General features: G+C 36.0%; 1 protein-coding gene across 1 annotated transcript; it reads right to left on the bottom strand.

The window, feature by feature from the left end:
• Positions 1-18,392: 18,392 nt before the first annotated feature.
• LOC141690711 (putative CDP-diacylglycerol--inositol 3-phosphatidyltransferase 2) lies at positions 18,393-51,700 on the bottom strand. The gene is made up of 10 exons (XM_074495485.1): positions 51,692-51,700; positions 49,131-49,185; positions 48,323-48,362; positions 48,126-48,170; positions 47,975-48,040; positions 47,728-47,841; positions 47,577-47,634; positions 47,386-47,484; positions 18,553-18,682; positions 18,393-18,460 (listed from the first exon to the last, which is right to left on the bottom strand). Exons 1-10 carry the CDS (start codon positions 51,698-51,700, stop codon positions 18,393-18,395), a joined length of 684 nt encoding a protein of 227 aa, XP_074351586.1.
• Between the last annotated feature and the right edge of the window lie 20,389 nt (positions 51,701-72,089).

Raw genomic sequence — 72,089 nt, forward strand, 5'->3', positions numbered from 1 at the left:
GCACTTTACATATATATACGCATATGATGAATGTATGTGTAGAGTAGTTTATAAAGATGCATGCTTAATTAGATTAATGATGTATGTATTAGATACGACACCCATGACATGCTTGCTAAACAAGATAAAATCTGTAACGATTCAAGATTTTAAAATGAACAAATGATTATGAGATTCTCGTATTTATGAAATATGGAATAAAATACAATTTTCTTTGTTTCTGACATGGGGCGATTTTGTCAAAAGCGAGTTCATTGAACTTGTAAGGTTGTGGGTTTTAAGCGAGACCGTTGTGACTCCCTCACTACCTGAAAATTAAACCATTGACGAATACTGATTTGAAGTATTTTATTCAAGAAAAAAGTGGGAATCTATTTATGATGGGATCATGATCGTTTTAAAATTAACAAAACCATAAACTTAATATTAAGTTGATTAGATGCCTTCCAATGAGTCCAATGCGTTAACCCCTAGATCGACCAGGAGTGAGTTCGCCAAAGCGAAGTACTCCCATCTATCGTGGGAGATGTGTTGAAGTATATTGATACTTTTTGACTATTGGGTTTGACTTAACTAAGTTACCACAATAGGATTGTGAACTTAGAGGCATAGTGTTTGGCGAGATTTATTAGATTAATGTGAACAAATGTTATTCTACCAAGCTATCCAAAAGTTATACAGTTGATATAATTGAAAAATGTTGTGTACCTAAATAATCATATTTTAGGAGAAAAGCCAAAGCTGACCTAACGCATGGTGAAATATGGATCTTAACTCACTAGAAAGGATATATAAGATATTCTTTCCGAATTAATAGTTACGACTATTGATTTGAAAAAAATAGTGGGAGATATATATTATGTATATATATATAAATAATCACTTGAACATAATTTAATGATCATCTGTAGACTAATTCATTTTATGCACCTTAGTATTGTAGATATCAAATGACAAATAACACAAATAACTTATCTATGCAATAGTCCCTGAGAAGGACAAGCTGACATGAAATAATTTCCTCAATTGACACGGGAACTTGAGGATTTTCCTCAGGTTCAAGGATGTCACTCAAACCCATCCCTTATTTCTTCTAGCTAAGAATAAACATGTGTTAAATAAAATTCTTAGCAGAAGCAAATTGATTATGTAACTGATGTTTCATGTCTCATGCTTGTAATTATTAGTGCTAAGCTTTATAAGCAACAAGAGCATAATGATGTTTATGATATGATTGAGCACCTTGAAAGGATGTTTGAAGGATAAGCTCATCAGAAAGATTTGACAATACTAAGGCACATTCATGGGAGAATGATATATGGTTAGACCACATGTTCTAAAGATGATAGGTATATGTACCTTGATATTTTAGGTTTCAAGAATAGTCTAGAGACTCAGCTTAATTTGATCAAATAATCTTTGAACAACTTATATTCTTAGTTTGTTAAGAACAAAAGGAATGAGATTGACTAAACACTCACTGAGTTGTTAAGCATGTTTAGAACTATTGAAAATAACACGGTAAAGGCATGAATTATGTCCATATTGATGATGTACACATGAAATGCAAATGGGAAAGGAAAGTGGACAGGCAAGGTGAAGATTTGATCTTATTCGGTGCCAAACCAAAGCCCAATCCCAAAGGGCTTTTGAAGCCTGATAGTGGTGTTGCTAAAGGAGATGATTGTCATTTATGTGGAAATAACTGGATGATTGGAAGTTAAATTGTCGAGCTTGTTTGGAAGATCTAAAGAAGAAGACTAGCAATGGTCAAACTTCAGGTATCTGGTTAGAATTGGAGCAAAAGTTAATGCTCTAGTTGAAGAAACTCGATACCTAATTTTGCCTATATATGCGAGATTGAGAACTTGATAAATTGTTATTACGTGCCTGCCTTTAGGGGATGCATTAAATCAATTTCTTGTCAGGACAAGAATGTTTTTAATTTTAATTAAATAAATAATAGTTGTTTATTCTATTCTAATGATAAGGCTTATACTGTTGCGCAATTAGTTAATAATTTATATGTTCTAAGATGACTCAAATCAAACATTACCTCTACCATTATCATTAAGCCATATAAATGAGAAACGCATTTCTGAGTTACATATAGATGGATACTTGGATAAGTTTGATTTTGAATCATACGGAAGATGCGGACTTTGTCTCATTAGAAAAATGACTAAAGCTTCTTTTACCTGATCAGGTGAAAGGGCCACCGCATGATTAGGACTTATACATAATGATGTATGTGGTTGAATGTGTATGATGGAAAGGGATGGCTTATACTACTTCATAAAATTTACTGATGATTTCAGTAGATATTGATATGTGCTTCTTATGAAGAATAAATCTGATTCTTTTAAAATGTTCAAAGAATATAAGGCTGAAGTAGAAAAGCAAACAGAGGAAAGTATAAAAGTTCTATGATCAAATCGTGGAGAAGAATACTTAAGCCTCAATTTCAAGAGTTTCTTGAAGGAGTAGTGTATCATAACTTACTCCTTCTGGAACAGCTCAATGGAATAGAGATTCTGAGAGGAGAAATCATACCTTGTTGGACATAGTGCGATCGATGACGAGTCAAGAGGATCTTCCATTCAGTTTATGGGGTTATGCTCTAGAAACTACTGCATATACACTTAAGCAAGTTCCGACTAAAGCGGTTCAAAATACTCCGTATGAGATATAGAGTGACAAATGTCATAGCATATTATTTATGAAAATTGGAGGACGTGAAGCGTTTGTAATACGTTTAGCCTCTAGCAAGCTTGGACCAAAATTAGATAAATACTATTTTTTGGGATACCCAAGTGAGACTAGGGTATAGTTTTTATAATCCTTCCGAGAACAAAGTTTTTGTTGCTCGGGCCGCTGTATTTCTTGAGGGAGAACTACTTTCTAAGAAAATAAGTGGGGGGATAATACATCTCGATGAAGATCGAGAACCACATGATAACATTGAACCATAGTTAGAATAAGATCAGGATGTACATTAAAATGTTGAAAGTAATCATGTCCAAGAAATAAAGGTTATTCGTAGATCTAGTAGAATTCACCATGAGCCCTGGAAAAATTATGAATTTCTTTTGACTCAAGATGGTGATGTGATGCTTACCGGTAATGATAAGCCTCTGACCTACCAAGATGCTATGAACAATTTAGACTCCGAGAGATGGCTAGAGGCCATGAAATCTGATATGGAATTCATGTATCAAAATAAAGTATTGACTTTAGTTGGTCCACTCGAAGAGGTAAAACCTGTAGGGTACAATTGGGTTTTCAAGAAGAAAACTGACATGGATGGTAAAGTACAGACCTATAAGGCGCGACTAGGGGCAAAAAGTTTCAAACAAATTCATGGTATAGACTATTATGAGACTTTTTCACCGGTTACTATGGTCAAGTCCATTAGGATTTTGTTAGAAATAGTTGCTTACTTTGACTATGAGATTTGGCAAATGGATTTCAAAATTGTTTTCTTATATGGAGCCTTGAAGAGGATGTATATATGATACAAACTGAGGGTTTTGTATATCCAAAATTTGCTAAGATAGTTTGTAATTGCTTTTATCTATTTATAAATTGAAGCAAGCCTCAAGGAGAATGCATATTCATTTTGATAAAACGGTAAAAAAGTTTGGCGTTATTTAAAAGAAAGATGAACCATGAGTTTGCAAGAAGGTTAGTGGGAGCCATGTGACAATCCTAGTATTATATTTAGATGACATATAACAAATAAGAAATGACATACCTTCTCTACAGGCTGTTGAGACTTGGTTGAGAAATAGTTTCTCGGTGAAAGACTTGGGTGACGCTACCTATATATTAGGGATCAAGATCTATAAAGATAGATTGAAAAGATTAATCGACCTAGTCAGAGTACATGAATTGATAAAATATTGCATCATTTTAGGATGCATGAGATATAGAAAGGATATGTTTTGATGTCTCATGGGATAGTGATCTCAAAAGATAACTGCCCCCTAAATTATTAGATGATGAGGGCCGTTTGAGAAAGCTCCATATGCTTTAGCAATTGGATCTATAATGTGTAAAATGATATGTATTTATCCTGATATTTCGTATGCTTTAAGCATGATGAGAAGATACCAGTCTAATCCAGGTGAGGGTCACTGGATTATTTTCAAGAATATTCTTAAGTACTTAAAGAGGACTAAAGATTTATTTTTGGTATATGGAGAAGATAGGGAACTGGTTGTAACCTAATTTCTGGATAGGCAAGGATGATTACGAGTTTATGTTTGTTTTGGGTTTTTTCTAAATATAATTGATGTTAGCTTGAATAGTTCACAGCAAGAACATTGATGATTCTATGGAAGCCGAATATATTGATATTTTTTTAAAACAACCATGGAGACTGTTTGGGCATGTCCTTAGGCTATATCACCTTATTAATGAGATCAATGATTAAAGAGATATAAATATAAAGTACATAGTAATGATAATGTTGCAGACCCACTGACTAAGGCTTTATCGCAACAGAAGTACGATGGTCATACTAGTTCCATGAGTATTAGATACATGAGTGATTGGCTCTAGTGCAAGTGGGAGTTTGTTATTATTTGTGCCCTAGAGACAACACTATGATGTTCTAGTTTAAAACATTAGGATTATTAATGTTTATGTTCTATCAATTATTCTCTTTATAATTTATTAATTCTTAATTTACTGCGATATAAATGTTAGATTGATAAATGTCCTTGGAATATGATATGCAATTCTATATCTCTAAGTACGTGACTTAGAAATGAGATTATGAGAATAGTATAAATATTTCTAAAGAACTACTAGAAATATGGGATCAGACATTGGTTCAGGACCGATGTTAAAAAAAATCTAAACCGATGTCTTCGCGTGTGATGTTAAATGTCATCAGCCTTTGACATCGGTTAACAGCCGATGTCTATTACAGTGCTATACATCGGTTTTAAGATTAAATGTGATGTCTTTAAAACAAATTTCATCTTATATTACAGTATTTCTAGGTGAATATGAGTATATTATGAGGTATTTATTCATTAAAACATGAAATATATAAGCTCTAAAAGCCAATAATTAAAATTCTTTCGAACAAATCGATGTGAAATCCTAGATCAGACATCGGTTAGATTAATTGCCCGATGTGAAATGTTTAATTAGACATCGGTTAAATTAGCCCCCATATGAAATGATGGATAAGACATGGGTGTTCTTCATGAAACCGATGTTAAATCTTTTTGTTTAACATCAGCCGATTTCTCTAACCGATGTTATTTGACTTAAAATACATTGAATTTTTTTCAGAACCGATGTCAAATGACTATTTCACATCGGGTTTTTTAGTTCTTTTTCATTTAATATTATTTTGTATGATGTCTTTTGTACATTTTTTACATCGCTTTACATGTACCATTGTGATGTTAATGTTTTGTAAATTTCATGCCATCCTGGTACTATTTACAGCCACCGGGAACCAAAACAATGCAACATCCCAACAAAAAACATCCAAATAGAAAGATAAATGTATTTATCCAAATTAGAAGTCTAATACCAAAATATTATTGTTAGGTCACACTTTCACTGTAGAGGGGGTGAATACAGTGTTTATTACAATCAAATCAAACTTCAAGAACTTATGTAACAGAAAACAAACTTTATTTAAACAATAAACTCTGTTACAATCTGGAACTGTTATCTCTCAGTGATGAACAAAATATCACGAGAGCTACTAGAGTTATATTAAATAATATTCTCGATAATGATAACACTTCTAGTGTAAACTCTATTTCTGTGTTTATATACTACACAGTTACAAGATATTCACTAATTGATATGAAATATAATTCTGCTTCCTAAAATATATCAATCAGATATCTTCTATTCCAAGTATTCCATTCTTCACAGAATTCCTTCTTCATGCATATCTCTTCTTATGTTTATCTTGATCTTCTTAACTTTAATCAGCTACTGTCCTTATCTGATCGTCCTTCAGCACTTAAGTTCTGATATCTATCTCCTGATAACATAAGTACTGATATCCCTTAAGTTCTGACTTCCAGTATAAGTACTGATCAGTTAAGTACTGATTTGTTCTGTTCAAATAAGATCTGAAATCTAAACATAAAACATATTAGCCATGACATTATCAAATATATCTAACAATCTCCCCCAACTTGTAAATTAACAAAATATACAAGTTTAACAGATATTTGATGATGTCAAAAACATTAAGTACAAATGCATGAGAAATAGACAAGATAACTACAACTTACAGTCCTTAAAGTTTTTACCAATTCAGCTTCTGATAACAACTTCAACCTGTATAAATATCAGAATTTAAGCAGTTGTAGATCTTTGACTTGGCTTCATCATTTTCTGATCTCTCTGATGTCAGGAGTTGTTCTGAGATAATTCTTCAACAAACATTTCTCAGCATATCTGAGTTCATCAATCATTCTCCGTTTGACATCTTTAAGCTCTGCAGTATCTTCACCAGTTTGAAATATTGCAGCTCTGAGATCATTAACCTTTGCTTTTCCCAACTCCCGATCTAGTCTTATGACATAAGCTTTATTAGACTCTAGATTGAATTCAAGTCCCTTAATACCAAGATATGTTCTGATCTGTGCAGTATTAGGCTTCATATCAACAATATCACCATTGTGATTTCTGTACTTTGGAACATATCTGCTGTCAGACTTAACAGAATAAAGTCTTTTCTGTCTCTGAATCTGTTCCTTTAAGTGGTTTGCAGCAGTCTCTGTTATTCTGTCATCCACTTGAAGTAAGAACAATACATGTTCCAATTCTTCAAAATACTTCAATGGAATGGCATTTTGTCTTATATGATAAACCCTACCATCTGTCATGAAATACAACATGATGTATTCTTTCAAGTAGGTATGGTAAACCATCTGTACAGATTCTAGTTGATTCAATCTTTCAGGAGTTGCTCCAATACCTGGTTCACTCAAGGAAGTTGGATCATCAGTAGTGTTGTGTACTCTTCTTTCATCAGCACTTCCCAATCCAGTTTTATCTCTAGCTTCCTTTCCAGTAACTACTCTTGCTTCAAAACCACTTGAAGTAGTCTTCAAAGATTGAGTCTGTTTTGCTTTAGTGAATCCTGGTAGGAGTATTTTAGATTTATTTTCTGATATCAAGTTAACTTGAGCACTGTCAGAGGTTACTTGCTTCTTCTGAATATCAGAACTTACAATTTCTTGACTCTGAACAACTTGAGCCATGTCAGAGGTTGTTTTAAGAACTTCTCTTGAAGTCAGAGCAAGATTATCGTTTCCATCAGTAATTTCTTCTTCCTCAGGAGGTACATAAGGCTTGATAGGTTCACCAACCTTTTCTTTACCCTTGGATCTTGGATCTATCTGTGGTTGTGATCTAGCCAAAGTTTCTTCAGTATGTATCCTTTCTTTGATCACAATGCCTTTAGATTTTGGAAGTAACTTTTTACCAGAAGCTTCAGATTTAGATGTGACTTTCTCTGATTTAAGTCTGGCTTCTTCTTCCTTTAAACTTTCCAAGTCCATCCCTGGATTTTCTTGAAGAAATAACTGTCGTGACATTTCCTCATCAAGATCTAGAAGTTCATCAGAACTTATCCTTTTACCAGCAGCAGAACTTATTCTTTTCCCAGTATCAGAACTTGTTCTGTGACTAGCTTGTCTTGATGTAAACCTTCTACCTTGACTATGACCACTACCCATTCCAGAGTTTCCTTGGTCATCTTTTCCATCATCCTTTCCTTGCAGTGACTTGTTGATTTTGCATTTGGACTTAATTACCTTCTCCCCCTTTTTTGCATCAGCAGGTAATAAAAGAGAGATAAGTAGTTCCACTGAGGTCTGGATTTCAGTAAGTTGCGATTGCTGAGTAGCTTGATTTGTCAGAATTTGATCAATCTGAGCTTGTTGCTTCTCTTGAGTTTTCTCAATATAAGCAACCCTGTCAATGGTAGGTTGGAAGAACTTTTTCTTATCAAGTTTCCAAACTTGTTCCTGTTTAATAAAGTTCTCCTGAATCTTGTGTAGCTCTGCATGAGTGTTGAAATGAAGACCTTGTAGATGTTTAGTACTCAATGCAGTGACTCTAAGATGGGTTTTAAAATCATCAGAATTTAACATTTCATCAGCTTTAGTCAAGTGCTCAGCAAGATGTAAAGCATTTGGAACACATGAAACTGAGTTCCATTCTTTAGTCCACTCCTGACCTGCAGGAGTTTCACTCCAAGGTACTGGTGCATCCCTGATAACAAACTCCTTTAGCAGTTCAGACTTAGGAAGAGTCAGTGGAGGAGTATGTCCTGAAGGACCTGCTTCATCAGCATCTACAGTTGTAGCAGCTTCACCAGTATCTTCAACATTTGCAGCATCAGAACTTAAAGAATCAGTATCTTCTGATAAGACAACTGTATGAGTAGCAATGGAGGCTTCAACATCCTCTAATTGCTGATCTGATACTAAGTTCTGATCAACAGCCATATCCTGATGCTCACCTAAAATCTGATCATCATCTTGATGCAGAGAAGGTGTTAGTGATAACTCAGGAGTTTGAACAGCATCAGTAACAGGTGTTGTGGAAGGATTATTTGTTGTTGGAGCTTCTAAGAAAAGTATTTCAGGCACAACCAAGTTCTGAATATCAATGTCAGCACTTGTGCCTGGATCAACAAGAGATATAGAAGGTGAATTAGCCTTGTCAGATACAGGTTCCTGAGATTGAGTTGATGGAGAAGAAGTGACTGGAGCAAATTCCTTGTCTTGTGAGATCAGAGATTCCTGATCCCCTTCCTTAGCTGCTTCCTCCTCATCATCTGAAACTGGCCTCTGTGCCCTCTGTTTCTTGTACTTCCTTGTTGATTTGGATTCCTTGGGAGTTGCAGGAACCGTCATACGTCTAAGCCTCTTGAGAAGCCTAGAACCCCCAATTGCAGAATCCTTCTGAGAAGTTGCCTTCTCAGCTTCATTTACCACAGGTTCTGAAGATGGAATCTGATCCTCAGAATCTGATTCATCTCTCAAAGTAATCCTCCTCTTCTTTTGAGATGTTTGAGGAACAGTCTTTGTTCTCTTTGGCTTAGAGGATATAGGCTTCACAGTAGGTGCTGAAGAAGAAGGTTGAGCAGTCTGTGAAGTGGAGAGATAGGATTTGAGATAAGTTCTGAGGGTAGGTTGAGTAGAATGAGAGGTAGGGACTGAGGTTGATGGATTTTGGTTATGGTGAGTTGGTTGAACGTTTGAGTAAACAGATTTGTAAGTAGCTGGATCAGCATTTACCAGAATCTGTTTCACAGACTGAGGAATCTGTAATTGTCTCACCATTGATTTCTTTGTGTCAGCACCAGGAGTGACTACATAGGAAGAATCACCCACTTGGAAGATAATACTGGGAGTTCCTCGTTTACCACCATCATCATGAACTCCAGTCCTCCAGAACCGCAGAACTTGTTGACTTGAAAATAATTCAGGCTGAGTTAAGGCGTACCCAACCTCACTATGTGCAAGAAGATCTTGCACAAAATGCAATTCAGATGGAGCTTCAGCATGATCAAGAATTGCAGCATAGTTGTTTGGAACAAACTTTGCTCCATCAATGATTAAATCCTTTGGTGCCATGTGAAAAATATTGAAATTCAAGTATGCCTGTTATGTGTGTGAGATAATGTCTGTATGAAAAACCAACGTGAGAAAGAATGAGAAAGAGAGTAAAAGTAAGAAGAGAGATAAAGTATAAAGAAAATAAAAGATTAAAGAAATCTTCTCTCTGTTGTTCTTATACTCGAAGAAAAATGTTACCGTTGGACACCTGTCAGACATGCAGTAATAACGGATAGTTACTGGGCTCGAGAAAACAGGAATGATTACTTATCCAGTTGCCTTGATTCAAGGAAAAACCATTTCAGTTATCAAGAGACACAGATTTAATTCAAAATTGAAACCGTTAGCACTGATTGAATTATTTTTCACTGCAACATTAATATTCTGAAAATGAATCATGTTAAAAATGACCGAGATAATTTCGATGAAGAAGTGCTGACAAAGAATCAGAACTTAAATAAAGACAAAATTTAAATGGTCATCAGAATATCAAGCAGGATTTAACAACACAGATAAAATAACTCAGAGACAAAATCTTGAAGTAAAAACAGTTTTCATTAATATATCAAGTCAATACATATATGAAATAGAAATTACATCAATACAAGATTTTCCCTAAGCTTCTAATCCTAACGTCAACAGCTTTAGTCCTAGCTAAGAAGCCTGACAAAGCTGAGGATGAAGAAGAACAGGAAGAAGACAAGATTAAGTCATCCTCCTCTTCCTATCTTCGACAAACAAGATAGCGAGTCGAATGATTCGCTCTTGCTGACGGATAGCTTCCCGCCTTTCCTCCTCCAGGCGCTCCAGATGGCAATGATAATCCATCTCGAAGAATAGAAGGTGAGCCAGCACCTCCTGTGGGACAGAGTCCCAGATCTCCTCAGGAATGGCTGTTATATGCCACTCCTGCCGCCACTCGGCACAACTGAGCTCCATTGTGAAGGTTTGTGTGTTCAAAAACATGTTGAATCGAACCATTGTGTTTTTGACAGAAGAAGGAGGATAAGTGTGTGAGGAGAATGTGATGGAAAGACTGATGTGAAGTGGTTGTTTATATAGGCAAGAGAATGCCAAGAGACGCAAAGATATTTAATGCTGACAGGTAGAAGTAATTCTACCTCGTCTCCCTAGACTTTGAAAAAGAATAACAGTCATTGGAAAAGGAATGTGCACATGTAACAAGAGTGAACTGTTCAAGGACGAGTGCCATTATGTTTTAACCATAGACTATTAATCTTCCACTTCAACATTTCGAAATTAATCTGAGACTGTTACCAAATTTTATTCACAGATAAGTCAAGTAAAGGGTTAGACTGAAAAATCAGAACTTAGACCTATCCCAGAACTTAACAGTCATCAGAACATAATGTCTTAACTCGAACAAGGAATATCTATCTTAGTAAATACTCATACAAGTTCTTAGTTATGAACGTCAGAACTTAATCATCAGAACGTGTAACTAGAACTTGTCCTCAGAATTTGTGCAGAAGTGACACAATGACTGTTTATCTAAAATAACATAGACCACCACAGAAATTTCATCATTCATATGGAGTGATGTGTGTGTGCATTAAGCTAAATAACAAACAAAGAGTAAAGTCTGATCTACTTCAGTACATCTTAGAAATAAGTCATAATTAAAATTTTGCTAAAGAGCTGTCATTATCCTGAAACCTACTGATAAATGAGTTCATGCATGAGTTCACCTCTACTATTTTTGTGCTAATTTTATGCATCTTTTGAAATTCTATTTTACAGAGGCTTCTCAGTGTAAGTGAGTCACGACTGTTTATTAGAATTTATGCTATTATCAGAGTATTTCTCCAGTAATCATAGAGTGTGAAAAGTCACCAAGAAAATATTTTGCTTTTCTAATGCATATTTACTTAATATCAGCAATGCACTTGGGTCGTCCCTTTCACATTTTTACTCTAGATCTCAAAGGAGTACCTGATATTATTCTTTGATTCCTTTTTTTCTTTTGATAAGTGAGGTTTATCAGCACTTAGTACATTCAGCAGTTTTACTAGAATCAGAACTTAAACAGATGAGTAGCATTATTCTAATTTGTGACTTAGTAATAAGATATACAAAGTAAACTTAACTAAGCTCAGTTATCAGAATTTGCTTGTGTCATAAGATTTCCACAGAAATAATTACTTCTTTCATGGGATCATTTGTTTATTGAAGACTAGTAGGTCAGTATCTAGCACAGTTATCCTCATAGGATTGAATAGTTACTGAAACAGACATATCACTTATCAGAGTTTAGAAACATATATCAGACAACAGTCAGTACTTAAAGACATTTATCAATTAATGCACAGAATATACAAAGAGATTAATTCTGTAAATACTGATCATAAAGTCTGATAACATAGAACAAGTTTAAGCAGATTTAGAGAAAGAACCTGAAATCATTCCAAGTTCATTTACCAATTTTGAAAAGGTAGCTTCACACAGTGGTTTTGTGAAGATATCTGCTACTTGTTGATCTGTGGGAACAAAATGCAATTCCACTGTACCTTCATCCACATGTTCCCTGATGAAATGGTACCTGATGCTGATGTGCTTTGTCATAGAGTGTTGAACTGGATTACCTGTCATAGCAATAGCACTTTGATTATCACAGTAAATAGGGATTTTGAAATATGTTAACCCATAATCCAGTAACTGATTCTTCATCCAAAGAATCTGTGCACAACAGCTTCCTGCAGCAATATACTCTGCTTCTGCAGTTGATGTGGAAATTGACTTTTGTTTCTTGCTATACCAAGAAACCAACCTGCCTCCAAGAAATTGGCAGCTACCACTTGTGCTTTTCCTGTCAATTTTGCAACCTGCAAAATCTGCATCTGAGTAACCTATTAATTTAAAATCTGATTCTCTAGGATACCATAATCCTAGATCAGCTGTTCCTTTAAGATACTTAAAGATTCTTTTTACAGCTGTTAAGTGAGGTTCTCTTGGATCTGCTTGAAATCTTGCACAAAGACAGGTAGCAAACATGATATCTGGTCTACTAGCAGTTAGATAGAGAAGTGAGCCAATCATACCTCTGTAATCAGTAATATCTACTGAATTACCAGTATCCTTATCCAGTTTTGTTGCAGTGGCCATGTGAGTGGATGCACTTGAACAGTCTTGCATTCCAAATTTTTTCAGCAAGTTTCTGGTGTACTTAGATTGACAAATAAAAGTTCCTTCTTCACTCTGCTTGACTTGAAGGCCCAGAAAATAACTAAGTTCTCCCATCATACTCATCTGATATCTTGACTGTATTAGGTTGGCAAACTTTTTGCAAAGTTTGTCATTTGGAGACCCAAAAATAATATCATCAACATAAATTTGGATCAGAAGTAAGTCCTTGCCATGGTTGAGATAGAACAATGTTTTGTCAATAGTTCCTCTGTTGAATCCACTTTCCAGAAGAAACTGAGCTAAAGTCTCATACCATGCTCTAGGAGCTTGCTTAAGTCCATAAAGTGCTTTATCAAGCTTGTAGACATAATCTGGATGTTTGGAATCTACAAAGCCTGGAGGTTGTTCAACATATACTTCCTCTTCCAATTCTCCATTGAGAAAAGCACTTTTCACATCCATTTGAAAGACAGTAAACTTTTTGTGAGCAGCATAAGCCATGAATATCCTTATGGCTTCTAACCTAGCAACTGGAGCAAATGTTTCATCATAGTCAATTCCCTCCTGTTGAGAATATCCTTTTGCAACCAGCCTTGCCTTGTTCCTTACAATTATGCCATCACTGTCAGTTTTGTTTCTGAATACCCACTTTGTACCAACAACCGATCTATTCTTGGGTCTTGGCACTAAGGTCCAGACTTTGTTTCTTTCAAATTCATTCAACTCTTCCTGCATTGCTTGCACCCAATCAGCATCTTGAAGAGCTTCTTCCACTTTCTTTGGCTCAGACTGAGAGAGAAAAGAATTGTAAAGACATTCATTCGAAGTACCTGTTCTAGTTCTGACACCTGCCTCAGGATTTCCAATTATTAAATCAGGTGTATGTGATTTTGTCCACTTCCTTGCAGATGGAAGATTTTCTCTAGAACTGGATTCTCCCCCATGATTCATGCTGTCTTCGGTTTCATTTTCTGATGCTCCCCCTGAAACTATGCTCTCTGAGTTGGATCCTTCAGTATTTAGATTTTCAGCACTGTCAGTACTTGGCTTATCAGAACTTGACGAATCAGAATTTGAAGAGCCAGATGTATGTTCTGATGCTTCTTGAGATGTGATAATATCTTGAGTATGCTCCCCCTGCATTGGTGCATCTTCCTTTGACGTAGTCACCACAGTTTCAATAACATCAGAGTTTAATCCATCAGAATTTACAGTATCAGGACTTAGACTGTCAGGACTTGAGATATCAGAATATGAATCTTCATTTTCAAATCTCAGCTTATCATGATCAATGCAATCTTCAAGTCCAGTGATCTTCTTGTCATCAAAAGAGATATTGATAGATTCCATGACCACTTTTGTTCTCAAATTATAGACTCTGAAGGCTTTTGTAGAAAGTGGATATCCTACAAAGATTCCCTCATCAGCTTTTAGATCAAACTTGGATAGCTGTTCAGGATGAGTCTTGAGAACAAAACACTTACATCCAAATACATGAAAGTATTTGAGATTTGGCTTCTTGTTCTTCACCATCTCATATGGTGTTTTTCCATGCTTGTTAATGAGTGTTGCATTTTGAGTAAAACAAGCAGTCTGCACAGCTTCAGCCCAGAAATAGGTTGGAAGCTTTGCTTCTTCAAGCATTGTTCGTGCAGCTTCAATTAGAGTTCTATTCTTCCTTTCAACAACTCCATTTTGCTGTGGAGTTCCAGGAGCAGAAAATTCCTGCTTTATTCCATGATTTTTGCAGAACTCTTCCATTATCAAATTCTTGAATTCAGTGCCATTATCACTCCTCAAAATTTTCACAGAATCTTTGATCAATTTATCCAGATGTTTGACATGATCAATCAGGATAGATGCAGTTTCACTTTTTGTGTGCAAGAAATACACCCATGTGTATCTGGTGAACTCATCTACTATGACCAACGCATATTTCTTCTTTGCAATAGACATGACATTCACTGGACCAAATAGATCAACATGAAGTAGATAATAAGGCTCAAGAATTGATGATTCAGTCTTGCTCTTGAACGAAGATTTTCTTTGTTTAGCCTTCTGACATGAGTCACAAAGACCATCAGGAACAAACACTGATTTTGGCAGTCCTCTCACAAGATCTTTCTTGATCAGTTCATTTATCTTGTTGAAGTTTAAATGAGAGAGTTTCTTGTGCCAATTCCAGCTTTCTTCAGTTGAGGCTCTACTCACTAAACAGATTGCAGAACCATCAGAACTTGTTGAAAGCTTAGCTTCATAAATGTTACCACGCCTGAATCCCTTCAGAACAATTTTTCCTTTAGATTTACTAACTATTTCACAATGTTCTGCAAAGAAATCAACATGATAACCTCTGTCACAGATTTGACTTATACTCAGTAAGTTGTGTTTAAGTCCTGAGACCAGAGCTACATCTTTAATAATGACATTCCCAAGATTGATATTGCCATATCCCAAAGTTTTTCCAATGTTGTCATCTCCATAAGAAACACTTGGGCCAGCTTTCTCTACAAAGTCTGATAGCAGGGCCTTATTACCAGTCATATGTCCTGAACATCCACTGTCCAGAACTAGAATATTTTTCCTGTTGCCCTGCAATCAAAAAGACCACTAATTATTAGTTTTAAGGACCCAGACTTGCTTGGATCCTTTGGCCTTTTTAGGTTTGTTAACATTTGCAGCGGATTTAACATCAGATTTTATGTTACCAGGTTTCTTATCAGAACTTATACTAGAAGGAACAACATAAACTTTCTTTAAAGAAGGTTTTATTTGATAATAATCATAGTACAAACTATGATATTCCTTACAAGTATAAATGGAATGCCATAAACTACCACAATGAAAACAAGGATTTTGTGGTTTGTATCTAACAGACTGACTCTTAACTCCTGACTTTGTAGATAAGGAGTTAATATTCTTATTCTTCCTGCAAAAAGAAGCCAGATGGTTAGAACTTCCACAGTTATAACATGCTTTCCTAGGAGCATCAGGAACAGATTTATAGTTATTGCTTTTATTCACACCTTCCTTTCCATTCCTGTTTTTCCTAGGTGATTTTACCTTGTTTGCATTCTTAACATCTTTCAGCTTATGCTTAAGCTGCTTCTTTGTCATTAAGCCTATGTTAACTTCAGCTGTCTTTTCCTGTTTTAGTTTGTCAGAAGCTAATTCCTTTTTAACTTCTGATTTCTCATTTTCGGATTTTTCAGTTACAAACTTAACAGGTTTTAACTTCGGCTTTTGCTCATCAACAGGCTTAATTTCTACAGTTCCTTTTTTATTTTCTCCATAGCCTAAGCCCTCTTTCCAGTTTTCACTGCTCAGCAAATTTTGAGTTGTTTTGCCAGAGTTAGTCCAAGTTCTGATAATCTCTCTCTCCTTTTCTAACTCAGTTTTTAGAGATTCATTCATTTTTAGCAATTCATCCCTAACATAAAAAGCATCATCTCTATCCTTCTGAGTTTGATGAAACATGACTAACTCTTTTTCTAAGAAATCATTTCTTTTCCTAAAAGCAAGATTTTCAGAAGTTAATCTTTCACATGTTAAAGTTTGATCTCTATAACTAACAAACATGGTTTTAAGATATCTTCTCAACTCATTAATATCATCAGTATGAAAAGCATAAGTAGTCTGAGGTACCTTTGTTTCAGCAGCTTCAGAACTGCTCTCAGAATTTGATTTATCAGCATTTGCCATCAATGCATAGTTCTCCTCACTTTCAGAGTCTGAGGTGTTTGTCCATCTTTTCTGCTTTGTAACAAGAGCTTTGCCTTTGTCATTCTTGGTCTTCTTGCAATCAGGAGATATGTGGCCTTTCTCACCACAATTATAACATTTAACATTAGCGTAATCTCCTCTGTCAGACTTTCCTCCTCTTCCTTCAGATCTTCTGAAATTCTTCTTATCAGAACTTATGCCTTTGCTGGAAAACTTCTTTCCCTTCCTGAACTTCCTGTATGCAATCTTTGTGATTCCTTTCACCATAAGAGCACACAGCTTCATCATCTCCTCATCAGCATCAGTTTCAGGCAGGCTTTCAGAATCCTTGTCTTTCTTTGAGGAAGATGGTTTGGGGGATTCCTCTTCAGCCTTGAGAGCAACCGTTCTTGACTTTCCTCCTTTCCTCTTGCTTCTTTGTTCCATCTCAAGTTCATGAGTCTTGAGCATTCCATAGATTTCATCAAGAGTTGTTTCATCAAGATTGTAGTTGTCTCTTATTGTTGTTGCCTTCAAATCCCAACATTCAGGAAGAGCTAACAGGAATTTGAGGTTTGTATCTTCAAGATCATACTCCTTATTTACTAATGACAAGTCATTCAAGAGTTTGACAAATCTATCATATACATCAGTCAATGACTCATTAGTCCTAGAGTCAAAGTGTTCATACTCTTGAGTGAGTATTGTCTTCCTGTTCTTCTTAACTGTTTCAGTTCCTTGACACCTTGTCTCCAGTGCATCCCATATCTCCTTAGCAGTCTTGCAGTTGATTACCCTGTTTGACATTACATTATCAATGGCACTATGCAATAAGTGACGTACCTTGGCATCCTTAGCAATAGATGCTATATCTTCAGCAGTGTAATCATTCTTTTCCTTTGGTACGGTCATTGCTGCTTCACCTGGAACTACAACAGCGAGCTTGGTAGGTTTGTGAGGCCCTTCCCTGATTCTATCAAGGTATTCTGGATCTGTTGCTTCCAGAAACATGGTCATCCTTACCTTCCATATGGGATATTCAGATGGTCTCAATATGGGAACTCTGATGGTCTCATATCGACTCTGAGTTGATGTCTTTGATGATTCCTCAGTTTTGGTAGGCTTAGTTGGAGTTTCTGTGTCAGACATGATTGTGTTTGGATCTTTAACTGTATGTGTGTTAACAGATAGCTCTGATACCACTTGTTAGGTCACACTTTCACTGTAGAGGGGGTGAATACAGTGTTTATTACAATCAAATCAAACTTCAAGAACTTATGTAACAGAAAACAAACTTTATTTAAACAATAAACTCTGTTACAATCTGGAACTGTTATCTCTCAGTGATGAACAAAATATCACGAGAGCTACTAGAGTTATATTAAATAATATTCTCGATAATGATAACACTTCTAGTGTAAACTCTATTTCTGTGTTTATATACTACACAGTTACAAGATATTCACTAATTGATATGAAATATAATTCTGCTCCCTAAAATATATCAATCAGATATCTTCTATTCCAAGTATTCCATTCTTCACAGAATTTCTTCTTCATGCATATCTCTTCTTATGTTTATCTTGATCTTCTTAACTTTAATCAGCTACTGTCCTTATCTGATCGTCCTTCAGCACTTAAGTTCTGATATCTATCTCCTGATAACATAAGTACTGATATCCCTTAAGTTCTGACTTCCAGTATAAGTACTGATCAGTTAAGTACTGATTTGTTCTGTTCAAATAAGATCTGAAATCTAAACATAAAACATATTAGCCATGACATTATCAAATATATCTAACAATTATTCATACCATACTATACATGCATTTCAAATAAAATACAAGCATTCCATTAGCCAACTCAAACTATACAATTTTTTAAGTACTAAAAGCAAAAGCGACTTGCTCTGTGCTGCTGTACCAGAACTCACAGCCTTCTTCCTCTTCGACCACCCTTTGCGTGAGTGCTATAAGTGGGGATTGGAGTAACATCCTCTGAAAAAAGGCAAATAGAAAGTCAATACTCCTTACATGGCTATAGTCTACTCATTTCGAAGTTCATAAGCTAATTAGGACAAAAGAATTACCAATGCGACCAATTTTCATTCCTGAACGAGCAAGTGCACGAAGTGTAGACTGAGCACCAGGATCAGGAGACTTTTTCTTGTTTCCACCTGTTGCGTGAAGCTTGATGTGAAGAGCAGTGGTTCCAAGTTTCTATGGGCAATTTACCAGCCAGATTATATGAGAAAACATTGCAAAGTCACTATCATCCATTTCATACAATAAGAGGACTTTCAAGTTATATTTAGTGCTGACTGGGGAAGGCCTTGTGCGCAAGCCAAACTAGAAGAGGAATTATTGCTCCTGCTAAAAAGAACCAGTTAATAGCAGAGTAATAGCCAAAATTTTCGAAAATTCTTTGAGGTCCAATAAGTCCCCAAAGAATATCAAATGTGTTCAAAGATGCAAAACTAATCTCATATGAACACTAAGAATATACACACTTGGTCAGGCATGAAGCAGTTATACCTAAATACTGATACCTTTACAAGTACATCGTAACAAATGCATACCAAGTATCTTAATAAATGTATAAATAAATTTTAGAGCAGAATAAGTAAAAATTACATAAATTTACAGAGGGATACCTGGTTAGTCGTGGCAATGATGATCCCAATAAGTATTATGGAACTTGCTTGTACTTTCTCATAAGCTTTGTGTGCACATCCATGTGTTTATTTTGAAACTCGGACTTTCTTTGCTGCCATAATTCTCTAAGACCTTGTAAATGTGAGTCAAACTTATATGAAATAGTAGTTGCTCAAGAAAGATATCCAGTTATGTTGGTATTCATACATAGATGACATAAATGCTGAAATATTGAAAGTTTAAAATATGGCAAAGAATAATAGCTTCATTATAAATCATAATCATCAATGAAGATGGTGATTTTCAAATCACAGTCAGTAGCTTGCACTCCATCTTTATTGGGTGAGCAGAATTTACTAAAATTGTCACACCCCCAACTTTAACAGCAAAATAAATATAGCTATTACATCATTTTAATGAAGAATACACAACCAAATCCAAGATCTTACATTTTAGGGTTTGGAACAGCCCAACACTACCAACTATTACATCTGATTACAAATACCGAGTCCTCACACAACTATTATACTTATTCTACCTGAGCTCAAACATAAGCATCAGCATCACAGGTCTTACGGGCAGTCTGCTTGAATCTAACCATAGCTGCTAGTTGTAATATCAGGGTAAAGCAAGAAGTGAGCCAAATGCTCAACAAGTGCTAACAGCACAACACAAAACATAAATCGAGATATACTTTTAAGAATGCCAATGGAAAGACATAACTAATGATAACGAGAGATAAAACTATGAGAGATGGCATCATTTTGCTTGTATCAAACAATTTTAAAAATCATGTCTTAATCAAAATCATTTTATGACGCTACAGATTACAGCCGGTGATCAGCCGCGAAGTAATCCCGAACCTCGCTGGGTTCTAAAACATTAACGGGAATCCCTAGGCAACTTTTAAGCCTAATATAAGTATGGAAAGGACTCGCGTCTCAGTCCAGATCCACTATTCAAGAAAACATTTATCCCCCTTTGGGACTGAAAACCCATATTTTATTTATTTCAAAAGCTGATGCTGAATTGTAACAAAATCTCTTTTAACAGTAAACATTTTTATTAAGGGAATATAGATCAACTCGAAACACGGTAAATATGGTACTAAATCTCAGGGCCATGATTCACAAAACTTTACGCTATTAGGGTAACCAAAAGGTTTTCATATGTCAGAACTTGGACAGGAAAATATGGTGAGACTAATGGATAATATGAAGGGTTAATGCCAAACTGGGATTAAAGCAATGGTTTCTCGTCAAGGTACAGGTGTTGGATCATTAAGAAGATAAGCTTCACGAATACTATGGGTGTTAAGGTAATGATCTCTAGCTCAGGATGAATGTATATATCATAATTGTCAAGCTTTAGGATAGGAAAGAGGGTATCAATCAATGAGGAATCATGTTGGTAAGTTTCTGACTATCAAAGTTCAGGGTAAGGTTCTATAGGGGTTCAAGCATCAGGATGAGATATCAATACTTAGGAATCATCATCATGTTAATCAAGAGGATCAATCAAGTAATATAATAACTCTTTATTTTATCATGGCATTTAACTATCATGAAAAGACTTTTGAAATACTTGCAATACATACTTAAGGGTTCATGGCATCTCTATGTAATTCAAAGATAAGCGAGAGATACGCTTGATTTAAACATATCAAAATGACTCAGGATAATTGCATCGATAAATATGAACTGTTTATAGTAAATATGAAGGTCAAGTTGAATCACTTGCCTTGAGATAGGCTGGTCTGGTCTGACTGGTAGGAGCAACTGAAGCTTCACTCGACTTTTATGGCAAGTTTTCCCTCGTCTCGAGATCCTACATAAATAATAATAATCCTCATTATAATATATTCTTACCATCTCAACCTATTTACAACCCGGAATTAAACACGGATGGCACTTAGGCCTATATGCACTTAATTTATATCCACCTTTATATTTCAAATGTACACACGTAGCCACATAATCACATATCGTATATTAATACCAAATAACACCATAATGCAACAATAGGCTTAGATGATCTCGACTCACAACTTAAGTCACTTGGTCGCTAAACTAGACAAGATCTTCAAATTTTGGCTTCCTAACTCGATGTGCCTTTCCTAAATTATCCAAAACCTATTGACCCTCACTTGTGCCTTTTTCTCTACTGACCTTATACTATCTTACAACTATGGTGGTCGACCTAATACTCACTTCTAAGTGTTCTAAAACTATGTGATAAGTGAAAGTGCTCACTGGTGCAAATTTCAGAATGACAACTATGGTTTCTTGAGTACATTAGACACTCTTAAACTACAAGTTTTCCTTCAAAACTTTTAAACAAGACTCTCCTGACCTAAGGGCATCTCACAAACTTGATGTGGCTCAAGGGCCTGGCTTGGGCCTTCTTGGGCCTAAGCTAAAAGTCCAAGGTTCCCCTATTTTTCTGGGCAGAAAATGCCCTGATTTGAATTAACTTGTGACACATGGTTCTAACTCATATCCTATGAACTATGGTTGGAAAAACTTCTCTGAAACTCCCTCTAACTAAGGCCTAATTGGGACTAATGAGGGCCTACCCATGACATGGTCAAATCTCCCTATTTCTAAGTTGCAACAAAACTGTCCCCTGCTGGATAGATTTTGTTATTCTACTTGTGCACCTAACCAAATGACATGCACACCTCCAACCAACTCCTAACACCTTTTATATACTCCCAATACTAACTTCTGGTAGCTTGGGCCTCAAAGTGCACACCAATGACATGGTCAAAACTCACTCTAAACCTCAGGGTGCTATACTGATTTTTTTGCAGAAACTTTAATTCTCATTTTCCAAGGTTTTGACTTGACAAACTCAACTAACAACGACTCAATACTTAAACCAAGACTTATACATGGTATTCTACTGAACTAACTCCCTTATTCTCCAAATAACCTTGGTGAGATCATCCTTACCTAAGGTACAATTATGGCAAAACGAAAGAGACTACACTTCACAAATCACAAATCTTCATGCTTTTGAAACAACAAGATATATATTTTTATAAAAGATAACCACGAATTATTACCATGCAACAAGAAGCATAAATCAATATTAACATATTATTCCTACTGAAATTAAGGCTCACTAACAAAATCTTTCCAAATGATCAAAATCTTACAATATTCTAAGAGAAATCCACATGCATGCATGCCTTCGGGTTTTTCAATCCAGAACAACACATTTTCTACAAATTTTCTATCATAAAATTGACATGCAAGCCTAGCATAAGATATAATTAGATGATCACTTAGCATGCAAAGATTTTTATCAAATTTTCACCACAAAATTCAAGTCATTATCACATAAACATGCAAAAATTGATTTAAGCAACAAGAATAGTCTTAAGGACCATTCATTCGGCTCCCATATGGTCATGGCCGAATGAAATGGATGGCAATGGCCATTTAATCATCAAGAGTTTCTCTCTCAAGATTTGGCACTTCTCCATTCCTTGTAGTCCTCTCAAAAATAACCCTAAACTCACAAGAATCAAGGTTGTATTTTGAGTTTCACTAAAACCTTTACATGCAACCTTTAAACTTAAACTTTTCACTCATCACACTTTAAATTATGTATGATCAAGATATAGGAAGTAACATTTACTTGATTGCAAAGTGGGAGCTTGAATGAAGAATGAAGAAAAGGGAGGGGGGTATGGCTTCGGCCAAAAAGCCGAGAGGAAAGGGGAGAACCGAGAGGAGGGGGAGGAAAGGAGGAGTGTGGAAATGGTGGGGTGAATGTGGAGTAATAATCATGTTAGTTTGGTTTTTATTTGGCCAAAAGTGAGTGGATTTGAGATTTTACAAGAGTAACCTTCCAATATAGTTAGGTAGATTTGCATGCAAGGGTAAAGTGGTAATTTGGTTAGTAGAATGAAAGTTAGTGGGGTTGGAAATGTCTTCCTTGCCCCTTAGTTGAATTGGAAGAGTATTTGCATGCAAGGTTAGCCATGTAATTTGCTAATTATAACAAATAAAATTTATAAAGATTTATTTTTATAAAATAAAATACATGTTCAAAAATTATAAAATTTATACCATAAATTAACTTGGATTTTTAGAGACTTTATAAAATCATTTTCAAAATTTGTGAACAAAATACCTTTTAAAAGAAAAAATTTCCAAAGCTTAGAATATTCCTTATACATCAAAAATAAAGAAATTAAATAAACTCTTGCTTTGAAAAAATCATATACTACACAAAGCAAATTTATAATGCAGAAATTTTCACTCACACTTAGCGTACAATCATTGAATATATTTTCATTTGACTTTCGTATTATACCCAATCCACAAATAATATTACATAAAATGCCGGTCGTAACATCCTCTCCCCCTTAAGGGATTCTGTCCCCAGAATCTAAGAGAAAAGATGAGGATGCCAGGAACGCATATCAGACTCTAACTCCCAAGTCGACTCTTCGACCTTAGGGTTCCTCCAAAGTACTTTTACTAACTTTACCGACTTATTTCTAAGGCTCTTTACTTTCCAGTCGAGTATTTTAACCGGTTGCTCCACAAATGAGAGGTTTGCCTGAATTTCTACAGGTTCATATTCTATCACATGGCTAGCGTCAGGATTGTACTTCTTAAGCAACCACACATGGAATACATTATGCACATGCTGATACTGAGGTGGTAAGGCCAACTCATAGGCCACCTTTCCCACTTGACTCAAAATCTCAAAAGGACCTATGTATCTAGGTGCTAACTTCCCTTTCTTGCCAAATCTCATCAACCCTTTTCTAGGTGACACCTTCAGCAACACAGCTTCGCCAATTTGGAATTGAACGTCCTTACGCGCTGGATCCGCATACTTCCTCTGTCTATCTTGAGCAGCAAGCAACCTTTTCTGAATTAACTTGACTGAGTCATGCAACTGTTGTACCAATTCCGAGCCGAGAATTCTTCCTTCTCCCACTTCATCCCAACTTGTTGGTGATCTACATTTTCGCCCGTACAAAGCTTCGTATGGTGGCATGCCGATACTGGAATGATAGTTGTTGTTGTAAGAGAATTCAATCAACGGCAAATGGTCGTCCCAACTTCCTGCAAAATCGATTGCACAACTGTGCAACATGTCTTCAATCGTTTGAATTGTCCTTTCACTCTGGCCATCAGTCTGCGGGTGGTACGCCATGCTCATATTCAACTTTATGCCAAGACATTCCTGAAATTGCTTCCAGAATCTCGAGTTAAATCGGGGATCTCTGTCTGAAACTATTGATACGGGTACTCCATGCCTTAGTACGATTTCGCGCACATATAGATGAACCAACTTGTCCAGTGACGACTTCTCATTTATTGGAAGGAAATGCGCCGACTTCGTAAGACGATCAATTATAACCCATATTGCGTCATGCCCGGATTTCGTTCATGGTAGTCCCACTATAAAGTCTATAGCGATATTTTCCCATTTCCATTCTGGAACCTTCAGGGGCTCAATTAATCCGCTTGGTCGTTGATGTTCTGCCTTTACTTTCTGACAAGTATAGCACTTCGCAACCCATTCTGCCACGTCTCGTTTCATATTTGGCCACCAAAAGTTCTTCTTTAAGTCTCGATACATCTTGGTGCTTCCCGGGTGGATTGAAAATTTCGAATTGTGGGCTTCATGGAGGATCTCATTCTTTAATTCAGGTACATGGGGAATCCATATTCTGGATGAAAACCTTAGTATCCCTTGCTCATCCCTTTGAGTATTAATCTCCTCTCCAAATAACTGATTCTTCTCTTTTTCCATTACTTCCTCTTGACACTTCTTTATCTTTTCCACTAGTGTTGGATGAAAGGTCATTGCACGACAAACTTCCTTGACTTTTCCATAAGCACAAAGTTCCAATTCCAATCTTTCGATTTCTTCAGATAACTCTTTTGATGTTATCATCATATTCAATCTCTCCTTCCTACTCAGAGCATCGGCCACTACGTTCGCCTTTCTAGGATGGTAATTTATCGAACAGTCATAGTCCTTGATCAATTCCAGCCATCTCCTCTGCCTCATATTGAGCTCTTTTTCAGTAAAAATGTACTTTAAACTCTTGTGATCCGTGTAGATTTCACACTTCTCTCCATAGAGGTAATGTCTCCAGATCTTGAGTGCGAACACTATGGCGGCTAGTTCCAAGTCATGCGTCGGGTACTTTAACTCATGCGGCTTCAACTGTCTTGACGCATATGCGATCACTTTACTGTGTTGCATCAACACACAACCCAAACCCTTATGTGAAGCATCGCTGAATATTACAAAATTCCCTTGTTCATCTGGAAGTACCAACACCGGAGCTGTTACCAACTTCTGCTTTAACTCTTGAAAGCTATCTTCACATTCTGCACTCCATTCAAACTTTTGATTCTTTCTGGTTAACTTGGTTAATGGCGTGGCGATCTTCGAGAAATCCTTGACGAATCTTCTATAGTATCCGGCCAATCCTAGAAAACTTCGCACTTCCGTAGGAGTCTTTGGCCTCTCCCAACTCATAACTGCCTCAATCTTTGCCGGATCCAGTTTAACTCCCTCATTTCCAATAACATGCCTCAAAAATTGAACTTCCTTTAACCAAAACTCATATTTGGTAAACTTGGCATACAACTTCTCTTGTCGGAGTATCTCCAATGCTATCCAGAGGTGCTGTTTATGTTCTTCTTCCGATTTAGAATAAATAAGAATGTCATCAATGAATACCACGACAAATTTTTCCAAATACTTCTTAAATACCCGATTCATCAGATCCATAAATGCGGCCGGAGCATTGCTCAATCCAAACGGCATTACTAGGAATTCATAATGCCCATATCTGGTCCTGAATGCGGTCTTAGGAATATCTTCTTCTTTGATCTTTAATTGATGGTATCTCGATCTCAAATCAATCTTCGAAAAGCATTTTGCTCCCTTCAACTGATCAAAAAGGTCATCTGTCCTTGGTAGCGGGTAGCGGTTCTTGATCGTCACCTTATTCAACTCCCGGTAATCTATGCATAGACGCATACTCCCATCTTTCTTCCTTACAAATAGAACAGGTGCTCCCCATGGTGACGTACTTGGTCGTATCACTCCTTTATCCAATAATTCTTGTAGCTGGCTCGCCAACTCTTTCATTTCTGCTGGTGCCATCCTATATGGGGCCTTTGAAACTGGTTCCGTGCCTGGAGCAAGGTTGATCTCGGACTCAATTTGTCGATCTGGTGGTAAACCTGGTAGTTCGTCGGGAAACACATCGGGGAACTCGTTAACTACAGGAATATCTTCCATTCTGAGGCTGCCTCTCTCTGAATCCACTACATATGCTAGGAACGACTCACAACCTTTTCTAAGTAACTTCTTAGCCTGAATAACTGTAAGAAATAGTTACTTTTGCCTCTGCTCCTTAAATACTACCTTCTCTCCACTCTTCGTCTTTAAATACACTCTCTTGGTCTTACAATTTATTTGAGCGCTATTCTCTCCTAACCAATCCATTCCTAAAATTATATCAAACTCTCCCAACTTGAAGAGTATCAAGTCGGTTGAGAACTTATACCCCGAAATATCAATCTCACACTTTGGACAAAATTGATTCACAGGAATCTTCTCTTGGTTCGCAATTACCACATTTACTACCTCACTCATAACCATTTTATCACATTGGAGCTTATCAACAAAAGATTCTGATATGAAAGATCTTGTTGCTCCCAAATCAATCAATACTTTAGCTTTGACATTACTGAGTAAAAGTGTACCTGCTATCACTTCCGAATTCTGTACAGCATCCTTCATCTTCAAATCAAATATCCTTGCTATTGCTTGCGGGGTTGGTGCAGGTGGTGGAGGTAATGCCAATACCTCAGTTGGCACGCTTGCACTGGTACTTGCCACGTTCATCAGAGCTTTGACTGGTCCGGTTGCCTTACACTCCCTAGCCATGTGTCCAGTCTTCCCACACTTGTAGCACGTAACTTCTGGCTTCGGCATCTTGCACTCATTCGCCAAATGTCCCTTCTGATTGCACCTATAACAGGTCATGCTCAGCTTATTGCATACTCCGGGGTGCCTTCTTCCACAGTACTTGCATTCCGGTCTCTGGAACCTGTTTTCTCTAACTTGCCCTTGGCTTGCCTGGTTGTTCCCTTTTGATTCTTGCCTTTTGCCTAAATTTCCCTTCTTTTGAAAATTTCCGCCCTTCTGGAAACCAATCCTCTTTATATTCCGATCTTGCAAACTTCCAGCTTCCGACTTTTCTCCATAAAATGGAACCTTCCTCTTCTTGTTATCCCTCTCTTTCCTTGACTGCATCCCATTATTCTCAATCAGAGCAGCTTTCTGTACTACTCCCGCATAAGTTTCAAGCTCAAATATAGCCACCCTATCTCTGATCCAAGGCTCCACTCCTTGCTGAAATTTCTTTGCTTTTTCCTCCTCAGTGCTGGTATACTTTGTCACAAACCTTGACAACTCAGTGAACTTCTTCTCATACTCCAATACAGTCATATTCCCTTGCTTCAACTCAAGAAATTTTAGCTCCATCTGATTCTGCATGAACTTAGGGTAATACTTGTCCAGAAATAACTTCTTAAATCTCTCCCAAGAAACCTGCTGAGTGACTTCCATAGCCTTTACTGATTCCCACCAATAGATGACTTCTCCCTTCAAGAAGTAAGTAGCATATGGCGTCTTCTAATCGTCTCCTAACTGTACTAACTCAAAAGCCCTTTCCATCTCCTTGATCCATGTGTTAGCTATCACTGGATCAGTGGTATCATGAAATACAGGTGGATTCATATTCTGAAAAGCCTTGAAGGTGACAATTTGTCTAGGTGGTACTGGTGGTTCAGGTGGTTGGTATGGCTCACGGTTATCTTGGTTTTCAATTCGTTGTTGAAGAGTTAGTTGTTGTTGAGCTATAGCATTGGTTTGCTGTTGCAAGGTTTCCAGTAGTCGAAGAATATTTGGGTCTGTGGTGGAGGTGGTTGTTGGGTTCTTCTTTTTGGGAGGCATGATCCTGAAATAAGAGTTGTGTCAAAACAGATATGAATGATAAAATGATTCGAGGGTATCGCATGGCATTCTCATTTACATATGGGGTCAAGTTTCCAAATTAAGAAGATATGATGATAAAAACATAAAATAACAGTTGAGAGCAAATGGAACAATAGCACATAATTATTGAAATTTTAAAGGTCACAGTACATAGGATTGGGACATAGTCTGATTCTAGGAATAACAGGCTTATTTAAAGGAAAAACAGAAACAACTGGGGATTCCATAGAGTCTGATAGTACAATAACATGAAAGGTAAATGGAAAGAACTAAGGCTCCACTCCATCTAAACGGGGCTTGATAGTCTTTTCGTCTCGAAGCGTCTTCACAATGCTCTGGAGCTCATCTGCCACCATCTGAATGACATACTGGCTGGTACGGTCCCGGTGCGCTGGCATCTCCTCAAGCTTAGTGTTGACGTACTAAACCAAGATCTCAAGTCTCGCAGTCATCTGCTCCTTGGGCTTCCCTTCGTAGTTTCGGTTGTCCGAATAAATGTTCTTCAGTCGGTCGTACTTGCCCTGAAGCATGTCGAACTCGCGCCTCAACTCAGCATACACTGTGAAAGCAATAGTGTCGTCCGACAGAGAGGATGACGAGGAATGCGCCCTTTGCTGACAACCAATAAGAGGAGTATTAATAATAATTTACTTAACCTACTCTCTCGCATAATATCTATAACCTACACACAAATCCTATAACCTATTTGGGCTGTCCAGGGACTCTAAACCGTAGCTCTGATACCAAAACCTGTCACACCCCCAACTTTAACAGCAAAATAAATATAACTATTACATCATTTTAATGAAGAATACACAACCAAATCCAAGATCTTACAGTTTAGGGTTGGGAACAACCCAACACTATCAACTATTATATCTGATTACAAATACCGAGTCCTCACATAACTATTATACTTATTCTACCTGAGCTCGAACATAAGCATCAGCATCACAGGTCTTACGGGCAGTCTGCTTGAATCTAACCATAGCTGCTAGCTGTAATATCAGGGTAAAGCAAGAAGTGAGCCAAATGCTCAACAAGTACTAACAGCACAACACAAAACATAAATCGAGATATACTTTTAAGAATGCCAATGGAAAGACAAAACTAATGATAACGAGAGATAAAACTATGAGAGATGGCATCATTTTTCTTGTATCAAACAATTTCAAAAATCATGTCTTAATCAAAATCATTTTATGACGCTACGGATTACAGCCGGTGATCAGCCGCGAAGTAATCCCGAACCTCGCTGGGTTCTAAAACATTAACAGGAATCCCTAGGCAACTTTTAAGCCTAATATAAGTGTGGAAATGACTCGCGTCTCAGTCCAGATCCACTATTCAAGAAAACATTTATCCCCCTTTGGGACTGAAAACCCATATTTTATTTATTTCAAAAGCTGATGCCGAATTGTAACAAAATCTCTTTTAACGGTAAACATTTTTATTAAGGGAATATAGATCAACTCGAAACACGGGAAATATGGTACTAAATCTCAGGGCCATGATTCACAAAACTTTACGCTATTAGGGTAACCAAAAGGTTTTCATATGTCAGAACTTGGACAGGAAAATATGGTGAGACTAATGGATAATATGAAGGGGTAATGCCAAACTGGGCTTAAAGCAATGGTTTCTCGTCAAGGTACAGGTGTTGGATCATTAAGAAGATAAGCTTCACGAATACTATGGGTGTTAAGGTAATGATCTCTAGCTCAGGATGAATGTATATATCAGAACTGTCAAGCTTTAGGATAGGAAAGAGGGTATCAATCAATGAGGAATCATGTTGGTAAGTTTCTGACTATCAAAGTTCAGGGTAAGGTTCTATAGGGGTTCAAGCATCAGGATGAGATATCAATACTTAGGAATCATCATCATGTTAATCAAGAGGATCAATCAAGTAATATAACAACTCTTTATTTTATCATGGCATTTAACTATCATGAAAAGACTTTTGAACTACTTGCAATACATACTTGAGGGTTCATGGCATCTCTCTGTAATTCAAAGATAAGCGAGAGATATGCTTGATTTAAACATATCAAAATGACTCAGGATAATTGCATCGATAAATATGAACTGTTTATAGTAAATATGAAGGTCAAGTTGAATCACTTGCCTTGAGATAGCCTGGTCTGGTCTGACTGGTAGGAGCAACTGGAGCTTTACTCGATTTTTATGGCAAGTTTTCCGTCATCTCGAGATCCTACATAAATAATAATAATCCTCATTATAATATATTCTTACCATCTCAACATATTTACAACCCGAAATTAAACACGGATGGCACTTAGGCCTATATGCACTTAATTTATATCCACCTTTATATTTCAAATGTACACACGTAGCCACATAATCACATATCGTATATTAATACCAAATAACACCATAACGCAACACTAGGCTTGGATGATCTCGACTCACAACTTAAGTCACTTGGTCGCTAAACTAGACTAGGTCGTCAAATTTTGGCTTCCTAACTCGATGCGCCTTTCCTAAATTATCCAAAACCTATTGACCCTCACTTGTGCCTTTTACTCTACTGACCTTATACTATCTTACAACTATGGTGGTCGACCTAATACTCACTTCTAAGTGTTCTAAAACTATGTGATAAGTGAAAGTGCTCACTGGTGCAAATTTCAGAATGACAACTATGGTTTCTTGAGTACATTAGACACTCTTAAACTACAAGTTTTCCTTCAAAAATTTTACACAAGACTCTCCTGACCTAAGGGCATCTCACAAACTTGATGTGGCTCAAGGGCCTGGCTTGGGTCTTCTTGGGCCTAAGCTAAAAGTCCAAGGTTCCCCTGTTTTTCTGGGCAGAAAATGCCCTGACTTGAATTAACTTGTGACACATGGTTCTAACTCATATCCTATGAACTATGGTTGGAAAAACTTCTCTGACACTCCCTCTAACTAAGGCCCAATTGGAACTAATGAGGGCCTACCCATGACATGTTCAAATCTCCCTATTTCTAAGTTGCAACAAAACTGTCCCCTGCTGGACAGATTTTGTTATTCTATTTGTGCACCTAACCAAATGACATGCAAACCTCCAACCAACTCCTAAAACCTTTTATATACGCCCAATAATAACTTCTGGTAGCTTGGGCCTCAAAGTGCACACCAATGACATGGTCTAAACTCACTCTAAACCTCAGGGTGCTATACTGATTTTTCTGCAGAAACTATAACTCTCATTTTCCAAGGTTTTGACTTGACAAACTCAACTAACAACGACTCAATACTTAAACCAAGACTTATACATGGTATTCTACTGAACTAACTCCCTTATTCTCAAAATAAACTTGGTGAGATCATGTAACACCCCCAAATCCAGGGTCGGGGATCCGGGTTGTCACGAGTTCCATTTCCCTTAATAACACCTAATCTTAATAATTACTCAACTACTCTGTACAGGACCCCACAATAAACACACACACCACACGTTATAGTCTCAGAGATGAACATCCAAAAATAACCACAAGTCATTTTATTCCACAATTATCTTCCAATACACCTTAAAAGGTTTTCTGAATAAATTTACATTTCTTTGCCATTATTACAATTCATAAATAAACATAATCTGATACATCAAAAGTTGAAAGCCTAGCCTATTGGTAGTTCCTACCTCAGCTACAGCGACATCAACGCCTATAGGAAGCTGCGGAACGTTTCCTATCCGCTCGCGAATTGGGAGCTTGGTCCTGTTCATCTTGTCTATCTGATGTTGTGTGATGAAAGAAGAAAGCAAGGGTGAGCAGCAAGCCCACCAAAATAATATGTATAATGATTAACCATATATGAGCCTTCTCATAGTACTCATGAAGGTCTTGGTCAAAAGAAATGAACCAAGATGATATCTTAATGCGATGAAGTCACAAAATATTCAGTATATATATACATATATACTTTTCAAAATATTGGAAGTCCTCTTCCATGCATAATACACACAGAGTTCCAGTGTATAACTGTATAAAAATATCGTTGCAAGGTGATCTCATATATCTAACCTTGTCTCAACGTTTTTCTGAAAATCTTTGTCATGCATAAGATAATCATTTACTAGATATAAGTTTAAAAGATGAAGTTACAAGATATTCCAATATACTTATATCTTTTCCAAATACTACTTGAACTACCACCATTCAAGTTATAATTAGTTTCCAAAGTTCATCACATGGATGAGACTACAAGACCAGATTTGAATAGATTAAATCTTTAAAATATCATCAAAATAAAATGAAGTTACGAGATACTTCATTTGATGCAAACATCATTTTGAAAACTTGACCCTGCCAACACTCAACAATCGCCCAACCGTAGCCTTTCTATCGAAGTGTTCTGGGTAGTGTTGCAGAAATATCCAATTGGATGATGAACTCATTACGGGAGTTTGCCGCGCCAGGAAGACCACTTACGATGATCAGTCGTAGTAGTGCAACCCCATCATTTTCTACATGTAGAGGAGAACCTGTCGGATTTACTTGTCAACCGAACACTGAACTCCTAAGGAATGGACCGCCTTAGCGGAACTTCCAGGCCATTTGGGCCAATATAATAAGGCTGGGCCGGCGCCACTCGACCACTTACGCCACTCCTAGTTCAGATGAAATCCATGACTCTGAAACGTAAAGCTCGTTCCCCCTTTCCCCAAGTAGAAACTTGTTGATACGGCTCCACCAAGAAGTCGTATCTAGTTGGAAAGGAAAACTCACCGATATTTCCCAGGCGATGCCTGTTAATGGATTAACTTGTTCCAAGAATTTTACTTCCCGAGTGTTGGGTAAGTAATCAATTCATTTATCAAAACAGCAACCTTGTTGCGAATATAAAACACACCACAGAGCCGGATCCCTCAGGTTTTGAGCGAGTATTTAAATCCCCTTCGAAAGGAGGATCTTAAATATAAAAATGAGTTTTGGGATCCGCTCTAACTTTTAAAAATCATTTTGAAGACTCGCAAAACATTTTTAAGAATGTTTGGAGTGATGCTGATTTAACAAGGTAAATCAGTCCCAATATATTAGAAAATATCTGAATATTATTATTTAAATAATATTCCCATAAAGAATAATCTTTATAAAAATAATTGAAGTAGAAGTTTTAGAACTTATACTTGAAATGAATATTAAATAACCAAAGATATACCTATACGAAAGTACTATCTTTATTTGAATAATCAAAAGTGAGTTTGATTATCGACACCTTATTCTTTAATAAAATAAAGAATATATCTCAGCAAATAATCGGAGTCATAGATCCTCAAATGAATATTCAAATAATATTCAATAAATAAAATAAGCAGAGTCATAAGCCCTCGAATGAATATTATAAATAATATTCATTAAATAAAATAAAGGAGTCATACATCCTCAAATGAATATCCAAGTAATATTCAATAAATAATATAAAGGAGTCATAAGTCCTCGAATGAATATTCAAGATAATATTCATTAATAAAATCAAGTTATCGAATAAACCTTATTCGATTAATAGTTTTGAAAACAATAAACATATATATATATATAAATATATATATATATAAAATCTACTCGGGATCCTCGACTCCCGGTTTTAGAAAATGTTTTCACCTTTGGGTCCCTATACTAAGGGTATATGCAAATTACTGCTATTCTCTAGCATAGGTATTATCAACTGAACCAACAGATATATTTGGCAAGAATACGAAACAGGCATGCATATATATACCATATCAGCATGCTTCAATATATCGCAACATTTGCTAATTAACCAACATGCATCTATCGCAAGATAATGCATATACATATATACATCACAACAACAGTATAACGGATAGAAAACTTGCCTGAGCGACTTGGGGTGAAAAAAAAAATCGGAACGAGTCTGGTAACCTATAAACAACAAGTAAGTTGGAATTAAACCAAAGTCACTTGTAAATCTATACTTTAACTAACTTAGACTCTAACGCTTGTTTTGCGCTTACTGATTTGCTTAAGTCACTCGGGTACCCTCGGCTCCACCATTTTTAATAATTTAACCTTTACGAGTTTTAAGGCGATTCCTTCGCGAGTGTCTTCCCAACTGCCTAGCACACTTACCATAAATGTTTCATACATTAATTAACCCTTTTTGGTCTTTAACCTATGTTTCAAAGTAAAGCGAGGGGAAAAGTTTCGTTCGCGAAACGCCGTTACTTGAAACGGTCGTTTCTCCTAAACCGTACATCGGAATCAAATGAACTACATATCAAAACGAAGCTCGTAACATGAACTATCTAAACATGGCAATGGTCAAAATCTAGCAGGGTGTTCTCGGGTCCAAATGTTATGAACAAAAGCAGTCTAAAGTAAATCGGACATTACGACGGCTATGTTTACGCGATTACCAATGTTTAAACTACTCCAATTAACCACCAACCAACTCATAACCATCAATACAACAAAACTTCACCTAAACCATACCACATCAGTCCATAATCTCCAAGGTTTTCAACTCAAACAACCATAATCAAGACCTATGAACTATAATCAAGCTTCAATTACCAAAACACTTCCAAATCAAACCAAACTACTAATAATCACAATCCATGCTTCTCATTTCATAAAACCAACCATTAAGCTTACTAACAAATAAAGTAAAGGCTAGGGTTTGAAGTTTATACCTTCCTTGGGAGGTGTTAAGTTGCTAGGAAGCCTTAGGGAGCCTCCTACAAGCTTGATCTTTCCAAAGAAATCAAGAACACAAAGTTAGGCTTTGAAGTTTCTAAAAGTCCGATTTAAAGAACTGTAAAAATGAGGGTCTTACCATGATTATTTGGACGAGACTTGTGAACAAGAGTTGTAGACCATATCAATACCTTTCCAATGAGCTATAGAACACAATATTTGAGTGAGAAATGAAGGAGATACAGCAGTTTTAGTGTGCTGGTTCTGTTTTGGCCGAGAGCATGAAGAACAATGCCTTGGTTTCTTTTTGATTTTGATGAAAAATGATTTGCTTGGCTTGGTTGGTTTGATTTTTGTGTTTGTTTTAGTAAATTACCTAGTTGCCCTTGATTTTGTGTGGTTAAAAAGCCACCACATCTCCTTCCTTCCCATGTCATGCTTGTGTCACCCTCATGATGTCATCCTCCCCTCCTTGTCCTCTTCTCATTGGTTGGGTGACATCATCCTCTCTAATCCCTTTGATTAACTTCCTAATTGTTTGCCTAATGACCGCTGATCTGTTATACTGTTCGCTTAACTTTCGTTTTCGTTTATCGTTTGAGGGATCATACCCGGGATCTTATTACTTAGGTTCCCTTAACCTTTCTCAATACATTATATTCCTTTTTATGATCCTCTATTATAATCCTTTAATTTAAATCCTTTTATCCTGTTACCCTATACTCAATTCTTTCCGTATCTATTGGATTTCCGGAAAAAAATCAAAGTGTTCGGATTTGGATTCTGACGATCTTTACATACACTTATATCCCATATAAAGTACTAATAAAATCTCAGAATATCCATATCAGAACCCCTATATAGTGTGGCATGAAAAGTTTTCTCATTCAGCAAAAACACTATTCATAAGGGTTTCAAAATTTCCCAAAAATTGGGGTTATTACAGTCTCCCCTCCTTAAAAGGATTCCGTCCCGGAATCAGATAGAAAATGAATTGGGATACTTTCTTAGCATTACACTTTCTAACTCTCAAATAAATTTTCCCACATTGTGGTTCTTCCATCAAACTCTGAATAGTTTGATAACCCTTCTCCTAAGCACTTGTTCCCTTTTCACTCTACAACCCTTCCTGGTTGCTCCATATAGGTTACGCCGGGTTGCATATCTATGCGCTCATATGCCCCTATTTATCTGGCATCTGAATTACACTTCCTTAACACTGATACGTGAGACACGTTACGACCTGCTACATGTTCGGGGTTAGGGCTAGCTCCTATGCTATCCTCCCAATATGTCTTAATATATCCAAGGGTCCAACAATTCGTGGACTTAGCTTTCATTTCTTTCCGAACCTCATCCTTCCTTTTCAAGGAAATACCTATAACAACACTAGGTCCCCTATTTCATACTCTTTTTCCTTTCGTGTCAAATCAACATACTTATCATGTCCATCTTGGGCTACTACCAGCCGTCCTCTGATTAGATCTATCATATCCTTGGTCCTTTGGACTACTGCGGGTCCGAGCATCTTACGCTCTATAACTTCATCCTAACATAAGGGAGATCGACATTGTCTTCCCTCAAGGATCTCATAAGGCGATACCTCAATACTGACATATGATCTATTGTCGTAAGAAAACTCAACCCGTGTTAAGTGATCATTCCAATTTCTTTCAAGTCTATTGCACAGACTCTCATTATAGCTTTTAGCATTAGAGCTTTTGCTTCTCACTACCCATCCTTTTTCCCAGTTCGTAGTCGCTACTATCTTCCGTTCCTAATATTATACTAGTTATACTTTTGCTCGTTAGCGTTCTATAACCTTTTAATAACCACGTCAACCTTAGTATCACGAATGTGTTTCCATTCCGAATACTACCACAACTTTATTACTCCTTTTTCAGCTGTTTCTATTTCCCAAAGTTTGATCAATCATATAGAAGTAAAGGAATTTGTTGAGAGATCACTATGATCATGAACACTTGTTATCTCGCATAGTTAGTACAGAAGGTGGCCAGCCTTTAGTACTTGACAAGCAATTAAATAATAGTTGGTATCCTACTAGGCTTCTATCACACAGATAGACAGTCATTCGGCAATACCTCCCCTTCTGGAAGGGTTGTTCTTCTCAACTTACATGAAATGAAAAGAAGAGAAAAGAACGAACTGAAGAGAATTGTATATATAAAAAAAAATATACTGCCACAAAATATCTGGCTTGGAACCTACCTCTGAACTATAGAGGTTTGTCATAGGAGAACAAAACATATATGTATTTATATCAACATCAAGTATTATAGCATCCTATTTCACATGCCTAAATATTTTTGCTATTCCGTCCATCATTCTATGGACCCATGCTCTTCCTCGAGCTTATACACAATCACCTTTGAAACTCCCTCGACATCGAAAATTGAATCTGGGATCTCATTCTATACATCATCGTTACTAGAATTCTATGCTTGCACCGCAACCTTCCTCGTATAATAATATGACTCTCTATTGATAAGAAAGAATAATAATTCACTAGGTAGATACTCTACTTAATTAGTCTATCAATGATAACTTATACACTACCACGACCCGATTAGTGGTACTCAATCTCAACACCCATTCCAATACAACTCTCACGGTTGTAATCAGCTCATTACTCGCAGAATCATTGCTGCCTTACTATGGTCCACCACTGACCTACTGTAGTCATTCATTTTCCATGAAGTCTTAATAACTAACCATACGGAGTCCATACATCTCGTATCTAATTCTCCTAAGGAGTTAACATAACCACCAATCACAATTCATGAAGAACACTCCAAACTCTGACGTACTTTCATGACATGAAGTAGATAAAATTGCAGAAGAGTTTCAATCAAAGCAACGATAGCAGGTTAATACCATTCTTAATCATATGCCTTAAATAGAAGACTTAACTCAAAGGTTCGTCTAGTCCTTTTTGAAACATGGTCCTGGCTTATCTCAAGATAGGACCTTCTAAGATAGATAGCCCGTTCATGGCGATTACACGAATTAAACCTTTACCAACTACTATTACGGTTGGGTATTGCACAGTCATCAGAAGGAATGTCAATCTTCCAAACCATAATACAACCTTCACAGTTTTAACCATCATCACTGTATTCTTTTGGCACAAGCGCCTATAATTATCCTCTTACCTTTAAAGTGTCGGCCACCTCTTTAGCCTTTCCTGATAGTAAAATTTCCTTACAGTCAATGTCATTTTAACCACCTCCAAATAAATTTTCTACCTTATTTCAATCACAGCTTATGTGAAAATGCTTTCCTTAAAATCTGATGAGTAAAAATAAAAAAAAAATCACCATTTTTTTTCCATAAGTTATTGCCTCAGTCTTTAGAGGTTAATCACTGTCATGACTGACTCTCAATCATAATTAGAACATCTTTTATCTTAAGTCCTAATTGCCCTGACCAATTTCGACCATTACTGGTTCGATCCATACTTTCTCGTGGTTTAACACGTGCCCCACTTGGCAACATTATAATTATGTCATATTTCCTTTATCAACATTTTTATTCTTGAGAATTTTGAATATTTCCTTTCTCCTTGTAAAACCTCTAAGGTTATCCTTTAATCGTTCCTCCTGTATTCCCTATATACAGGGCATATCAAAATACCACTTACTAATACTAGAACCATTGTCTATATACTTCTGAAGAATTTCTCCACTGATCCTTAAAGGTTATTATTACCTTAATCCTTTCCAATTCATACTATCAAAACTCATACTATCCCTATTAAGGGTGAAATTCCAACCTTTATGCATTCCCCGAGGATTCATTTTAAGTTACCGATGTTCTATCCTTAATTCCACCTTTAAAAGGTACATGCATCCTTCCATGGATAAATCAAGTCATATATCCCTGATAAGGGTATCTTATTCAATCATTCCCACCTCGATAGTATATGCCTAATTTCACAATAACATCTGTATTCAAAATGAGGTCAATCAATATGGCCTCCAAAAGATAAGAACGGTTATCCGCTTTTCTTGCCTGATTCAGTAATGATAATAGGGATGTTTTAGAAGATGTTTATCGTGTTCAACGTGAACCTTTTAGTTCTAACTACTCATTTACCTCTTTTATTTATCTCAACAGTCATCTCAATGTTGGGATATCTTTCATACCTGGCATCTCCCTTTCTGGGTATCAAGCCACCGGTCTTACACTTCACATTCTTGAAGGTCACTTCCTTCATCCAATTTTCCTAATTTCTTACTTCCTTGTCTCCTCAGTCTATCCGCATCTCATTGTTTATCCTTCGAACTATCTCAATGTTTCCTCGAATCCTCCCAACTTAAAGGGGATAAAATATATGCATCTCTTATGCCTTCAACCGTCAACTTTAACTCATGGTGAATCACCTTCATCCTGACGATCATAGACTTTTCTATTTCTATTAATATGAGTCTTTAGGGTTTCCTCATACCCAACTCCCTTATCATTCCTCAAACTCTGTTGCCTTTATATTCTTTTCCACTTCAATTCCTTTTTATTTTCCTTTCTCTTATCATTATTTCATGAACCAACACAACATAAGCATTGATTTCAAATATCCCGTCATTCTGGATTCGCGTCTTCAGAACGAATCTTAACAACTTTTACAACTTAGATTCATAATTTATCATACTCGTCTGCCTTTGTTCTGACTCTAAAGCTTTTACACTATCTCCATAACCTTGGGAATTACTTTCCCGAAAACAATTGACTGAACTTAAATCAGTTTATTCTAACCTCTGGCTCCGTGCCTTCCTTGGCCTTTCACCAGCGGGTGGTCTCTCTCTTAGGAGGGTAAGTGACAAAAACAGTCTTTTGTGATTCGTCAATCATTCAGAATCTCAAATGATTCCTCTATTCCTTTAGCCAGGCTCTTGCCTCGACTGGGTCAACCTGTTCCTTGGAACTCTGAGAGCTTAGAGACTTACAGGTCCTGAAATAATTTTCTATCGCATTGTTTCCTCAAGGTGGTGGTTGGGGATAATAGTCTAAGTTCTGTCTAGACAGGTCCATGAATTGCCGTATAGGAGTACCATCTCGGGTCTCCTTTCCTTACTCGACTTTCTGTTTCCTTAGTATGAAATGTTTCATCCTACTCCCCATAATTGGGGTCATCTTTTAATTTAAAATCCTCATTTTCCACTCCATTATGTCATGGGTTCCTTCTATCTTGATGGCGACCTCCCTGACTATCACGTTCAGGGTTTGCTCTAAATCTTATTCCTCAAACTATGGCTCTCATCTAAGTTCTCATCCTTACGCTCTTGAACTTTCGGAACCCAAATTCTATAGGAATACCTCATTATTCCCTTATCATCTTTCTCTGGCACCGTATGCTCTTTTCCAATAATTCGGTCTCTATTGCAATCTCAAACAGCTTTTCGGTACCGGCTCCGGTTACCTTCACTACTATTTCCAAAATCTCTTATAAACTCTCCCAAAGACATTATCATCTTGAGTCTCTCCTTTTTACTAAGGGCATCAGCCACCACATTGGCTTTCCCTGAATGATAAAGAATCTCCCAATCATTATTCTTGATTAGCTCTAACTGCCTCCTCTGGCATATGTTGAGCTCTTTCTACGTGAAAATGTACTAGAGCACTTATGGCTTGGGTAATTCTCGCACTTCTCTCTATACAAGTAGTGCCTCCAATCTTTAGGGTAAAACTATTGCCATGAGCCTAAGCTCATGGGCGGGGATATCAAATTTCATATTACCTTAATTGTCTTGACATGTACGCGATTACCTTACCATGCTGCATAAGCACGCACCCTAATGCCCTTGTGCGAAGCGTCACTACACTTCACAAAATCTCCTTTTCCATACGGCAATGCCAGCATAGGGGCCATCACCAACCTCTGCTTCAGTTCTTAAAAGTTGTTCTCGCATTTCTCTGTCCATTCAAACTTCTCAGTCTTACGAGTAAGCCGCGTTAAAGGGGCTACTATCTTTACAAACTTGAACGAACCTCCGGTAGTGACCGGCCAATCCTACCTCTGGGAGTTGCCCTAACTATGGTCATCAATTCATCAGTGGTCCTTTATTCATTCTTGTCAGGATCCTCCACGAGATCCTCCTCAGCAACAATCTCATCTAGGACAACATCCTCAACCGCTACATCCTCAATATCAACATCATCCGGTCCTGCATTAGGACACTCTATCGGATCCACAATCCGATCTCCAATTAGTAATAAAACATCATCGTGCTGTTGCTCCTCAACCTCAGGGTTCGGAGTCCCGCTACTCTATACGATAACGAACTACGCTTCTATCGCTACATTTATAAGGGTTCCCATAAGGGTTTTAACTGTCAGTACTACGTTAGGTAGTCCGACTATGAACTTGGCAAGAGTTCTTATTATCTTAGTGAACTTATTATCTTAACGTCCCATCATCTCTGAGGTTTATAACGCTTAGCTCTGATACCACTTCTGTAACACCCCCAAATCCGGGGTCGGGGATCCGGGTTGTCACGAGTTCCATTTCCCTTAATAACACCCAATCTTAATAATTACTCAACTACTCTGTACTGTGACCCCACAATAAACACACACACCACACGTTATAGTCTCAGAGATGAACATCCAAAAATAACCACAAGTCATTTTATTCCACAATTATCTTCCAATACACCTTAAAAGGTTTTCTGAATAAATTTACATTTCTTTGCCATTATTACAATTCATAAATAAACATGATCTGATACATCAAAAGTTGAAAGCCTAGCCTATTGGTAGTTCCTACCTCAGCTACAGCGACATCAACGCCTATAGGAAGCTGCGGAACGTTTCCTATCCGCTCGCGAATTGGGAGCTTGGTCCTGTTCATCTTGTCTATCTGATGTTGTGTGATGAAAGAAGAAAGCAAGGGTGAGCAGCAAGCCCACCAAAATAATATGTATAATGATTAACCATATATGAGCCTTCTCATAGTACTCATGAAGGTCTTGGTCAAAAGAAATGAACCAAGATGATATCTTAATGCGATGAAGTCGCAAAATATTCAGTATATATATACATATATACTTTTCAAAATATTGGAAGTCCTCTTCCATGCATAATACACACAGAGTTCTAGTGTATAACTGTATAAAAATATCGTTGCAAGGTGATCTCATATATCTAACCTTGTCTCAACGTTTTTCTGAAAATCTTTGTCATGCATAAGATAATCATTTACTAGATATAAGTTTAAAAGATGAAGTTACAAGATACTCCAATATACTTATATCTTTTCCAAATACTACTTGAACTACCACCATTCAAGTTATAATTAGTTTCCAAAGTTCATCACATGGATGAGACTACAAGACCAGATTTGAATAGATTAAATCTTTAAAATATCATCAAAATAAAATGAAGTTATGAGATACTTCATTTGATGCAAACATCATTTTGAAAACTTGACCCTGCCAACACTCAACAATCGCCCAACCATAGCCTTTCTATCGAAGTGCTCTGGGTAGTGTTGCAGAAATATCCAATTGGATGATGAACTCATTACGGGAGTTTGCCGCGCCAGGAAGACCACTTACGATGATCAGTCGTAGTAGTGCAACCCCACCATTTTCTACATGTAGAGGAGAACCTGTCAGATTTACTTGTCAACCGAACACTGAACTCCTAAGGAATGGACCGCCTTAGCGGAACTTCCAGGCCATTTGGGCCAATATAATAAGGCTGGGCCGGCGCCACTCAACCACTTACGCCACTCCTAGTTTAGATGAAATCCATGACTCTGAAATGTAAAGCTCGTTCCCCCTTTCCCCAAGTAGAAACTTGTTGATACGGCTCCACCAAGAAGTCGTATCTAGTTGGAAAGGAAAACTCACCGATATTTCTCAGGCGATGCCTGTTAATGGATTAACTTGTTCCAAGAATTTTACTTCCCGAGTGTTGGGTAAGTAATCAATTCATTTATCAAAACAGCAACCTTGTTGCGAATATAAAACACACCACAGAGCCGGATCCCTCAGGTTTTGAGCGAGTATTTAAATCCCCTTCGAAAGGAGGATCTTAAATATAAAAATGAGTTTTGGGATCCGCTCTAACTTTTAAAAATCATTTTGAAGACTCGCAAAACATTTTTAAGAATGTTTGGAGTGATGCTGATTTAACTAGGTAAATCAGTCCCAATATATTAGAAAATATCTGAATATTATTATTTAAATAATATTCCCATAAAGAATAATCTTTATAAAAATAATTGAAGTAGAAGTTTTAGAACTTATACTTGAAATGAATATTAAATAACCAAAGATATACCTATACGAAAGTACTATCTTTATTTGAATAATCAAAAGTGAGTTTGATTATCGACACCTTATTCTTTAATAAAATAAAGAATATATCTCAGCAAATAATCGGAGTCATAGATCCTCAAATGAATATTCAAATAATATTCAATAAATAAAATAAGCTGAGTCATAAGCCCTCGAATGAATATTATAAATAATATTCATTAAATAAAATAAAGGAGTCATACATCCTCAAATGAATATCCAAGTAATATTCAATAAATAATATAAAGGAGTCATAAGTCCTCGAATGAATATTCAAGATAATATTCATTAATAAAATCAAGTTATCGAATAAACCTTATTCGATTAATAGTTTTGAAAACAATAAACATATATATATATATAAATATATATATATAAAATCTACTCGGGATCCTCGACTCCCGGTTTTAGAAAATGTTTTCACCTTTGGGTCCCTATACTAAGGGTATATGCAAATTACTGCTATTCTCTAGCATAGGTATTATCAACTGAACCAACAGATATATTTGGCAAGAATACGAAACAGGCATGCATATATATACCATATCAGCATGCTTCAATATATCGCAACATTTGCTAATTAACCAACATGCATCTATCGCAAGATAATGCATATACATATATACATCACAACAACAGTATAACGGATAGAAAACTTGCCTGAGCGACTTGGGGTGAAAAAAAAGCTCGGAACGAGTCTGGTAACCTATAAACAACAAGTAAGTTGGAATTAAACCAAAGTCACTTGTAAATCTATACTTTAACTAACTTAGACTCTAACGCTTGTTTTGCGCTTACTGATTTGCTTAAGTCACTCGGGTACCCTCGGCTCCACCATTTTTAATAATTTAACCTTTACGAGTTTTAAGGTGATTCCTTCGCGAGTGTCTTACCAACTGCCTAACACACTTACCATAAATGTTTCATACATTAATTAACCCTTTTTGGTCTTTAACCTATGTTTCAAAGTAAAGCGAGGGGAAAAGTTTCGTTTGCGAAACGCCGTTACTTGAAACGGTCGTTTCTCCTAAACCGTACATCGGAATCAAATGAACTACATATCAAAACGAAGCTCGTAACATGAACTATCTAAACATGGAAATGGTCAAAATCTAGCAGGGTGTTCTCAGGTCCAAATGTTATGAACAAAAGCAGTCTAAAGTAAATCGGACATTACGACGGCTATGTTTACGCGATTACCAATGTTTAAACTACTCCAATTAACCACCAACCAACTCATAACCATCAATACAACAAAACTTCACCTAAACCATACCACATCAGTCCATAATCTCCAAGGTTTTCAACTCAAACAACCACAATCAAGACCTATGAACTATAATCAAGCTTCAATTACCAAAACACTTCCAAATCAAACCAAACTACTAATAATCACAATCCATGCTTCTCATTTCACAAAACCAACCATTAAGCTTACTAACAAATAAAGTAAAGGCTAGGGTTTGAAGTTTATACCTTCCTTGGGAGGTGTTAAGTTGCTAGGAAGCCTTAGGGAGCCTCCTACAAGCTTGATCTTTCCAAAGAAATCAAGAACACAAAGTTAGGCTTTGAAGTTTCTAAAAGTCCGATTTAAAGAACTGTAAAAATGAGGGTCTTACCATGATTATTTGGACGAGACTTGTGAACAAGAGTTGTAGGCCATATCAATACCTTTCCAATGAGCTATAGAACACAATATTTGAGTGAGAAATGAAGGAGATACAGCAGTTTTAGTGTGCTGGTTCTGTTTTGGCCGAGAGCATGAAGAACAATGCCTTGGTTTCTTTTTGATTTTGATGAAAAATGATTTGCTTGGCTTGGTTGGTTTGATTTTTGTGTTTGTTTTAGTAAATTACCTAGTTGCCCTTGATTTTGTGTGGTTAAAAAGCCACCACATCTCCTTCCTTCCCATGTCATGCTTGTGTCACCCTCATGATGTCATCCTCCCCTCCTTGTCCTCTTCTCATTGGTTGGGTGACATCATCCTCTCTAATCCCTTTGATTAACTTCCTAATTGTTTGCCTAATGACCGCTGATCTGTTATACTGTTCGCTTAACTTTCGTTTTCGTTTATCGTTTGAGGGATCATACCCGGGATCTTATTACTTAGGTTCTCTTAACCTTTCTCAATACATTATATTCCTTTTTATGATCCTCTATTATAATCCTTTAATTTAAATCCTTTTATCCTATTACCCTATACTCAATTCTTTCCATATCTATTGGATTTCCGGAAAAAAATCAAAGTGTTCGGATTTGGATTCTGACGATCTTTACATACACTTATATCCCATATAAAGTACTAATAAAATCTCAGAATATCCATATCAGAACCCCTATATAGTGTGGCATGAAAAGTTTTCTCATTCAGCAAAAACACTATTCATAAGGGTTTCAAAATTTCCCAAAAATTGGGGTTATTACAGATCATCCTTACCTAAGGTACAATTATGGAAAAACAAAAGAGACTACACTTCAAAAATCACAAATCTTCATACTTTTGAAACAACAAGATATATATTTTTATAAAAGATAACCACGAATTATTACCATGCAACAAGAAGCATAAATCAATATTAACACATTATTCCTACTGAAATTAAGGCTCACTAACAAAATCTTTCCAAATGATCAAAATCTTACAACATTCTAAGAGAAATCCACATGCATGCATGCCTTCGGGTTTTTCAATCCAAAACAACACATTTTCTACATATGTTCTATCATAAAATTGACATGCAAGCCTAGCATAAGATATACGTAGATGATCACTTAGCATGCAAAGAGTTTTATCAAATTTTCACCACAAAATTCAAGTCATTATCACATAAACATGCAAAAATTGATTTAAGCAACAAGAATAGTCTTAAGGACCATTCATTCGGCTCCCATATGGTCATGGCCGAATGAAATGGATGGGAATGGCCATTTAATCATCAAGAGTTTCCCTCTCAAGATTTGGCACTTCTCCATTCCTTGTAGTCCTCTCAAAAACAACCCTAAACTCACAAGAATCAAGGTTGTATTTTGAGTTTCACTAAAACCTTTACATGCAACCTTTAAACTTAAAATTTTCATTCATCACTCTTTGAATTATGTATGATCAAGATATAGGAAGTAACATTTACTTGATTGCAAAGTGGGAGCTTGAATGAAGAATGAAGAAAAGGGAGGGGGGTATGGCTTCGGCCAAAAAGCCGAGAGGAGAGGGGAGAGCCGAGAGGAGGGGGAGGAAAGGAGGAGTGTGGAAATGGTGGGGTGAATGTGGAGTAATAATCATGTTAGTTTGGTTTTTATTTGGCCAAAAGTGAGTGGATTTGAGATTTTACAAGAGTAACCTTCCAATATAGTTAGGTAGATTTGCATGCAAGGGTAAAGTGGTAATTTGGTTAGTAGAATGAAAGTGAGTGGGGTTGGAAATGTCTTCCTTGCGCCTTAGTTGAATTGGAAGAGTATTTGCATGCAAGGGTAGCCATGTAATTTGCTAATTATAACAAATAAAATTTATAAAGATTTATTTTTATAAAATAAAATACAAGTTCAAAAATTATAAAATTTGTACCATAAAATAACTTGGATTTTTAGAGACTTTATAAAATCATTTTCAAAATTTGTGAACAAAATACCTTTTAAAAGAAAATTTTTCCAAAGCTTAGAATATTCCTTATAAATCAAAAATAAAGAAATTAAATAAACTCTTGCTTTGAAAAAATCATATACTACACAAAGCAAATTTATAATGCAGAAATTTTCACTCACACTTAGCGTACAATCATTGAATATATTTTCATTTGACTTTAATATTATACCCAATCCACAAATAGTATTACATAAAATGCCGGTCGTAACAAAAATAAAACATAACCAAATAAATTTTAAAAAAAACATAACCAAATAGATATTCTTTCATAATATTTTCCCAAAACTTAAAAAACATCACAGGATAGGGACCAAATGGCTAATGTAAGATAATATATTAGCTTGAAAGTTTTCCATCAGAATGTCAAAAGGGGCACCTCCAGAATGTCATCTCCTTTGGCGTTTGGATTCCACCTGAAACTATAAGGACTTTAAAAAGCTTCCTTGAACATCACATTAAATTATTTTAATATTTTTACAAGCCTGGAAATTCCGTGGGATAAAAAAAAGCACTACAAGTTTTCTCTAAAAAAAGAAACTCCATTAAATATGAGTTTGAGATGAATTTTCAGGCATTGTTTGGTACCTGTATGAAATTGACATATTGCTTGATTCCCCACCCGAAGAGAAGCGAACCAAGAAAAATGGAATTTAGTAAACTTTGTCGAGCGAACCCCACAAGAACCTAAAAGAAAACAAAAATATATGTAATATAATGTCCCAGTTAACTAAACCTTAAACTTAAAAACTTGAATTTTTTATCAAATCAAATCTTACGTCAGTCATATTTTCAGTTTGGCTGTTTGCCAAAGGAAACAATGTTATGTATAGAACCCGCGGAGATTAAAAAACAAAAACTTATTCATGCAACATAACGTTTCTACACAACAATTTTCATATTGTAAGATTCTGCAAAAAGAATCTCACCTCACATGCAACACAACAATAACCCATAAACATCCTATATCTGTAGTATGCCCTGAATAGCCAACTAGTGTTGTCTTTAACATCTTTATGACTAGCTTTGCCTACCAAGAAAGTACTGCAATGAAAAAATTGTAAAAATAGAAGCATTCTAAAAAAATTTCGATGAATGACAGTCACTCTACAAGTATAATTATCTCTACACATGTTAATGTCTAATGTATAAAAAACAAAACTGAAAATCCAAATACCTATTCATTTGCAACCAATGGTTGGCAATATCTAGAGCAAGCAATGACATGAAAACAAAGCCAGGCCTGAAGAAAAGAAAGTAAACAAACTTCACATGCAGAAGCTGAAACTTATCAGAATTAAATAATTACATATATAAATGATACAAACCTGTAGAGTTGTGAAAGAATTACCAGTAGACAAGTTGTACTAATCCTGTATGACATGTCGTATAGAACAACCAAGTGGCCAAGGAAACATTATGAAATAATTAATGAAGATGATAGGAAATAAGTTTGTGATAATTACAATGTTTAGAAAGATATAACAACTTAGAAGAAAACCAAGAAAGTCTTATTTGAAAATACCTGTATGTCACCATATCCAAAACAGCTCCAAAGGTAGAAACTATAAAAAAAACAGAATCAGTTGCACATCATACAACTCCATTTTCATCACATTTGACATATATGTTAGGCACTCTATTTGTATTAAATATTTAAACCTGCATTACAATATATAAAGCAGATATAGCACCCTCTATTTATTTACATTTTACCATACATGCTAAATTGAGACTGCTAAACCATGTTAAGAAAACATGCATTTGATAAGCCTGATGATCTTATATTCATCATGTATAATTCAATTAAGATCATGCCAAGAAGGGAAGAGGTGATTAATTTACATAATAATCTACACTTACGACCAACAATTATACCCTCTCCAGTGTCACTATGACTAGCTAGGACCTAGCAAAAGTTTCAATTAATCTCATGTTCTAATTAAGATCCCTCAAATTCAAAATATTATATTGATATGCAATCACAAACAATAAAAACTTGAAGGTTCTATCAATCTGCTTATTAGCAATCGTCTGAACGGCACAAACTTCTCTCCTATTCTCAGTACACGAAATCACAACCGGTGTATGTGCTCTACTTTCATCTTCACTCAAAGACCTTAAAACAACACATCATCAATCATTCTGATAAATACATACTCAAGCAAGCACAATTACGCAATTAACAGATATAACCTAGAAATGTACTAGAAATGTGAACGTCCCATTCTATTACTGTCACTCCTGGTAACATATAAAGATAAGAGGATTGACTGTAAAATTAATAAAGGGACAAGAAATACCAAAATAAAAAGAGCACTCTGATCTGATACCTCCCTGATTTGCGTCTCGAACATTAGCTAATTGTTTGGATGCTGGAGATGAGACCTGAAAGATATATATTAAAAGAATGAAAGATTAATACTCTAAAAAACCAAAAACTTGAGAAGATTAATAAAAAATCTTGTCTCCAACTCTGTCCCACTGAAACATCAGCTTTAAAACTTTCCTAAAAATATAAACAATTCCTTAGTATAATAAATTACATCTATGATAAATTAAAAAATAGAGCATTCATCTACAATTAATAAACATAAGTAACACAAACTCCTTACCTTTCATCAAAATATCCTCAATCGCTTTCATCAAGGCCTGAATTAGGGTTTATGGTTTGAATTTGTGAAACTGTGAGTACTAAATTGTTAGAATAGGGTAAATTGGTGTTTAAGATGTGTTGATAGGGAGACGCCGAGAGAGACAAAAGAAAAGAGAGAAAGAGAAAGAGAGAATACAGAAAAAAAGCTCGATTTGGAGCTTAATTAGGTCCCTAGTTCTAAATTAGGGGGTTTATGGGAAGAAGGGGTGAAAAAGAAGAGAGAGATGAGAGATGAGGGAGATGTAGTCGAGGCTTGAAAGGAACAATCATGGTGTTTAAGATGGAGTCGCTATTTGTGAGAGAAAGCTATAATGGTGATTTGAGATGAGAGAGAGAGAGAGAGAGTCGGGCAAAGGGGGAGATATTCTAAAAAAATAGGGAAATGAAAAATGAGTTGAAGGGGAAAAAATTTTAGTTAAGGGGGGAAAATTTTATACTAAACTGGGGAAAAAATGATAACTTAATTTTTTTTTTAGAATTGGTTATAGACAACGACTTGTGAAAATAACTGATGTCAAAGTTAAAAATGTTTATTCGGCATTTCTAATATTTGACCATAGATAACGGTTACTATACGAAACCGATGTCAAAATTCTTATAAACATCGCTTAATTATAAACTGATGATAAAAACCCTTTTAACATCGGGTGCATTACGTGCCGATGTCTAAGTACCGATGTCGTATGCACTATTTCTTGTAGTGAAGGTCCCAAGTCGAGTATTATTATTATGGGACAATAATAATACATTAAGACCAGTGTGTTTGTTGACTGATGATCACATCTCATTGATCATAGGTATAGTGATACTAAAGTCAAAAACACAGGCAGATGTATATGTACATGGTGCTGGATAGACCTAATGTGAGATTCTATATATTTGTTGTGTCATAAGTAATTGTCACAGTGATAATGATGTAATGGTCCTTAGACCTGAAGTTATTATATTTATATACGAGAATTAATATACATTGATTCCATTAAAAGTTGTCCTTGACTGGGTAATGAATAAAGTGGACATTGGGTATATTATGAATCGTATGAGAAATATGAATGATCTAGATGAGATTTAACCCTCCTATTTTAGGAGTGATATTATTGGCCTCTTGTGTGAGCTGGACTATGAAATGCGTGGCCATGCTCAAGTGTTGATTTGATATGATAGTCTACTCATTGATCAAGGATACTTGGATTAAACTATGATGAGGATGACACATTACATGCCTCTAGTTTAATCTATAATATTTGGTTAAAGGGACTATATTATATTGTACATTATTCACGAAAGGTTTAATCGATCACCAATTTAATTATTATTACTTGGGTAGCAATGATGTATTACTAGATGCTGCTCATTATTTATGAGTATAAATTAGATTTAAAATTCGTTACCAACGTAATAATAACCTAAAGGGTCACACACTAAGAATACTTGAAGGATTATTTAATTTAAATTGGATTTAAATTATATTAAAGTAATTCGAATTATTTATAATATTAATTAAGTATGACTTAATTAATTAGATAAATATTGATATTCGAATTTACTAATATTAATTATGAAATTCATTTGTTAAATAATTAAGTGTGACTTAATTATTATAGAAATAGGAATTTTGAATTAATAATAACTCCTAATTAGTTAAGAGTTATAATTCTTATTATACTCTCTATATAATATCTCTTATGTGACTAATTTTGGAAGCAAGAATTTTACTAAAACCCTAGCCACCAAGAGAGAAGATGGAGAGAGCAAGAAGAAATGAGTTTGTTCTAGTACACATCCAATCCTTGAGTTCAAGCATTCGTGTGGATACCGATAAAGCGTAGATCGCGAGAGCGGGATGCGTGGTGATCAAACAAGTTTTGGATCTCCATTAGTCAACCAATTGGTAAAGCTTCTTAAGGTAAACCATCTGATCTACGAATTAAATATATGGTTTTCGCATGGATCCTGCGGTGAGTTTCGAAAATTCTGATTTTTTATATTTTTAATTACTATTTTCATTGTGTTTATATGTTCGAAACCCAACAGTTTGACTCATTCTGTTGTATCTTTATCATTTGTTCGTCATCTTGGCATTGATTTTTCATTATTATATCCTTACATGTCTATTGTTATGCCGATGGGGAATTCTGTTATTATATCTGATGTATATCAAGAGTGTTCGGTAGTTGTTGGAGATAGAAATTATAAGGTTAACTTACTTCTAATGTAGATGCATGACTTTGACATTACCTTGGGCATGGATTGTTTGAGTGAGCATCGTGCCACAATAGATTGTCAAGGAAAAAGGGTGATCTTTGGAGATGCAGATAAACCAGAATTTGTATACCAAGGGTCTCAGCCGAAGGGGGAGGTTAAGTTATTTCTGCTCAAAGGGTGAGTTAATTGTTGTCTAAGGGTTGTGATGCCTAATTTGCTCATATGAAGGATATATCGAAGGATGAACCTCGCATCGAGGATTATCCAGTTGTAAGGAAGTATGAAGATCTGTTCCCCAATGAGCTACCAGGTTTGCCACCACATAGAGAGGTGGAGTTTACTATTGAACTTGTTTCAGATGCCCAGCCTATTTCCAAGGTGCCTTACCGGATGGTACCACTTGAGTTGCAAGAATTGAAGGAGAAGTTGCAAGAGTTGTTGGATAGGGGATTTATCAGGCCAACCGTGTCTCCGTGGAGCGCTCCTGTCTTTTTTGTGAAGAATAAGGATGGTTTCATGAGATTGTTTATTTACTATAGGGAGTTGAATAAGATGACGGTCATAAATAGGTATCCTTCGCCACGCATTAATGACTTGTTTGTTCAGTTACAAAGGGTGAAGTACTTTTCAAATATAGATTTAAGATCAGTTACCATCGGTTACGAGTTAGGGAGGAAGATATTCCGAAGACTGTATTTCGCACTCGTTATGATCATTATAAGTTTATCATGATGTCCTTTGGGTTGAAGAATGTATTAGCGGTATTTATGGATTTGATGAATCAGGTCTTTCATGATTATCATGATAAATTTGTGGTGATCTTCATTATTGATATCTTGATATAATCCATGAGCAGAGAGGAGCATGAGGAACATATATGTAATGTACTTGAAATTTTTAGGGAGAAGAAGTTGTTTACAAAATTTTCAAAGTGTAAATTCTGGTTAAAGGAAGTGGCATTCTTGGGGTATGTTGTGTTTGGTAGGGGAATTGAGTTGGATCCTGCGAAAGTCGAGGCTATTATTAATTGGCCCAGACCTAGGAATGTAATGGAGGTGATGAGTTTCTTGGGTTTTGCAGGTTATTACAGGCGCTTTATGGAGGTTTCTCTTTCAAAGTTTTTACATTTACACATCTAATGAGGAAGGGAATTAAGTTTGAGTGAAATGATGATCATCAGAAGAGCTTTCAAGAGTTGAAAAAGAGGTTTTCAGGTTTATAGGGATGCTTCTAAGAGAGGATTTGGCCGTGTTCCTATGCAGCATGGGAAAGTAATTTCTTACGATTCTAGGAAGTTTAAATCCTATGAGGTGAACTATCTTACCCATGACTTGGAGTAGCAGTAGTAGTCTTTGCTTTGAAGATCAGGAGACATTATCTTTATGGAAAGACTTGTGACTTCTTTACTGATCACTAGAGTCTCATATACATCTTTACTCATACCTAGCTTAATATGAGACGACGAAGGTGGCTTGAACTTCTTAAGAATTATGATGTATATATTCAGTACCATCCAAGGAAGGCGAATGTAGTGGTAGACGCTCTTAGTAGGAAGAACTTTGGAACTGTTGCATCTCTCATTATTCAGCCTCACCTTATTTCAGATTTGGAGCATTTGGGTGTTGAGTTGTATGTTAGAGGATCCAGTGGTAGAAATGCGGATTTGAAACTAGAAGTAAATCTTGTTTGAAGGGTTAAGGAAGCTCAACAATGAGATGAATACATTATACAAAAACAAGACTTATGATCTTACCAAACAAATGTAAAATTCAATATCTTCAAATATACTAAATGTACCCTCAACATTTTCTCCGAATTTCGTATGAAAAATGACATTTTTTGTTGCACGAGTATTACCCCAAAATCAGCTAGAAACATTTCTTAACATAATCCTACTTAATAGATATAATTTATGTAGAAGCATAGAGAGCTTTAAGAGTCCATATCTTTTTTCTATCATCCGACCTTTCATCACAATCATGATCACTTTCATAATCAAATGCAGTTGATGTTGGGTCCTCCTTGGTGGAACCTTCTTCTTTATAAACCCCTCTCACCCTATTTGAATGCTTCCATTTGCATGGAATTAGATGGTTGGGACAAGTCTGAACCTGAGCAATATTTTCATGTGCTAAAGTTTGAGACCTGATGTATCTCTTGGCCAACAGCAGCGGTGGACCCCTAATATTTCCTGTATGAGTTGCTTCCATTCTAACCCCAACTATGTTTCTTAGCTTCCATTTAAATCAATATTGTAAGTAAACTATTTAAAAAAATTACCACTGCATTATAAGCTTCAAAAGAACACCAACAATTGGACACAAACATATACATGATGGCCCTATTCATCACTCAAATGATTTGCCTTGTATGTCAAGGTATTCCTCAGGTGGTTTATAAGTACATATCTTATTTATACTATTTATAATGTTAGTTTATAAACAAAACAATGCAAGATGAATAGTAATGTTACAAAATTTGTAAGACATGGCCTGTTAGATATATTTGAGATGTCATGTCTAATATGTTTCATCTTTAGTTTTCAAATCTTAACTAACAGGAAATATCAGTACTTACTGGAATCAGGACTTACTGGAAGTCAGGGTTTAAGGATATCGGAACTTAGATTATCAGAAGATAATATCAGAAGATGGATATCAGAACTTAAGTACTGAAGGACTAAGAGTTAAGAAAGGAAGCTGATTTACAGGAAAGAAGATCTAAACTAATATGGAATAAGATATGCATGAAAAGAGTTCGAGGACTAGAAAAATTATATAAGATATCTGGTTGATATATTTTAGGAGACAGAATTATATTCCATATCAACTAGAAGTTATCTTGTAATTGTGTGTCTATATAAACACAGACATAGGTTTACTCTAAAAGAGTTACGATCATCGAGAAGATCATATATTGTAACCTAGCAGCTCTCGTGATATTTGTTCATCACTGAGAGAGAACAGTTCCATTGTAACAGAGTTTGTTATATCGAATATATCTGTTTTCTATTACTTGTGCTTTAAATCGATTTGATTGTATCCTACACTGTATTCAACCCTCTTCTACAGTGTTGTGTGACCTAACAAGTGGTATCAGAGCCTATCTGTTAACACACATACAGTAAAGATCCAAAACAATCATGTCTGAAGAAGCAGAAAATCCAACCAAGCCCGCTAAAACTGAAGAAACTCCAAAAACTCAAACTCATAGTCGATATGAGACTATCAGGGTTCCAATGTTGAGACCGTCTGAATATCCTATATGGAAAGTGAAGATGGCTATGTTTCTAGAAGCTACAGATCCAGAATACCTTGACAGAATTAATGAAGGACCGCATAAGCCAACCAAGCTCTCTGTTGTAGTTGTAGATCAGCCAGCAAAGACCATACCAAAGGAGAAAAGTGAATACACAGCTGAAGATATCTCATATATTGCCAAGGATGCAATGGTAAGGCATTTGCTGCATAGTGCCATTGACAATGTCATGTCAAATAGGGTAATTCACTGCAAGACTGCAAAGGAGATATGGGATGCTTTGGAGACAAGGTGTCAGGGAACTGATGCAATCAAGAAAAACATAAGGACTATACTCACTCAAGAGTACGAACACTTTGACTCAAAAAGTGATGAGTCATTAACTGACTTATATGACAGGTTTGTCAAACTCTTGAATGATCTGTCAGTGGTGGACAAGAAATACGACATTGAAGATTCAAATCTTAAATTCCTTTTAGCTCTTCCTGAAAGTTGGGATTTGAAAGCTACTATTATAAGAGATAACTATGCTCTTGATGAAACTACTCTTGATGAAATTTATGGAATGCTCAAGACTTATGTTTATATCTTAAAACCATGTTTATTAGCTATGGAGATCAAACTTTAACATGTGAAAGATTAACTTCTTAAAATCTTTCTTTTAAAAAGAAGAATGATTATTTAGGAAAAGAGTTAGTTATGTTCCATCAAACTCAGAAGGATAGAGATGATGCTTTCTATGTAAGAGATGAAGTGCTAAAAATGAATAAATCTAAAAACTGAGTTAGAAAAGGAGAGAGAGATTATCAGGACTTGGACTAACTCTGGCAGAGCAACTCAGGATATACTAAGTAGTGGAAACTGGAAAGAGGGCTTAGGTTATGGAGATCAGAAAAGTGAAAAAGGAACTGAACAAGTTAAGCCAACTATTGTTAAACAGACTACTAAGACAAAGGTAAATCCTGTTAAATTTGTAACTGAAACTGTAAAGTCTGATTCTAAAAAGATGAAAGATGAAGAGACAAAAGTGATAGCAGAGTCAACTTCTGACAAATTAGAACAGGATAAACCAACGGAAGTTAACATAGGCTTAATGACAAAGAAGCAGCTTAAACATAAGATGAAAGAGATTACCAATGTAAAGAAGGTCAAGGAAGCTAGGAAAAATAGGAATGGAAAGGAAGGTGTGAATAAAAGCAACAGTTATATGCATGTTCCTAATGCTCCTAGAAAGAAATGCTGTAACTGTGGAAATTCTAACCATCTGGCTTCTGTTTGCAGGAAGAATAAGAAAATAAACTCCTTACCTTCTAAGTCAGGAGTTAAGAGTCAGTCTATTAGGTTTAAGCCACAAATTCCTTGTTTTCATTGTGGTAATGTGTGGCATTCCATTTATACTTGTAAGGAATATCATAGTTTGTACTATGATTATTATCAGATAAAACCTTCTTTGAAGAAAGTTACTTTAATTCCTTCTAGTGTAAAGTATGATGCAAAGTCTGATACTGTTAATACTAATAAGAAAAATGTTAGCATAAACTCTGATGTTAAATCCGCTGCAAACGCTAACAAACTTAAAAAGGCCAAAGGATCCAAGCAAGTCTGGGTCCTTAAAACTAACCATTAGTGGTCTTTGTGATTACAGGACAACAGGAAGAACATCCTAATTCTGTACAGTGGATGTTCTGGACATATGACTGGAAATAAAGCCCTGCTATCAGACTTTATGGAGAAAGTCAGCCCAGGAGTTTCTTTGGAGATGGCAACATTGGGAAAACTCTGGGATATGGCAAGATTAATCTTGGGAATGTCATCATTGAATCAGTAACTCTTGTCTCAGGACTTAAACACAATCTGTTGAGAATAAGTCAAATCTGTGATAGAGGTTATCATGTGAATTTCTTTGAAGAACACTGTGAAGTAATAAGTAATTCAACAGGAAAAGTGGTTCTGAAAGGATACAGGCATGATGACATTTATGAAGCCATACTTTCAACAAGTACTGATGGTTCTGCAATCTGTCTGTTGAGTAGAGCATCAATTGAAGAAAGCTGTAATTGGCACAAGAAACTCTCTCATTTAAATTTCAACAATATAAATGACCTTGTAAAGAAAGATCTTGTGAGAGGACTGCCAAAAATAGTATTTGCTCCTGATGGCCTTTGTGATTCATGTCAAAAGGCAAAACAAAGAAAATCTTCTTTCAAGAGCAAAACTGAGTCATAAATTCTTGAGCCTTATCACCTACTACATGTTGATCTATTTCGTCCAGTCAATGTCATGTCTATTGCAAAGAAGAAATATGTTATGGTTATAGTGGATGAGTTCACAAGGTACACATGGGTGTACTTCTTGCACAAGAAGACTGAAACTGCTTCTACCCTAACTGATCATGTCAGACAGCTGGATAAATTGATCAAAGATTCTGTTAAAATCATAAGGAGTGATAATGGCACTGAGTTCAAGAATTCAATCATGGAAGACTACTGCAAAGATCATGGAATAAAACATGAATTTTCTGCACCTGGAACTTCACAGCAAAACGGAGTTGTAGAAAGAAAGAACATGATTCTCATTGAAGCTGCATGAACAATGCTTGATGAAGCAAAGCTACCAACCTATTTTTGGACTAAAGCTGTGCAGACAGCTTGTTTTACACAAAATGCTACACTTATAAACAAGCATGGAAAAACACCATATGAGATGGTGAAGAAGAAGAAGCCAAATCTGAAATACTTTCATGTATTTGGTTGCAAGTGCTTTGTTCTTAAGACTCATCCTGAACAGCTTTCCAAATTTGATCTAAAAGCTGATGAAGGAATTTTTATTAGATATCCACTTTCTACAAAAGCCTTTTGAGTCTACATGTTAGATATATTTGTGATGTCATGTCTAATAGTGATTTATGTTTAGTTTTCAGATCTTAACTAACAGGACAAATCAGGACTTAACTGGAAATCAGTACTTATACTGAAGTCGGAACTTAAGATATCAAAACTTAAGTTATCAGAACTTAAGATATCAAAAGATATTTATCAGGAGATAATATCAGGACTTCAGAAGACGTTCACATAAGGAAGGCGGCTGATTGAAGAAAAGAAGATTAAGGCAAACACAAGAAGAGATATGCATGGAGAAGAATTCTATGAAGAATAGAATATTTGGAGGAAAAGATAACTAATTGATATATTTTAGGATGCAGACTTATGTTCGATATCAATTAGAAGTTTATTTTGTACCTATTTGTCTATATAAACACAGCATAGGGTTTATACTATAAGTGTTATCTTAATCGATAATATTATTCATTGTAACCCTAGCAGCTCTCGTGATATTTGTTCATCACTGAGAGAGAACGGTTCCATTGTAATATTGTTTTATTAATAAGATTATTATGTGTTTCATACTTGTGTTCTTAATTCGATTTGATTGTAGTATACACTGTATTCAACCCCCTTTGACAGTGTGTGTGACCTAACAAGTGGTACCAGAGCCAATCTGTTAACACATATACATTAAAGATCCAAAATAATCATGTCTGAAGAAGAGAAAACTCCAACCAAGCCCACCAAAACCGAGGAAACTCCAAAGACTCAAATCCATAATCGATATGAGACTATTAGGGTTCCAATTCTGAACCCTTCTGAGTATCCCATATAGAAAGTGAGGATGACATGTTTCTGGAAGCTACAAATCCAGAATACCTTGACATAATTAATGAAGAACCACATAAGCCAACCAAGCTCTCTGTTGTAGTTGCAGATCAGCCAGCGCAGACTGTACCAAAGGAGAAAAGTGAATATACAGCTGAAGATATCTCATCTATTGCCAAGGATGCAAAGATAAGGAATTTGCTGCATAGTGTCATTGATAATGTCATGTCAAACAGGGTAATTAACTGCAAGACTGCAAAGGAGATATGGGATGCCTTGGAGACAAGATGCCAGGGAACTAACTCAATTAAGAAGAACATGAGGACTATACTCACTCAAGAGTATGAGCACTTTGACTCAAAACCTATTGAGTCATTAACTGGTTTATATGACAGATGTGTCAAACTCTTGAATGATCTGTCACTGGTGGATAAGGAATATGATCTTGAAGATACTAATCTTAAATTCCTTTTAGCTCTTCCTGAAAGTTGGGATTTAAAGGCAACTACTATAAGAGACAACTATGCTCTTGATGAAACTACTCTTGATGAAATTTATGGTATGCTCAAAACTCATGAACTTGAGATGGATCAGAGAAGCAAGAGGCATGGGAGAAAGTCAAGAATAGTTGCTCTTAAGGCTGAGGAGGAATCCCCCAAAGTGGTTGTCTCAAAGAAAGGCAAAGGAAAGGCTCTCATCATAAAGTCTGATTCAGATTCATCAAGTTCTGATGATGATGAGGATTCAGAAACTGAAAGTCTATCTGAGATGGATGCTGATGAAGAGATGATGAAATTATGTGCTCTTATGGTGAAGGGTATCACAAAGATAGCCTATAGGAAATTCAGAAGGGGAAAGAAGTTTTCCAGGAAAAGTGGAAGTTTTGATATAAAGGGATTCAGAAAATCTGAAGGCAAAGCAGGAAAGTCTGACAGAGGAGATTACTCAAATGTTAAATGCTACAATTGTGGTGAGAAAGGCCACATATCTCCTGATTGCAAGAAATGAAAGGGTGACAAAGGCAAGGCACTTATCATAAAGAAGAAAAGCTGGACAGACACTTCAGATTCAGAGAATGAGGTGAACTATGCTTTGATGGAAAATGCCGATAGCAGTTCTGAAGTTGCTGAGTTAAAGGTACCTCAAACAACTTATGATTTTCATACTGATGATATTATTGAGTTGAGATCTTATCTTAAAACCATATTCATTAGTTATAGAGATCAGACTTTAACATGTGATAGATTAACTTTTGAAAATCTGGCTTTTAAGAAAAGGAATGACTATTTAGAAAAAGAGTTAGTTATGTTCCATCAAACTCAGAAAAAAAGAGATGATGCTTTTTATGTTAGAGATGAAGTGTTAAAATTGAATCAATCTCTAAAAACTGTGTTAGAAAAGGAAAGAGAGATTATCAGGACATGGACTAACTCTGGCAGAACAACTCATAATTTGCTAAGTAGTGGAAACTGGAAAGAGGGCTTAGGTTATGGAGATGATAAAAGTGAAACAGGAATTGAACAAATTAAGTCAATTATTGTTAAACAGACTAATAAGCCGAAGGTAAATCCTGTTAAGAATGTAGCTAAATCTGTAAAGTCTGATTCTGAAAAGATGAAAGAAACTGAGACGGAAGTTAAGGCTGAGTCAACTTCTGACAAATTGAAACAGGATAAACCAGCTCAAGTTAACATAGGCTTAATAACAAAGAAGCAGCTTAAGTATAAGCTAAAAGAGATTAAGAATGTAAACAAGGTAAAACCACGTAGGAAAAATAGGAATGGAAAGGAAGGTGTGAATAAAAGTAATAATTATATGCCTGTTCCTAATGCTCCTAGAAAGAAATGCTATAACTGTGGAAAATCTAACCATCTGGCTTCTTTTTGCAGGAAGAATAAGAATATAAACTCCTTACCTTCTAAGTCAGGAGTTAAGAGTCAATCTGTTAGGTTTAAGCCACAAAATCCTTGTTTTCATTGTGGTAGTTTATGGCATTTCATTTATACTTGTAAGGAATATCATAGTTTGTACTATGATTATTATCAAATAAAACCTTTTTTAAAGAAAGTTAGCATTATTCCTTCTAGTGTAAGTTCTGATACAAAGTTCGATACTGTAAATTCTGATAAGAAAAATGTTAACATAAACTCTGATGTTAAATCCGCTGCAAATGTTAACAAACTTAGTAAGGCCAAAGGATCCAAGCAAGTCTGGGTCCTTAAAACTAATCATTATTGGTCTTTGTGATTGCAGGGCAACAGGAAAAATATCCTAGTTCTGGACAGTGGATGTTCAGGACATATGACTGGAAATAAAGCCCTGCTATTAGACTTTGTGGAGAAAGCTGGCCCAGGAGTTTCTTATGGAGATGGCAACATAGAAAAAACTCTGGGATATGGCAATATCAACCTTGGGAATGTCATCATTGAAAAAGTAGCTCTAGTCTCAGGACTTAAACAAAATCTGCTGAGTGTTAGTCACATTTGTGACATAGGTTATCATGTGGATTTCTTTGAAGAATACTGTGAAGTTGTAAGAAAATCTACAGGCAAAGTTGTTCTAAAGGGAAACATGCATGGTAACATTTATGAAGCCAAGCTTTCAATAAGTTCTGATGGTTCTGCAATCTGTCTCTTAAGTAGAGCATCAATTGAAGAAAGCTGGGATTGGCACATGAAACTCTCTCATTTAAATTTCAGCAATATAAATGAACCAGTCAAGAAAGATCTTGTGAGAGGACTGCCAAAATCAGTATTTGCTCCTGATGGCCTTTGTGATTCATGTCCAAAGGCAAACCAAAAAAAATCTTCATTCAAGAGCAAGACTGAATATCATGTCTATTGCAAAGAAGAAATATGTTATGGTCATAGTAGATGAGTTTACCAGATACACATGGGTGTATTTCTGGCACATAAAAAGTGTAACTGCATCTATCTTGATTGATCATGTTAAACAACAGGATAAATTTATCAAAGACTCTGTGAAAATTTTAAGAAGTGATAATGGCACTAAGTTCAAGAATTTGATCATGGAAGAGTTCTCCAAAGACCATGAAATAAAGCAGGAATTTTCTGCTCCTGGAACTCCACAGCAAAATGGAGTTGTTGAAAGAAAGAATAGAACTCTTATTGAAGCTACATGAACTATGCTTGATGAAGCAAAGTTACCAACCTACTTTTGGGCTGAAGCTATGCAGACTGCTTGTTTTACTCAGAATACAACACTTATCAACAAGCATGGAAAGACACCATATGAGATGGTAAAGAAAAAGAAGCCAAATCTGAAGTACTTTCATGTATTTGGATGCAAGTGTTTTGTTTTTAAGACTCATCCTGAATAGCTATCCAAATTTGATCTAAAAGCTGATGAAGGAATGTTTGTTGGATGTCCACTTTCCACAAAAGCCTTCAGAGTCTACAATTTAAGAACAAGGGTTGTCATGAAATCTATCAATGTCTCTTTTGATGATAAGAAGATTACTGGACTTGAAGATTTAAATGATCATGATCAACTGAGATTTAAGAATGAAGCTTTAAATTCTGATTCTGTAAATTCTGATAGTCTAAATCCTAATACTGCAAACTCTGATGGGTTAAACTCTGATGTTATTGAAACTATGGTGAATACGCCAAAGGAAAATGCACCTGTGCAGGGGGAGCACATAGATGATCCAACCACATCTCAAGAAGCATCAGAACCTAGAACAGGCTCTTCAAGTTCTAATTCATCAAGTTCTGATGGGCCAATTTCTGATAATTCTGGAAACTCAAATTCTGATTCATCAAGTTCTGATGGGCCAAGTTCTGATAATTCTGGAAACTCAAGTTCTGAAGGATCCAACTCAGAGAGCATAATTTCAGGGGGAGCATCAGAAAATGTTGATGGAGACAACATGGATCATGGGGGAGCATCCAGTTCTTGAGATAATCTTCCATCTGCAAGGAAGTGGACTAAAGCACATACACCTGACTTGATTATTGGAGATCCTGAAGCAGGTATTAGAACTAGAACAGAAACATCAAATGAATGTCTCTGTCATTCTTTTCTTTCTCAGGCTGAACCAAAGAAAGTGGAAGAAGCTCTTCAAGATGCTGATTCGGTGCAAGCAATAGAGGACGAGTTAAATGAATTTGAAAGAAATAAAGTCTGGACCCTAATGCCAAGACCAAAGAACATATCAGTTGTTGGTACAAAATGGGTGTTCAGAAACAAAACTGACAGTGATGGAATTATTATAAGAAATAAAGCAAGGCTGGTTGCAAAATGATACTCTCAACATGAGGGAATTGATTATGATGAAACATTTGCACCAGTTTCTAGATTGGAAGCCATAAGGATATTTTTGGCTTATGCTGCTCACAAAAAGTTTACAGACTTTGAAATGGATGTAAAAAGTGCTTTTCTTAATGGAGAATTGGAAGAAGAAGTATATGTTGAACAACCTCCAAGTTTTGTAGATTCAAAATTTACTAATCATGTCTACAGACTTGATAAAGCACTTTATGGCCTTAAGCAAACTCCAAGAGCATGGTATGAAACATTAGCTTGGTTTCTTCTGGAAAGTGGTTTTAACAGAGGGACTATTGATAAAACTTTATTCTATCTCAACCGTGGAAAGGACTTACTTTTGGTACATATATATGTTGATGATATCATTTTTGGTTCTACAAATGACAGACTTTGTAAAAGGTTTGCCAAGCTAATGCACTCAAGTCAAGTCAAGCAGAATGAAGAAGGAACTTTTATTTGTCAATCTAAGTACACCAGAAATTTGTTGAAGAAATTTGGAATGCAAGACTATTCAAGTGCATCCACTCCTATGGCCAGAACAACAAAATTGGATAAGGATACTGGTACACCAGTAGATATTACTGATTACAGAGGTATGATTGGCTCATTACTCTATCTAACTGCAAGTAGACCTGATATCATGTATGCTACCTGTCTTTGTGCAAGATTTCAAGCAGATCTAAGAGAACCTCATTTAACAGCTGTGAAAAGAATTTTCAAGTACCTTAAGGGTACAGCTGATCTGGGATTTTGGTATCCTAGGGAATCAGACTTTAAGCTAATAGGTTACTCAGATGCAGATTTTGCAGGGTGCAAAATTGACAGGAAAAGCACAAGTGGAAGCTGCCAATTTCTTGGAGGCAGATTAGTTTCTTGGTTTAGCAAGAAACAAAAGTCAATTTCCACATCAACTGCAGAGGCAGAGTACACTACTGCAGGAAGCTGTTGTGCACAGATTCTTTGGATGAAGAATCAACTAATGGATTATGGGTTAGAATTTTCTAAAATCCCTATTTACTATGATAATCAAAGTGTCATTGCTATGAAAGCTAATCCAGTTCAACACTCAATGACATAGCACATCAGCATTAGGTACCACTTCATAAGGGAGCATGTGATGGAGGGTACAGTGGAATTGCATTTTGTTCAACCAGATCAACAACTAGCAGATATCTTCACAAAACCACTATGTGAAGCTACTTTTACAAGATTGGTAAATGAACTTGGAATGGTTTCAGGTTCTTTTTCTAAATCTGCTTAGTTTATGTTCTGATACATCAGACTTTATGATCAGTATTTATAGATATTACTATCTTTATGTAATCTGTCCTTCAATTGAAATTTACTTAAGTGTTGATTGTTGTCTGATGTGAATTTCTAAACTCTGATATTGATATGAATGTTTCTGTGACGATTCAATCTAATGAGGATAACTGTGCTAGATGCTGACCTAGTAATCTATAATATACTAATGATCCCATGTTTGAAGTAATTGTTTATGTGGAAATCTTTTAACACAAGCAAATTTTGATATTAAGCTTAGTTAAGTTTACTTTGTGTATCTTATTACTAAGTGAAAAACTAGAATAGTGTGTCTTATCTGTTCAGTTCTGATGTTGGTAAATCTTATGGATGTACTAAGTGCTGATAAGCCTCACTTATCAAAAAAAAAAGAAAAGAAATATCAGGACTCCTCTAAGAACCGCTATAAAAAGGAATTTCAAAAGATGCATAAAATGAGCACAAAACAGTTGAGGTGGACTCATGCATGAACTCATTCTAGAGTAAACTTCAGACTAATGACAGATTTTAAGCAAAGTTCTTAGTTATGCCTTATTTCTAAGATGTACTGAAGTGAATCAGACTTTACTCTTTATCTAATATTTAGCTTAATGCACACACTTACACTCCATATGAATCATGAAAATTACTGTGCTGATCAATGCTATTTTAGATGAACAGTTTAAGTGTCAGTTGCATAAATTATGAGAACAAGTTCTGATGGAAGTTCTGATAATTAGGTTCTGAGGACACCATATCAGTATTTCTGTGAAGAATTACAGAAATAAACATTCACTTTTTGAGTAAAGAAGCCATATTCTGATGACTTTTTAAATTCTGATAATAATCAAGTTCTGATGTTGACGTGGCAGTATTTATTTCCTTAATTTATTTTTAAGTCAATACTTGAACGGTTATATTTTATCAGAATATTGGTTTATGTGAGATAAAGACAGTAATAATGATTTGTTTAGTGGGAACAGTTTTTTTTGAAAAACTGCATGTGCATAGTAATAATTACTTATTTCCTATGCCCATTACCTACTGTCTTAACTGTTGCATGCCTCACAGGTGTAACATCTGTTCCACTTCTCAATAACTGTTGTAACGTGGGGTGTCTAAGTAAAAGAGATAAAAGATTTTCAAATATTTTATTTACATTTCTATTCTATTTACTCTCTCTCTTTTTCTTACTCTTTCATATTTTCTGACGGTTTACAATACAGACATTTTATCAAACACTTTTCAGGCATTCTAACTTCTCATCTATTTTCAATGGCACCCAAGGATATAATCTTTAATTGAGCAAAGTTCGTCCCCAACAACTATGCTTCCATTCTCACTAAGAGTGAAGCTCCTTCGGAACTTCATTTTATTTAGGATTTCTTATCTCATAGTGAAATTGGGTATGCACTCCTAAACAAGTCTCATTTTGATTATGCAAAGACTGTGTTATGTTTTATAGGAGATAGAATGAAAGAGGACAAGAATGTAGTTTACTTTGCTAGGTTATGTCAGTTAATTTATGATTATTGTACATTAGATGAACCAAAACTAGCAGGTGAACTCATAGAACCTTTTAAGTTAGCAAAAAGGGCTTTTACTGATCTTTTCACTACTGACAACAAAAAAGGAGTTTTGAGACCCCTTAGCATTCCTTTATCAGTAAAGCAAGCCCTTGTAAATGCTAATGCTGCTACATATTCATTGCTGATGTCCAACCCACCAACACACAACAGCCATCAGTACCTACTCCTGTCACTCAATAACAACAAACATCAGATCATGCCAACGAACCATCAGCATCTACAGTGAAACCTTCTTCTTCTTGAGAAAAGAGGACAAAGACTGTACCTCAGACACAACAAAAGAGAAGGAAGATGATTCTGAGAGATGAATCAGAAGATGAGGCACAGGTTCAAACATCAGAACCTGTTGCTGAAGCAGCTGAGGAAGTGTCTTCTCAGAAAGCTCATGAAACTGGGAGTTCTAGGCCCCTAAAAAGGGTTAGAAAGCTAAACTCTGATGATGAAACTCCCAGAGTCTCTACTTCAACTAAGAGACTTAAAAAGCAAAGAGCAAGGAGGGCTGTAAGTGAATCATCAAACTCTGAAGAAGGGATGGAAGCAACAGCTAAGGAAGGGGGTCAGGAATCTCTGATCCCAACAGAAGCAATTGTGATTGAATTGCTTCCCACTCCTGAACCAGACCTTACTGAAGCCTTCAAATCTCCTATTCACCAGACCTCACACACTATCATTTTATCATAGGAAGTTGATTCTGCAGGCTCTGTAAGTTCTGATATTGCAAATGTTGACACTACTGGTGAAGCTGCTATAAATGAAAATGTTGATGCAGTTGGTCCTTCAGGATATACACATCTACCAGCAGTTAATAAAGCTGATTTGATTAAATAGTTTGTGAGAGGGGATGCACCAGTACCTTAGAGTGAAACTCCCAGAGGACAAGAATGGATCAAGGAGTGGAACAAAGTTGATTTTGTTCCTACTGCAAATATTCTTGCTGAGCAACTGGCTAAAGCCGATGAGATGCTAGTGAATGAAGATTTCAAAGCACAGCTCAGAGTTACTGCATTGAGTACAAGGCACCTTCAAGGTCAACACTCAATGACTCAAGCCAAGGTGAACAAAATTCAAGAAACCCTGATTCAGCAAGACATGAATGTTAAACTGGATAAGAACAGGTTTTTCAAGCCTACATTTAAAAGAGTTGAGGCTATTGAGAAAGCTCAGGAGAAACAGCAAGTTCAGATTGATGAAGTACTAAAGAATCAAGCTTCTCAACAAGTTCAACTAAATGAAATCCAATCTTTAGTGGAATTACTTCTCTCTCTCCCATTACCTGATGATGCCAAAAAGGGGGAGAAAGTGATTAAGTCCAAATGCAAATCTGATTTAGCACTAAAGAAAAAGGATGATGGAAATGATGACCAGGGAAACTCTGAAAGGGGTAGAGGTCATGGACAAGGCAAAGGCTTTTCATCTAGGAAAGCAGGAACTTCTACACAGAGATCAAGCTCTGATGCTGATAGAAGAAAAAGTTCTGATAAGCAAGTTCTGACTAAGCCCGATGTTCTGATACAGGGTGAAAATCAAGAATCACAGAAGTTTATGCAGACAGTGAAGTTTAAGGAGAAGGAAACATCAGTCTACTATCAAGACCCCAAGTTACAGAAGTTGGATGAAGAAATTTCAAAAAGACTATTTCTCAAAGACAATCCAGGAATGGACTTTGAAAGTCTGAAGGAAGAAGAAGCCAGACTTAAAGCAGAAAATGAAAAATTCAAGTCTAAAGCTTCTATTACTGCAAAGAAACCTCCAAAGCCTAAGGGCATTGTGATTAAAGAGAAGACAAACTCTGAGGCAACCAAATCTGAATCCAAAGAAAAATCACAAGTAGAGGTAGATCCAAGATTCAAGGGCAAAGCAAAAGTTGATGAACCTGTAAAGGTTTATATGCCAATTATGGATCTGGAAGTAAATTCCGATGAAGATACTAGTCTGATTTTGAAGAAGAAGAATATTCAAACAACCTCTGACAGAGCTCATGTTGTTCAAGATCAGGACTTAGTAAATTTTGATATTACAACGAAGCAAGAAACCTCTGACAGAGCTCAAGTTGTCTTGATATCAGAAGATAAAGAAAAGGAAACCTCTGACATTGCTCATGTTAAACCTTCAAAAATTCTACTACCTGGGTTTACTAAAGCTCAACAATCTACTCAACCTTTGAAAACTACATCAAGTGGTTTTGAAGCAAGAGTTATTCGAGGAAAGGAAGCTAGAGACAAATCAGGATTTGGTAGTTCTACAGAAAAGAGAGTAAATAATACTACCTCTGATCCAACTTCTTTGAGTGAACTAGGAGTGGGAACAACTCCTGAAAGATTGAATCAACTGGAGTCTGTACAAATGGTTTACCACTCTGTGCTAAAAGAAGATATCATGATATACTTCATGACAGATGGGAGGGTATTCCAGATTAGAAAGAATGTTATTTATTTAAAGTACTTTGAAGAATTCAAACATGTGTTATTTCTACTTCAAGTGAAAAATAGGTCAACAGATGGTGCTGCCAGTTACTTAAAATCTGATATTCAAAGGCAGAAGAAATTTACTCTATAAAGTCTGACAGACCTTACTATCCTAAGTACAGAGCACACAATGGTGATATAGTTGAGATGAAGCCTAATACCGCCAAAATCATCACTACATTTCTTGATATTAAAGGTCTTGAATTCCTTCTAGAGTCTGATAAAGCCTATGTCATCAGACTAGGTCAGGATATAAGGAAAGCAAAAATAAATTATCTCAGGGCTGCTATCTTTCAAACAGGTGAAGATATAGTTGAACTTAAAGATGTAAAAAGGAGGATGCAGAATGAACTTAAATATGCTGAGAGAACTCTTTTAAAGAACTATCTCAGAACAACTCCTGACATTAAAGAGATTACACACTGAAGCCAAGTCAAGAACTACAACTGATAAATTTTGAAGTATATACAGGCTAAAGCTGATATCAGACTTTAAGGATGGCAAAAGCTACAAGGACTGTGAGTTGTAGTTACTTAGTCAAATTCTCATATGCATTTGTACTTAATGTTTTTGACATCATCAAATATCGATTGAACTTGTATATTATGCTAATTTACAAGTTGGGGGAGATTGTTAGATATATTTGTGATGTCATGTCTAATAGTGATTTGTGTTTAGTTTTCAGATCTTAACTAACAGGACAAATCAGGACTTAACTGGAAATCAATACTTATACTGAAGTCAGAACTTAAGATATCAGAACTTAAGTTATCAGAACTTAAGATATCAGAAGATATTTATCAGGAGATAATATCAGGACTTAAGAAGACGTTCAGATAAGGAAGGCGGCTGATTGAAGGAAAAAAGATTAAGGCAAACACAAGAAGAGATATGCATGGAGAAGAATTCTATGAAGAATAGAATACTTGGAGGAAAAGATAACTAGTTGATATATTTTAGGATGCAGACTTATGTTCGATATCAATTAGAAGTTTATCTTGTAACTGTGTGTCTATATAAACACAGCATAGGGTTTACATTATAAGTGTTATCTTAATCAAGAATATTATTCATTGTAACCCTAGCAGCTCTCGTGATATTTGTTCATCACTGAGAGAGAACGGTTCCATTGTAATACTATTTTATTAATAAGATTATTCTGTGTTTCATACTTGTGTTCTTAATTCGATTTGATTGTAGTATACACTATATTCAACCCCCTTCTACAGTGTGTATGACCTAACACTACAATTTAAGAACAAGAGTTGTCATGGAATCTATCAATGTCTCTTTTGATGATAAGAAGATTATAGGACTTGAAGATTTCGATGATCATAGTCAGCTGAGATTTGAGAATGAAGATTTAAATTCTGATTCTGAAAATTCTGATCATGTAAGTTCTGATGGATTAAGTTTTGATGTTATTGAATCTGTTGTAACAACTCCAAAGGAAAATGCACATGTCCAGGGGGAGCAAGCTGAAGATCCTACCACATCTCAAGACTCTCGAGAAGCATCAGAACCAGTCACTGGCTCTTCAAGTTTTGATTCATCTAGTTCTGATGAGTCAAACTCTGATAATTCTGGAAGCTCCGATTCTTCAACTACTGAAAAATCAAACTCAAATTCTGAAGTCTCGGAGAGCATAACTACAGGGGGAGCATCAGAAAATGCTGATGGAGACAGCATGGATCATGGGGGAGGATCCAGTTCTAGAGATTAACTTCCATCTGGAAGGAAGTGGACTAAAGCACATACACCTGATTTAATCATTGAAGATCCTGAAGCAGATGTTAGAAAAAGAACAGCAACTTCAAATGAATGTCTCTATCATTCTTTTCTATCTCAGACAGAACCAAAGAAAGTGGAAGAAGCTCTTCAAGATGCTGATTGGGTGCAAGCAATGCAGGAAGAGGTAAATGAATTTGAAAGAAATAAAGTCTGGACCCTAGTGCCAAGACTAAAGAACAGATCAGTTGTTGGTACAAAATGGGTGTTCAGAAACAAAACTGATAGTGATGGCATAATTACGAGGAATAAAGCAAGACTGGTTGCTAAAGGTTACTCTCAGCATGAGGGTATTGATTAAGATGAAACATTTGCACCAGTTGCTAGATTAGAAGCTATAAGGATCTTTTTGACTTATGCTGCTCACAAGAAGTTTAAAGTATTTCAAATGGATTTGAAAAGTGCTTTCTCAATGGAGAATTGGAAGAAGAGGTATATGTTGAACAATCTCCAGGCTTTATAGATCCTAAACTTCCCAATCATGTCTACTGGCTTGACAAAGAACTTTATGACCTTAAGCAAGCTCCAAGAGCATGGTATAAAACTTTAGCTCAATTCCTTCTGGAAAGTGCATTTCACAGAGGCACAATTGACAAGACTTTATTCTACCTCAACCATGGAAAGGACTTACTTTTGGTACAGATATATGTTGATGATATCATATTTGGCTCTACTAATTCCAAACTGTGTGAGAAGTTTGCAAAGCTAATGCAGTCAAGATATCAAATGAGTATGATGGGAGAACTCAGCTATTTTCTGGGCCTTCAAGTCAAGCAAACTGAAGAAGGCACTTTTATCTGTCAATCCATGTATACAAAAATTTACTGAAAAAATTTGGAATGCAAGATTGTTCAACTGCATCCACTACCATGGCCACTACAACAAAGTTAGATATGGATACTGGTAAATCAGTAGATATTACTAACTACAGAGATATGAATAGCTCATTACTCTATCTAACTGCAAGTACACCTGATATCATGTATGCTACCTGTCTTTGTGCAAGATTTCAGGTTGATCCAATAGAACCTCACTTATTAGCTGTGAAAAGAATTTTCAAGTACCTTAAGGGTACCGCTGATCTAGGATTGTGGTATCTTAGGAAATCAGACTTTAAGCTAATTGGTTACTCAGATGCAGATTTTGTAGGATGCAAAATTGACAGGAAAAGCACTAGTGGAAGCTGCCAATTTTTTGGAGGCAGATTGGTTTCTTGGTTTAGGAAGAAATAAAAGCCAATTTCCACATCAACTGCAGAAGCAGAATATATTGTTGCAGGAAGCTGTTATGCACAGATTCTTTGGATGAAGAATCAGTTACTGGATTATGGGTTAGAATTTTCTAAAATCCCTATTTACTGTGATAATCAAAGTGCTATTGCTATAACAGGTAATCCAGTTCAACACTCAATGACAAAGCACATCAACATAAGGTACCATTTCATAAGGGAACATGTGGATGAAGGTACAGTGGAATTGCATTTTGTTCCAACAGATCAACAGCTAGCAGGTATCTTCACAAAACCACTATGTGAAGCTACTTTTATAAGCTTGGTAAATGAACTTGGAATGGTTTTAGGTTTTTTCTCTAAATCTGCTTAGTTTTTGTTTTCATGCATCAGACTTTATGATCAGTGTTTACAGATTGTATTATCTATATGTAATATGTGCTTAATTTGAAAATTCATTAAATGATGATTGTTATCCGATGTGGATTTATATACTCTGATAAGTGTTTTGAATGTTCTGTGAGTATTCAATCCAATGAGGATAAATGTGCTAGATGCTGACCTAGTAGTCTTTAACATACTAGAAATCCCATGTTTGAATTAGTTGTTTATGTGGAAACTCATTAACACAAGCAGATTCTGATATTGAGCTTAGTCAAGTTTAATTTATGTATCTTATTACTAAGTCACAAACTAGATTCTTGTTTCTTATCTGTCAAATTCTGATGTTAGTAAATCTTAAGAATGAACTAAGTGCGGATAAGCCTCACTTATCAAAAGAAAAGAAAAGAATAAAAGTCAGGTACTTCTTTGAGATCTAGAGTAAAAATGTGGAAGGGAAGACCCAAGTTCATTGCTGCTATTAAGTAATATGCATTA

The sequence above is a fragment of the Apium graveolens genome, chromosome 10, assembly GCF_009905375.1.
Source record: "Apium graveolens cultivar Ventura chromosome 10, ASM990537v1, whole genome shotgun sequence".
Classification (NCBI taxonomy): domain Eukaryota; kingdom Viridiplantae; phylum Streptophyta; class Magnoliopsida; order Apiales; family Apiaceae; genus Apium; species Apium graveolens.

What these genes read in the sequence shown, in the direction of transcription:
- LOC141690711 (XM_074495485.1), bottom strand. An exon ending in TCGAGACGCAAATCAGGGAG is followed by an intron (nt 48,363 to 49,130) that starts GTATCAGATCAG and finishes TTTTTTTTATAG; the next exon opens with TTTCTACCTTTGGAGCTGTT. An exon ending in AATATGTCAATTTCATACAG is followed by an intron (nt 18,683 to 47,385) that starts GTACCAAACAAT and finishes AATTGCCCATAG; the next exon opens with AAACTTGGAACCACTGCTCT.